Raw genomic sequence first — 72,089 nt, 5'->3', positions numbered from 1 at the left:
CACCGTTCCCGAGCTAACTCAGCAGATGTTCGATGCTCGAAACATGATGGCAGCCTGTGATCCTAGACATGGTCGCTACCTGACAGTGGCCGCTATCTTCCGGGGGCAGATGTCCATGAAGGAAGTAGACGAACAGATGCTCAACGTCCAGAACAAGAACAGCAGTTACTTCGTCGAGTGGATCCCCAACAACGTCAAGACCGCCGTCTGTGACATCCCACCACGTGGTCTCAAGATGGCTGCCACCTTCATTGGCAACAGCACCGCCATCCAGGAGCTCTTCAAGCGCATCTCTGAGCAGTTCACGGCCATGTTCCGACGAAAGGCTTTCCTCCACTGGTACACCGGCGAGGGCATGGACGAGATGGAGTTCACAGAGGCAGAGAGCAACATGAACGACTTGGTGTCCGAGTACCAGCAGTACCAAGAAGCAACTGCCGACGATGGAGATTTCGAAGATGAGGAAGAGGAGGAAATTGAGGAAGCCTAGTAGACGATGAACTTCCTTCAGAAAAAGTAGAACATAAAAGGATATTATCATTGACTTAGTCTTGTAGATATCTGTAACAACCACTAAGAAAAAGAAATAGAGCTTGCTGGGGAATCACGGTGATGGGAAGGCAAGGTGTAGTATGAAAAGATGATGTTCAGACCTGTGAAAGCAATTTGAATAATGTTAGGCAATTAGGAGACGAATATCCTAATTACAAACAATGTGATAGACGCTCCTGTAACGTCATGGAATCAACACGTTCAATGGAGAGGCTAACTCTTTTCCGTAATGCATCAATGCTCACACTGTGTATATGCTTTATATAACCTCTAGTGACTTGAAAATGTTTAGCAATGTGTTTAACTGTTGGAGACAGTAGTCCTCAAATCACACTTCACAACTTGTCGAGAAAGAACCCAAATGGCTCGTATATCGGGCCTTAACACATGGACAAATCAATGTGAGAATGACAGAAAAGGATGTAGAACTGTCTACATAAAAAGGTGGCCGCAATTTCAAACCAAACTTTACGATAAAAGATGAAGTAGTATTTCTTTAGTCCAGCAATTTCTGACCGCATTTACATTTTCAAGATGGATTTCTAGTATAACGTTACATTTTTTAGATTATAATTATGATTCTCAAATAGGCTATACTTTTTGCGCTATGGTTAGTTACGTGTTTGACTTTGTATTCTAATTGTGCTTGATCTTGTATTCTACTTTCTATTCAATCTCTCCTCTTGTTTTACAGAATTTTTAATTGCATACGATAAATATTTCATTTGTGCTTTTGTTAGAGGTTTTGTGATCATTTTTCTATCAATGCTGTTACAGCATGTTTACACTTTAAAAAAAAAATCGAATTCCAGTGAATTATACAGTATCTATGACACTGATTACGAAAAGAATCCCATCATGAAATGCATTATCAAGAGAGGATGGTATTCAGTATTCAGTTTGCATGATGTCGTTACCGAGATCCTATCATTGCTGTATATAATAGTCTACGAGTAGTTCGTGTTTATTACCTAATATTGAATAATGAACTATTCGCTATGTGCGAAAACGTTTGGTTTGGGTTTTTTTCGGCATGGTGTTGCTCATGAATTACACAGAAATGAAACCAAACAAAAACAAAGCCGAAGTGTGATTTGCTAGCATAAGGTCTTACGGCTGCGGAAATCGTGACAGAGGTGAGGAAAGCAATTTATTGTAAGGATATATCAATGTAGCAAAGTTGGTCACTGTCCACGCCATCTGTTCAGCTCGTAGGTAAGTGACGTTATCTTGTAAAAGCGTGTCAGCACAAACGCATTGTATGGTTTCACTTATCATATACCAATCTCCGTAGGAAGTACTCTGGATATCTCATTGGCCAATAGCTTTGAAGTCGTCCCGCCGCCATCTTACCATGCACATCGCCCATACATTTGCGTGCGGAGCTCGCAATATCACGTGATCTTGGTGACGGCCTCTGATGGAACTGCGTGCGAATTTCCATGGATTGTGCCTAATAACATGGCGGCTCGGAGGTTTCTCTTGTTTGTACATGAGCTTGAAGAGGCCAATGAGACATCCACATTTTGTCTTTTAGATATAAGTGGTATTTACAATTTAACTTCCTTCAGATGAACTCATTTTCAATCAACGTCATTTACACTTCAGTGTCATTTTATGAATTAATGGATTGGTTAATAGGCTGAATAGGCCGAGTGTGTCTTAAACTAAGTCACATCTCAAAACATCAACAAATCAGATTTGGATGATTTGTCACTTGTTGCCTCTTAGACCAGAGTACGACAGAAATGCTCTTGAAATGTCCTGCCGTGTATATTTGCCTGTGGCAATTATAGAGCAAAATGTAAGCACCATTAAAGGAAAGGAGATTTACTTTCGTGGCACAAAAGCACCTCTCCTGGATAAATACACAGCATACACAAGATAATTATGCAGTGTAAACAATCATCGATCCTTTTTATGACCCCGTATTAAACGATCTGGTGCCCAGTTTGTTGAAGTCCAATTATTACTTCGAGCTGGGTCTTATTTGCGTTGTGTTATCTGTGTGTACACTTTACGTACTTGCGCTAATTACATACGTGCGCAAATTGAGTAGGTCTACGTGTGCGGCTGTCTTGAAATTAAATTTCTTTGCAGAAAACCACCTGGCTTTTCCACACACACACACACACACACACGCACACACACACAAAAAAAAATGTTGTTTTATCTCTATACTGATTGGATTTGGAAGACTATCCACAGAGAATGTCTCACTTGATTTCGTATTAACACATTAAGTAGTCCTAAAGCTGTACAACTTTAGTTTTGATGGACAAAAAAAAGAAACCATGCAAACCGTGTAATGGTTGTATCTGACAAGATCACCAGATCAGCAAGTGTATCGCTGATGACAAACAATCGCTGATGGAAAAAGAAAACCCAGTTGAGTTAGTGGTAGAATTTCACTACCAGGTGTTGAAATTAAGGAAAAACCGATGTAAGTTACAACACATTTATATGAAATAGTTATGAAACATAATATATGGCACATATACTATTAGAAGCCAATGCAAGATAGAGCTTAAAATCACATATTAATTCGGACTCATGGATAGCTGCTTAAATGCACCGAACTGCTTCCATCAAACAGCCTAATCTAAAACTCACTGATTGAGTACAAAAATGTGTCATGGAAACCGTTGCTCTAGAGCCATTTTATTTTACGAATGCTAACCAGAACACACACACACACACACACACACACACACATAGCAAATACGCAGCTCCAGCATGTTCACACTAACGCGTACATTTGCGAATTCGGAAATAAAAGCTCAATCCATAATAATCATGATACACGAGTGTGACAATAAATCTTTTCCCCATTGTTAACCTGGGCCCGCATTCATTAGAGGTGTTTCCAATACTCAGACAGGTCAAATGGCTCCAGTGTAAATATGTATCGAACTCATCAAATCATAATTAGAGAGAGTGAGGCGGGGGAGGGGGGGGGGGGGGGACTCCTCGTGGGCGCCAGTGAGTGTAACGAAGTATAGAGAGAATTGAATTAAGTCTCATGCTATCAGCCAGCACGTTCATCCCGATATTTGCTTACTATCATACTCTCATATTATCCAAATAATACCTTTCGATATGAAAAATTAATCGCTCATATCAGTAAAGTAGCATTTCAAAATTTCATTATCATTTTGACGCCTGCCAGGAGACGTCTCCAAGGATCCTGGGATTAATAAACTACAAGGCTAAAATCTCATCGGGTTAATGGCAGCAAAATAAAACGTTCATTGTGTTTCCTAGCAGCGAGAGGAATTGATTAAAATGGAATCGTGATCATGTAGACCCGACATATTTATCTTATTATTGACTTTGGATGCTAATATCTTCATATTAGGCTAAAGATGAAGCATTTGGACCCCTGCCATGACTACTGTGAATTTCAAACTCTCAATTAGAATAAAATGATATGGTATCTGATCATTTTTTTTTTGGTTATACTGTCGAATACATAGCCTGTATCATTTTGAAAATAAGAAAATGTTCTATTTATATTGCCCGTCGGACACTAATACAAATCGCAATCCGATTGCCTCAAGAAATATAACGTCTACATCAATCTACAAAATCGCACAATCAATAAAATGCAAAGTAATGTTGCAAAGTAATAATTCTCCTGCAAAAAAAAAAAAAGTCGAATTCTTCAGTCGGTCGCTCGTACCTCCTTGGTCTTACAAGTAATCTATAGAAAGCAGTATGAAATTGGGTGTTGCGCCGTTGGCAATGGGTCCAATGCAGTTAGAGTGTCGAGGGCTTGTGAACAATAGGGCTACGCTTCAACGCCAGTACGTTGCAACGTCTAGAAAGTAAAACTCATCTATCATATGCGCTCTTATCAACCCGCCAGGATTTCAAACATTCATCGCCTTCACTCTCTTTACAGCGTTTGTGTCATCACTGAGTTAGTCGACATTTGACGAACTTTGATATAGGACCGCAGAGTAGGGCGATGGATTAAAATCATTTCTTCCTGCAGAAAAAAAAAGGTAGTCGTTTCAATAAAGAGAGACAACGACAACAACCCAAAAAATGTGGAAGATGAGGTGCGAAGAGAAGTTGTCGTGCTCAGGCGTGAAGGTAACTCAAGCAATCGTTACCCGGCTGCTATTCGCCGCACACAACCTGATAGCCATCGGGAGAGTGGCGGTGGTCAGAGGGAGGACAGACTCGTCATGCTCGTGGCTACTTGGACTGACTCTCATCGGACTAGCCGGGGAGACCGTCTTTACCCTCGTCAGAAACAAGGGAGAGGAAATGAAATGGTGAGTGTTTCCTACACAGGAAGAACACCTGAGAGAGGAAGAGATTGAGGGAAGAGAAAGAAAGGGGGAAGATGAGATGATGGTGGTGATGGTGATGATGGTGGTGATGGTGATGATGGTGATGGTGGTGATGGTGGTGATGGCGGTGATGATGGTGATGGTGATGATGGTGATGATGGTGATGATGGTGACGATGACGGTGATGATGGCAATAATGATGATGATGATGATGATGATGATAATAATAATGATAATAATAATAATAATAATAATAGTAATAATAATAATAATAATAATAACAACAATAATAATAATGGATGATGGGTGATAGTGATGATGATATTATGATGATAATAATAATATAATGATGAAACAACATTTATATGGCGTTATTTATCTGTAGAAACATTAAAGGCAAGAAAGGGATGTCAGGAAATCCACATAAAGAAGTAAAAAGAAACACTTATACATGCCAGACAGAAAAAAAAAAATCCGAAATAATGTGCCCAGTACATTTTTAGAATATGCAACTATAAGATATGGCTCTCATCGAGACCTAGTTGCCAAACAGTATGTTATCATGATAAAAGTAAAAATATATGTCCAATGTATTTAGAGTCATTAAACGCAGTCTTTAGCAAATTTCAGTGCAAAATTTATACTTCCTCGGATGTATGAACATAATGGAATACCCACAAAGAAAATTACCAATTATATTCGAAACAGTGCAATGCTCATACTCCTCAAATTTTGTCTGAAGGCAGATATTGAAGTGACAGAGTATGTATGAATTGATATGCAGCAAAAGTCTGTAGTTCAAATATTGCTGGATACAAAGAAGTGAGAAAAATCACGATAAGAAGTTGCAGTGCAAAAATAGCGAAAAGAGGTTAACAGAAACTCTGCTTAAAAATGAAAACTTATTGTATTGAACATCAGAGCTGGTCAGTCTTTGCTTTAGATATGAACTTTGCATGGATATGTGAGCATCGGAGTACACGTGATATAGGAAATTAAAAAATGAAGTCAACCAAACCATTGTGACATCTGATTTAGTCGGAAAATGAGCAGAGATGAACATTAGCATGATTAGTGTGGGCAGGGAGGTAGAGAGTCACTCTTCCACCTCACTGGTGTGTGTCTGTTTTGTGAGTATTGCTGTTGTACGTGTCTTTCTCTCTATCTATATATCTTGCCATCTATCTTTTTCTTTGTATTTGCTCAAGTGTTTTACAGAACTGTATACCTGTTCGTTGTCATGGAAACGGGGTAGGGGTTGGGGGGCTGGGACAGAGTTCCAGAGATAATGGCAGCTGAATCGTGATGCGGAACAGGGCACGACGCCAAACTGCTGTTTCGGATGAGAAGGCCTCTGCATCATTGATAGACTTTGAGGTGGTACCTCGGATGAGCTCGTAATTTGATGAACTCGTAACAACCCGCAGAACAAGTGGCTTTATTTTGTAGGCGGAGTGGTACACAAATTAAAGGGAGTGATTATATCAATTTCTTTGCCTCACTACACTTCGGGTAACCCAAAATATTTGTTATGATGATAATAATAATAATAATAATAATAATAATAATAATAATAATAATAATGACAAGGATGATTATAATAGTAATAATGATAATAATAATAATAATAATAATAAAAATTATAAAGAGTATAATAATGATGACAATTATGATAATAATAATAATAATAGTAATAATAACAATGATAATAATAATAATAACGATAACAATAATAATAACAATATTACATAATCAGGCGCGCCGGAAGCAGTTTTGGATTGGGGGGCAAATCTTGGAGGGGGCTCACGATAGACCATACAATACATATGTTACACAATATACACATACACACACATACACACACACACACACACACACACACACACACACACATATATATATATATATATATATATATATATATATATATAATGCATGGCGTACCGTGGGTCGAGACATGGGGGGCACCTTGTGGAAGAGTAATTTTGAGGGTGTGTATGCTTGTGCGTGCGCTGTCAGTCTGCAAACTTAATGGGACTACAATACATTACGGAATGTGATACATTCAACAACGCAGTCATTGAGCAACATCGTAAGTTTTCCATACACGGATTATGGAATGACGGTGTGAAACGACAAGCACTGTCAGCAATGTACATCAGGAGAATTGCATAACAATAAAATGCGAGCGAACGAGACATTTTGCAGTCCCCAAACTGCCGTTGGTAGCTATATCTTTCTGGGGGGCGGCCCAGGCGCAACTGCTGGCAATTACTGGCAGTAACATTCTCTTTTACAATGTCATAACGATTAAATGCGAGCGAGCTTGAAAATTTTGACATTCTACAGGATAAAAACTGCCGTTTGCAGCTATACTTTTTTTCGCTTTGGAAATTAAGGGGGGAGGGGACGCACCGAGCGCAACTGCTGGCAAATATTGGCAGCAACATCAGGAGAATGGCATAGCGATTGAATGCGAGCGAGCTTGGAAATTTTGACACTTTACAGTCCCAAAACTGCCGTTTGTAGCTATATTTTTTCGCTTTGGAAATTAAGAAGGGGGGGGGGCGGTGCGGGCGGGGGTTAAAACTATTTTCCGGGAGCGCTACCTACGTCGTGCCACGTTAAGCCCCCGTTCCACTATGCCGTTCTCGCTACGATTTGACAATTTTCTCAGGTCGGGAAGGATCGGGTAAAACCTGAGCCGATCTGGACACAGTACGATGTTAGAACGCTCTAAGTACGCTGCAGTTACGACTACCAAGTGCTTGCTACGCTCTTACTACGATGATCGGGAATGAGACATTACGATCTCTGCCGCTGTCGGTACGCTTTAGAACGATGTAGCTACGCTGTCAGTGCGATGTTGCCGATGTTATCCGATCGATGCACGCTGTATCTACGCTCTGAACGATCTATACGATCTTATCACGCTGTTACCCCCGTTCAGAGAGCTGAAAAGTGCCCGATGTGCCCCGATGTACCCCGATTCGACTGTCGGTCTGCAGTCAGTCAACTTATTAGCATGCAGAACCGAAGAAATATACTGTGGACCTCGAAGAGGCTCCTCAACTCACGGTTCTTTTGCAGCAATGCATTGTATAAACAAAGACGTGCTGATTTTCCAAGGCTTTTTCTTGATGTCGTTGCTTTTATAGTCCGTCTTCCTCCAGTTGTAGATGATTTCATATTCTTCAAAATTCTGCTATGTCCTCTTCCTCCTCTTTCAGCATCACGTGCAGTCTCTCTTTCTTCGCCTTTTGGGTAGCTGCTTCGCTGCTTTCTTCTCTTCTTTTTCTTCATCTCTTCTTCTTTGAAAATTACAGCTAAAATTACTTCCCGTTCTTGTGCCGATGTTACTACGCTCAGAAAGACCTTGTTACGCTCATCCCGCTGCGTTTACGCCGTCACTACGCTCTCCCCGCTGCGTTTACGCTGTCACTACGCTCTCCCCGCTTGCCGTACGATTAGAAATATGTCAATTTTGATCGGGGAGATCGGGAAGAAATTTTGAACCGGTTCAAAATTTCTTCCCGATCTGAAAAAATGCCCGCTCCAACCCCGACCTCCACACGCTGCTGCTACGATGCTTCCGATCCCCGTACGCTTTTGCCGCTCTCTCCCGATCTGCTAGATCGGGACAGATCGGGGTCCAAATCGTGATAGTGGAACGGGGGCTTAGTAACAACTAGTGGAAGAGGGACGTATGGAAGATTCCCCCCCCCCCCCCCACACACGTATAAAAATTACAAAGCAAAGAAGAATTTTAAAAAAGTTGCTTCAAAAGGAGGGTTGGAATGGGCCAGTTGTGCCCGCCTCTAAATCCGCCAGTGCTTAAAGCTAGCATTTTGATATTTACACGATTTTCCATAGCCAAAGGCCTCTAAAAACTGCAACGGTTACCGTTACCTATTTGTATTTTATATATATATTTATTCATTTATCTATTCATTTATTTTATTGTATTTATTTCTAGCTATTTATTTATTTCTTTTCTCTTTTTTTAGGGGGGGGGGGCTTTTTTTTTTTTGGGGGGGGGGCAAAAATGCGTTTTGCCCCAAACTTTTTGGATGGGGGCGGCCCCCCCCCCCCCCTCCTGCCCCCCCCCCCCCCGCCTATGTACATAATAATACAAAAACAAACGTAACATACATTGAACCACTAATTCAAAAGTCTCTTTGGACTGTCACGGAGTGTTGTGTTACTTCAGTAGCAGGTCGGAACGTATTTCTTTGTATGTCATTCATCAGTTCATTCACGAAATTTCAAAAACGTGAATGTCAAAATAAATTAGTGTTACATATTAATTATATCCTTCTGTTGTATCAAACATAAACAAAAGCCATCATGGGATATTGCTCGATGATTTGAATTTAGATATTTTCATGTTTCTTTGTCCTGTTCTCTGTAGAATGCGTGATACAGATGTATCTTCATGTTTGTTGTGAGTCATCTTCGTTAACAAACATGATATCTTATAAAGTTCTTCAAATGAGATTCACGTTTTTTCTCCTTTTCCAAAATCGATCAAGATTTAGAGATTTCAACCTTCTGTAACCAACCCGGAAGGAAAATAAACCGACACAAACCAACCCAAACTATTCGGTGGAGACTTGTGCCGCGGATGAAATAAGAACAGAATATAACACATGCAACAGTATTCACGAATGCAGCCTAACAATCTTCGCACACCCCTTCCCGAATAGCGTGACTGGGTTTCCTTCTCTCGACTTATAATTTGTTTGATAGTTTGAGCTAATTTTGGTTGACTCAGACATTTCAGAAAAAAAAAGAAGTATACGATGGTCATCCAATTTACAGTTTTCGACGATAAGCTTATGACTTCGTGGCCAAAGTGAGAAATATGACAGGGATGATAATAATAATTACACGGTAAGGGCATTGTGTTAATGTTTCTATATACCTATACTGTCCCAATATACTGGTGAATAATGAGTGAAAATGTCGTTGATGACACTATTATTGTTGTTATTACTGTTAGTACTATTGTTCTTGTTATTATAGTGTTGTCTATAGTAATTGAAGGCGTTATAATCATTATCATGGTCACCCTTTCAACCGTCATTATTGTCATTATTGCTCTCTTTATTCTTATCATCTTTATTATTATCATAACGGACTGTAGTGGCAGTTTCACAATAACAGACATAGTAATGAAATTGATGATTAGGAAAGGTAAGGGATATGATCACCATGCGGAATATACAGGTACGTAATCATGCATGTCTCGTTGGTGCCGTTTGATGATTGTGAAACTCGGAGGTTGCATTCGGAATTAATGATCGCGTTGTTTACGAGCACTCCTCAGTCACATTAATGGACGCTGATATTTCGAGTATAATTTGATACTACTGCTATTGACCAACGCTATCAATTTTAATAGATAGCTCGCTTCATGACGTGCTTTCTTTTTTCAGGGCGAGTTGTTGATTACACGCATATTGTGTAATCACACCGTAATCAATTGATTTTGTCACGTTGTGAGAGCATGACCTTACCACATCTTTGGGAAAATTGGATGACGTTAATTATGTTTTCTCTATTTTGTATTGTTTCTGAGCATTCTGAGAACGGGGGGGGGGGGGCAGGGAGCCTGATCTGCGGGCACACGCATGCGATATGGATTCATTGTGCGGAAATGAAGACGGCTAACAAAGAGGGAGTGTGTCACCTTTCATAACCACAATGGTATAGAGCAGCGTGGTGACCTGAGAATACAGTTGAAATTTAATTATAGGCGACGCATCGATAATGAGGGTGAGGACACGTACGTAATGATCAATCTCTTGTCACAAATTAGATATTAGTAGGCACCCAAAATTAAAAATTTGGGAGAAAAAAAAAACCCAAATGTGTCAAATAGGACAGTGAGGTGAGAGTATTCTGTATTTCATTTAATTTTCTTTCTTTCATAATAGTCTAAGTCGTTTTCCATTTGGTTTGAAAAAAAAAAATGTTTGTATAGATATGATAAATATTATACTTGCTAATATGGTGCAATATATTATGCGTTGGAGTCGTTGATTGAAATTACAATGTTATAATTCCCTTTTGAAAAATTCACGATGTGCCCTTGAGTGTATATACAAGGCACTATCACTACAAAGCTTTCTGTAAATGGTTATGAATATTAAAAAAATTCATGCGCGTTTGGCGTCATTGGTGTTAAAATTCTCTTTCAGTGAAGTGATACATACACGGAAATAGGAATCAAGTCTCACAAAAGAAAAGCAATCTGAGGCGCTTTCCAACTGGCCAATCTGCCCCTTTTAATAAACAAGTCATATTAAATAGTGACGTGGCTGATGGAAATGCGATTTTATTAGAATTTGCAAGCCCTTGAGTGGAAGTGGTAATCTGCGGACCACATTGAAGGGATCATGCAGTTAAAATGCCACAGTATGGGCATGGAGTTGGTTACACCATGGTATGAGGCTGTTTTAATGTGACATATGAGACACTGTGGGACATTCTGGGGATATTAAATATCTCACATCAAATTAAATCAGCGATTGGCATGATTTTAACGTACGAATGAAAGTGTACCTCAATGGCGCGTTTGCTAGTCTGCATCATCTATCTTCAACGAGCCTAGGGGGTTGCCATAATTATATTGTTATAATTATAATTATATTGGTTATAACTGTATCACCTCTGAGATTCCTCCTTTCACATGCACATTAACCAGTAACCAGAGCAGAGTATGTTCTGTTGGCGGGAAAACATTTTGGTTTTGAAGATGAGGATCCTATACTAGTTCATCCTTGTGTTTTTATCCCTCTCTCTTCGGTCTCCCACCATGTGATACTCTTTGTTTGATCACCTGATCACATGCAGTCAAATTAAATTATCTCAACGTGGACAGAAGGAAGAGATACAAAACAGCTTGCGAAAAGACAATATCACAGAATACATGTATGTACAATATATGTTTAATAGACAATCCTCTGTGTAATTTATGTTCTTTGCTATTGAATTACGACTGTGTTCATGGTTACATTTTGTTAATCCGAAAACGAAATAAGGTCCATTATTCCGAAGATTCGTTGGTCCGAATATTAAAAAAAAAGGTTCGCTATTCCGAAGGTTTGTTCATCCGAGAACGAATACGGGTTGGTAATTCTGATTCGTTTTTTGTTTTTTTTTTATTTAGTACATTCCTTTTTGTTCTTTTTCCGAGTAACGAATCTCATTTCATTTTCGGATTAATGAACCTTTGAAAAAACGAACATCATCCGTATTCAAATATACAAAACTCAAGCATCGATTAATCAGAACATGTGCATTTTTCTTGGCAACTTAACTGCAGCAAACAGAAGGCCAGTGTAAGACGCTCTGGTTCACTTGTTACAATTCACCATTCACTCTCCCCCCCCCCCCCCTTCTCCCTTGGCAGGTTTTGTCCGAGTGTCTTGTGCTTCTTGGCTGGTTCAGTGCCCTCCATATGGATCCTGGAGTTCGACTTACTGCGTAGACGGCAATCGCCCGAAAAGGCTCGGGGCGATTATTTCGACTCTGAATTGGAGAACGTATGATTTTTTTACGTTGTTTTTGTAAGAAAATGCCACATTCTTCATTAAAATTATATATCAGAAATTTGCTTATATCCCATAATTATCGATTGCATTCATATTCAGTAGTACCATTCAGTTTGCTCTCCATCATGTGGCTTTTAATTCCCCCATATCAGATTGGCTTCCAAGCAGCCAAGTGCGGTGAAACAGACCGTGCGCGTAGGGATGTCAAAAATTATCCTTTTTGTGCTCTTAAAGAACATTTAAAAACTAAAGTCTCAAAACGCACTCATAAATTCTCCTTCAATATTCATTTTCCCTTTTACATCAAATCGGAAGAGGTGTTGTGGCTCAATGGATGACACCACAGACTATCAATATGTTGCAATTGATTCGAATCAATCGTAAATCCGCCAATCCATTGCAATATACTTAAGAAAAGTTGCGATTGATCTTAGATCAGTCAAACGTTGAGTTTAATTCTAGATTAATGGGAAATTTTAGGAAGCTATACGAAATTTGCAAGTTATCGTCAGTCACTCTTGACAGCAAAATTATGGATAGGATATCATGGGATAGGAAAAGACATAACCCCTAGCATTAAAGCAGTTTTTTCACCAAAAAAAAATTGTGACACGTATCTTTTCAGTGGTTTAGAGTTCGTGCAGTTCATACAGATTGATAGCAATTTGAATCTGATCGTGATATTGTGACAAATATTTTCAATCAAACACCAGCTGAAATCAGTCGCAAGTTTTATATTTTGATATTCATTTAAAAGAGAAGTTGTATAATACCAGATATCGTGTGGTCTTTGTTCGAACTCCTAGATGACAGTGGTTGTGTCCTATGAAAGGCCAGGAACTACCTTGTTCGTCGAAGGGGACTTAAGGCCGTTGGTCATGTTCATGCTCGTTTTCAAGCATTCATTCCGTCCTTGATGAGTGGTCACTTAAAACAAATTATTCTTTGAAGTCATTATTTGTCTCACCATACAACAGGCCCGGACATGGGTTTTGGCGTTGGAGCAGCTGTTGCTCTTCGTGCTGGTCGTGGGTCGATGGCTTCTACCGAAGGGTCAGATCACTCGGGATCAGCTCTCCCAGCTCCTTCTGGTGTACATCGCCACGGCGGCAGACATCATCGAGTTCTTCGACAGCTTCAACTCAGACGATTCCTCGTTCAGCTTCGAACTTATCACCGCTGTGCTCACACTCTGGTCCTGGAGTCTGATCCAATTCACCCTGGTACTGACATCCACAAGGGGTCACCCGGAGTACACCTCTCCAGCGCCCCCGCCGGGGAAGGAGGAAAAGGTGAATGATGACAAGATAAACAAGTGGCAGCGACTAGCCAAGATGAAAGCGGTGGTGTTGGTGACGGGGATACCGTGGCCGTGGGGTCGATTCCGACAGGTTGTGCCACTGCCGAATCCACCAAGCCGAAACAGAGTGATCCCAGTGCGACCGGAGGATGAGGACAAGGTGTATCCGTACAACCGCTGCGCCTGCCTGGAGTCGGAGATGTGGGCAGTGGTGGTGGCGCTGTTGCTGCAGGATGGACCCTTCCTAGTCCTTCGACTGATTCTCATCTTTCACCACAAGGTCTTCACGCATCTCAGCGTCTTCTTCACCTGCAAGAACGCGCTGGTGCTGATGCTACAGATCTATCGCCTCATCGTCGTGCATCAGGAGAAGAAGGCTGCCGACAAAGAGCGGGAGCTGGAAAGACTGCGTGCCGAGGTGCTTGCTGCTGGAGGGGGTAGAGAGTCAGACAGTTCCCCCGACCCCGTGGCAGAAAGAGGCCATGACCCATACGAGACTGCCGCTTACCAAGAAGCATTTCAAGTCCTTTATAGACGTTAGTTGTATCAAGCAAAATCGTAATGTTTTGCTGTAATAAATGAAAGTGCAATTCTGGAACTCATTTACAGTCGTCGCTATAACTTTAAAGTGAGGCAGTCCTCACGAATTTCAAAAAAAAAAATGTTGTTGTTGGTACCTCCAATGAACTACTTTCACCAAAAACAAACTTTCAAATCATCAAATAAGCTCGTATCAAATTTTGATTGAAAAAGTGTGAATCTGCATGGTGAACATGCTAATGAGCAAGTCTTGGCGGAGATTCAGACGTCACCGAGGCACAACTCTTCCCAGCCGTGTTCTGCTCGTCACGCGTACGCTCCCTAGTTATTTATAAATTCATGTTTACCATTCTTTTATATTGATTAAATATATAAATAAGCTTGAAATATTTTGTTTGAAATAATAAAACCACATATTGTCACATTTTATGACAAAATCATATATGATCATTTTGAACACTTGAATTGGTTTTCTGAGGCACGGCTGTCAACTTAGTGAGTTGGGCAGCAATGACGTTGCACCTTTTTGCAGGCTCTTACACGATCGCTTGCAGGAATTATTTTTTTTTAATCGCGTACAGAGACAGTGTTTGCTTTCCACGTGCATGAATTGGTGAAAGGTTATATTGTTTACTCTTCTTAATTATCATACAGTGAAAATTCTCAGGACTGCCTCCCTTTAAAGATTTATCTTTGGATGTTATATTCATTGTTATTTTCGTGCTCATTTCGTGCATGATATATGCACAGCAATCGATTTCATTGTTACGTACGACCAGATATGATGCCATCAGTCAACGTTTAATAATTGAAACTGCCACAAAAATATTCGTCTTTCATCCGTGTCCATACGTCTGTGGACACAAGTATTATTAATCCACGCTAACAGAGTGGTCCCAGACACCGCTTATAACATGGACCTAATATACAAGGACATTCATCGTATCGTTGATTACACGTAATTCATGCACCTGTACATCTCAAAAGCGCCACAAAGACATTTTTAGCATGCTTCACTGCTTTGATCCCATCATCGTCACCGCCAGCAAGCCGGGAGAAGAACAAGACGGAGATTCGAGAAATCTAAAATTATATGTGCAGAATAAAATAACTTACAAAAATCAAGTAAAGTGAATGTACAGTTGTGGTGAATTTTAGGAAATCATGCCTCAAACAATTTCGCTTGGGAGAAGCAGGCAGTTTTCAAAAGAAAAGCTAACATTTTGCCAGAATGACTGCCATTGATCTCAATATTTCACTTTTCCGCAGCTTATTCCAAAGCAAAAATGGATGGTAATGGTAGAGAACAGGTATATCTTGCCATTAGGCAAGGTCTTATGAGTGTGCGAAAATGTGCGAATCAGCAATTACCCATCTTTTGACTCAAAATTTGTCATGATCTCAAGTTACGCTACTCCTCGTCATCTGTATTTATTTAAAGACATTTCCGTCTGAAAAAGGCACATCAGCGAAACAAGACTGAAATGAGGGAAACGATTCTTTTGTTAGTGACGATCACACAATCGTTATTATCCAGACACATGAATTATTCATTAAAATGCACATAATCACGTGTCGGCGACGATGATTATACATCAAAGACTGCCGTGAACAGTCTATGCATTTAGGTCCATGCTTACAAGAACTAGTCATGTTCGTTGATGGCGCACGTCACCAAAATGCCTTTACCCCACTTACGACACGTCTAGTAAGTGGAGATATTGACTTGTGGTTGTGTTTGTTCACATCAACTTGTGTGCCATATCATTATTACTTGTGTACGTTTTCACGTTTTTAAGACAAACTGTATAAAGTAAGCCAACAACAACCGACAGTCAAAAGGGAATTGCTTTATATGAAACAGAATATTTGGAATACAATTTAGTGACGTGAAAAAGGATACTGTATGTACAAAATCGTCTTTCCGAGCCGAGTATAAAATGTTGGACAAAGTCATTTTCATGTGTCGATCCGAGTTAACATTTTCGGTTATTTCTTTTTAATGTATAAGAAGCGAATTTCATTAATCTATATCTAAAGTTTGATTTTATCTTCGTGAGTTTTCGCCTACCTTATTCTTCTGGTGACAAGACTTCGCCATACTGGCGTTAACTCGCCACAGCTGGGTCGTATAGGGAGTCGTGAGATCCGAGGGAATGGGAATGTACTTGGAACAGTATCATATCATACTCTACGCGCAATACAAACTTTCTCACGTCCGTACATGATCTGTGCAATGAACGGTGTTACATTCCATTCTCTTGGACCGTAAGACTGCCGATACTCCATCTACGGCAAGTCAACGCCAGTCTGATGAAGCCTGCGAAAAATACTAGTACATGTAATAGGCAATAGCCAACGGAGGTAAAATCGAATTTTCTTTTTACAGTGAATTCACTTTTTATAGAGATTTACCTATCAAAATGAATCTCTTCAAGGTTGATGCATGTTAAACCATATCTGGAACACATTTTCGAGGTTGTCAGGTTGTATTCACCTACTTGCTGTGTACATTGAGGACAGTCTTTGCAATGGTCTTTATTTACGTCTGTTCACGTTTGAAGTTATGAAAAATGTTAAGTGAGGATGCAGATGTTGTACGAGGGCTTTTCCCAATCTATGTCTTATCACCTGTTTTCGACAGGCACTGTGAATGAATATTTAATATCTTTTTCTATGTCATGTATGTGTGTGTGCGTGAGCGTGTGTGTGATGTATGCGATTTTTTGTTGATATCATGTCCGTGGATCAATACTTTCAGCAGAATTAAATCAAGACTATTTCAATGCGAGGACTATTGAGTGTTAACCTTGCTGGCGTCTGAATGCGTGTCCTTGCTAGCACGAGTTGAGTAGACATTAATGAATGTATCACGAGGGATTCATGCCTTACCTACACTTTCTCACTCGCGCGCACACGCACGCACATACACACGCTGTGACAACATAATTTCACAAGGAAGGTATGGTTCACACTATTCAAAGTTTCCGACCACAGAACTTGATAGTCTGGTTAGAAATAAATTAGCAACCGATGAAGGAGTAGTAAAGACGATCCCGTGTCAACCTCTTGATCTTGTGACTCGACGCAGATTAAAGAGATGGTACCAGTTTTGGTTGAGATGGGGTTTGAGGTGTCTAACGTTTTTTGTTGATGATTTTGTAAGATAATGAGAAACCTCTCATGAAATATATACGAGCATATAGTTCTAAGAGGATTTCAAAGTTTATTTCATGAAAATCAGTTTTGAAATGGCCGAGATATCCAAAACAAAGCGATCCTCGCATAAGGTAGAATCAACCTTTTATTAGGTTCGCCTTACAGTACGTGTTGTATCACTTTGTTTTCATATAATCATCTCGGCCATTTCAAACCCGATTTCCATCCAATAAACATTGAATTCCTCTTAGAATTGTATGCTTTTTAATATTTCATAAAGTTTTTTTTAAGTATCTTGCAAAGTCAAAAACTGAATTCTCACCTCAACAAAATACTATACCATCCCTTTAAAAGTCGCAAATTTTATGAACCACTCCTATACAGTGTCAACGAGAACCACTCAAATACAAGGTCTTGACAAAGAATATCAAACAAGATAGCATACTTTGCGTTTTTCATTTATTTCGTTGAATTTTTCAATAATTTTTCTTCAACTCAAAATGTTTTAACAGTCATTGGCATTTTGCATTTTGAAACAGTTTCAGCCTACTTCGTGCAAAGTCAAGAGCCTCTAATCTTCTGTTAAAGAGGCACAAATGATTTTTTTTTTCTCCGAAAATAAATTCATAATTTTCTTTTTCTGTAGATAAATTGTATAAATTTGAACGGATTTAGAATCCAATTGTTACTTTTATTTTGGGCGGGGGCAGGGGTTGGCTTCGTCACCTAGTGTTCGCAGTCATGCCTACATGGAAACAGGTGGGTGTGAATATCCAATCGGTGTGTGCAGGGCGGAGCGACTGAACATGTGGTTTACACTGGTCCTTTTACGCCTCCTCGGCATCTTCTTCCTCCTCCTCGAATTCTCCTTCCTCCTCGGCGGTGGCGTCCTGGTACTGCTGGTACTCGGACACCAAGTCGTTCATGTTGCTCTCAGCCTCAGTGAACTCCATCTCGTCCATGCCCTCGCCGGTGTACCAGTGGAGGAAAGCCTTTCGCCGGAACATGGCGGTGAACTGTTCCGAGACGCGCTTGAAGAGCTCCTGGATGGCGGTACTGTTACCGATGAAGGTAGCAGCCATTTTGAGACCCCGTGGTGGGATGTCACAGACAGCGGTCTTGACGTTGTTGGGGATCCACTCGACGAAGTAGCTGCTATTCTTGTTCTGGACATTGAGCATCTGCTCGTCGACCTCCTTCATCGACATACGACCACGGAACATAGAGGCAACGGTGAGGTAGCGGCCATGGCGGGGATCGCAGGCTGCCATCATGTTCTTGGCGTCAAACATCTGCTGGGTTAGCTCGGGAACGGTGAGGGCGCGGTACTGTTGGCTACCACGGCTGGTCAGAGGAGCGAAGCCTGGGATGAAGAAATGGAGACGAGGGAAGGGAACCATGTTGACTGCCAGCTTGCGGAGATCGGCGTTGAGCTGTCCAGGGAACCTGAGGCAGGTGGTAACACCACTCATGGTAGCAGACACCAGATGATTCAAGTCACCGTAGGTTGGTGTGGTGAGCTTGAGGGTCCTGAAGCAGATGTCGTAGAGGGCTTCGTTGTCAATGCAGAATGTCTCATCAGTGTTCTCGACCAGCTGGTGGACTGACAGGGTGGCGTTGTAAGGTTCCACCACAGTGTCCGAAACCTTCGGTGAGGGAACCACGCTGAACGTGGTCATGATGCGATCTGGGTATTCCTCTCGGATCTTGCTGATCAGCAGTGTGCCCATACCGGAACCAGTGCCACCTCCAAGAGAATGTGTAAGCTGGAAACCCTGTAAAATTAAAAGGACACAAATAACAACTATACATGTCCTCATGATGGATCATCTTCACACTGATGACGACAGTCCGAGTCTATACTTTTTTATTTATTACTAGTCTTGACATGATCAATGAGGTCAACACAACTGAGTAAGACTCGGCCCTGGTATATAGGAGGCAAGTGGTTGTTGTGAAGACATCACGTTGACATTGCCCGTTGACAGGCAAGTGTAATACAGGATCAGTTTGTGAACAGTGGAAATGATTTTACACGGCACCCTCTGATTGTACAATTCCAAATGCACGATTTTGAAAAATATTTTGTAAGATGTCTCGAGATTGACCTCGTCAAATTTCAAATTTAAGGCCAAGAGAGTATCATTACCTGAAGGCAGTCACAGCTTTCTGATTCCTTTCTGACGACATCGAGCACGGAGTCGACCAGCTCGGCTCCCTCCGTGTAGTGGCCCTTGGCCCAGTTGTTCCCTGCCCCACTCTGACCGAAGACGAAGTTGTCCGGTCTGAAGATCTGACCGAAGGGTCCCGATCGCACCGAGTCCATAGTGCCGGGCTCCAGGTCTACGAGCACCGCCCTAGGGACGTACTTGCCTCCAGTGGCCTCATTGTAGTAGACGTTAATTCGTTCTAACTGGAGGTCGGAGTCGCCATGGTAGGTTCCAGTTGGGTCGATACCATGCTCGTCGGAGATCACCTCCCAGAACTGGTAAGATAAGAGGAACTCGAATGTTTAGATAAAAACTTTAACACAAGCTTATCCCCAGCTTATTCCAAGCTTATCCAAGGTTTCACCAACTTCTAAGTAGGAAAGTCACAACTTGCCATATTCAGCCAAAAATCTAAACTAAACTCATTTTAAGGCACTAAATTTCACAATATATCAATTTCTACTTGAAAGCAAACTACTCTGCCTTCACGATTACTCGAGTACCGAGTACAGTGACACTAAATTGACCAGTAAAGGTTTAAATAGAAAAAAATCGATAAGTTACAGAACGCAGGTTTTAAATAGTACTATGAAATGATAATCGGTAACAAATTCATTTGAAAATTAGTCAAAGCAATAATATCACCTACTAACAACTCTTCCACTGAAAAATATTTCAAAACTATCTATTCTACTCAAATAGCCAATTCGCTTTTGTATACACCCCTCCCCCTCCCCTACCTCCACCTTAAGTCTTCTGTATACCCAGGGTAGCTAACTTCAGTGTGCCATTGCTCTATCAGAGGGTCTTACAATTATGATTAACCTAGCATTGCCAGTTACTATTTTATAAAGACCTGGATTAAAAGGAACATGGGGCGATTCTTTTAAAAGTGTAGTCACTAGACGATATTCATTCGATACACGAGATTGAAAAATTAGGTCTTATCCACCATTCCACAGTGTCCCCCCCCCCCCTCACCTCCAGATGTGGTTGATTTCACAAAGACGTCATTGCTAAATCGTTTTTACTACTACTTCAGCGATTCGGCGTATTGGACGAAATTTCTTCTTGAATTCATTTACGTTTTAAATATCGAACAACCCACGACCCATGAAGGGAGTCAAGAAGGGGGAATGTAGGACTCCGCAATCCGATTTACGTCCCTTTGTCACGATATTTATCTTTGTAGCTTGTGGTTTAATTTTGACCCCTTTCTCGGGTTTGAATTTGATCAACGGTCCGAGTTCCCGCCAAAGATTAACGGTTTCGGCACCCAAAAATGACTCCGTTCCTTCCAGTGAAAACACACAAATCGCACGCACAACACACAACACACACACACACACACACTAGTTGCACCAAGGAGGTTTAATACATTGGAGTTCCAACTGGCTGCAATTATTCAAACAGTTGTCAGATTTCTATTGATGTACAAAAGAATTCCACAGGTGCGCTTGTGCCTTTGATGATCGATGTTCCAAGCCGCCGTCTTGCTGAGCAATCTGACGATTCATTTTGAACGTTATCATAATAGTGGCCATATTTGCTTATTTATTAAATGAAATGAAATTTTACGTAATGACAAAGCATGTAAAACAAAAGTCAATTCCGTCCAGAAATTTGCGCAAAAGTGTAAATCAGAGCTGTATCATGTGAAAATGTTTAAAACTGTACCATCCTGGAAAGCTGCTTTTATCACTTTCCCGCTTAATTTCCACAAATGAAACTAATATGGAATAATCTTCAAGTATAATTCTTTATTGATAGATATATCAGATTAGTGCCCGGGTATGCCCAGTCGAGTAATTTTCATCTTTATATCAACATTTTTTGCTCAGTTTCTATTCGCGCATCCTCGTGTCTGTACCACCTATCTTTTATAAGAAGGGATAGCGAAAAGTAATTACATGTACCATCACAAAGACATATCTTCCTTTGAAAGTGGCTGGTGATTATGCAATGAGACACGAGTCAATTGTCTTCCTATCTGAGCGGCAGATCCAGTTTGCCACATGCTTCAAATATTTTTGAGCGGCGGCTTCGAACATCTAGCAAAGGAAATAAGACGGTTGTGACTCCATTCTCTAGAACCTCCTTGGTTGCACTTGCCCTTTAAAAACAAACACGGAAGTTGTAGAGCCAATGACAACCGTTAGTCTTGCAAGATTTAAGATTATAAAGGCCTACGAAGGACACAATGCTTCGTTGGGTCCAATGAAATCCATTCAGATGAAAGAATAAAAAAAGGGCATGAATTGACTTTCCAGGATGGTGAGTAAATGAAATTAAATTTGTTTCAATTTGTAGAGGATTTTGAACATCCGCCATAGTGCTTTACACAATACTGCCCATTAAGATCAAACAGAACGCAGGACAAAGGGGTGGGGTGAGCTGCCCTTTCAGTTTTTTTTTTCTTTTTCTCTTTTGGCGGGGGAGTGGAGTGTCATTGCTGTAGACATTATACAGAACAATCAAATAGATGAAAGGGTGCGTAATTTTGACGTAGTTATCACGGTGAGCCAACGCATGAACTTTTGGGTTGTTTCCGCAACAATCCTCCCCTCGCATTGAGTTTGAGTTGACAACAAATAACGGAAGGTGTTGCGATCGACGTACGTCATCTTATGCCAAAGTCTGAACCGCACTATAAGTCTAAGGTACGCGTTGAAAAGCTTTAAAGGGATCGTATAGTTTTGGTTGACACCTAACCTCCGGTTTCTAATTTTTTTGGTGAGATTGTGAGAAACCTCTCATGAAATATGAAAGAGTATGTAATTCCAAAAGGAATTCAACGTTTATTTGATGAAAATTGGTTTTTAAATGGCTGAGATACCCAAAACAAAGCAATTCTCATAAAATGTGGAACCCACCTTTTATTACGATCGCTTTGTTTTACTTTATTTTTGGATGTGTCAGCCATGCCAAAACCGATTTTCATCAAATAAACTTTGATTTCCTCTTAGAAAGGTACGCTCTGTACTATTTTACAAACAGTTTCTTGATATCTCAAGAAAGTTTAAAACCAATTCTCACCTCTACCAATACGGTACCATCCCTTTAATCTGGTAGACTCCTGACATTATACAGGGTCACAAGAATCGAGCCGTAATCATTGTATACAGCAGAGACAGCCTCTGCATCTTTTGAAAACCTAATCATGACGAGGCATTCTTTCCGCGTTCATCTAAGAGAGAATCTGACGCCGAGCTCCAATGAATAACGCGATTGAAGGATAAACTGCCATTAGCGGATTCGTGAAAGGATTTCACGTGTCTTATTGGCATTTTCTCAGACAGACGACTGGCGTTATTTCTATTCCACCCCTCACGCACAAACATGGACATCGACACTTTTTTTTCCAAGGAAGTGAATCAAGTTCAGACTGGGAATATGATAATCGATGCAAACATCCCAGCTAACTGCTGATTGTCTTTGACCTCCTGTAATCTAGTCACAGGCAAAATATTTGACTTGAATAAAAAAAAAAGTCTGCTTATTTGCCTTACACAAACAATAACCTGACGGCAACTCAGAATAGTCTTTTAAGTGTTAAAGGGACCACCAGTTCACCCAAAATATGTGTCCTTTAGTGAATGCAGCAATATCACTAGAACATGTGAAATTTGAGGAAAATCGGACGATCCGTTCAAAGGTTTTTAATTTGTAAAGTTTCAGTGGTTGCTATCGCTTGATGAGAAGACTGCAGTTTGTGATCAGGACAGCGATTATTATAAACAATTTTAACATTACACAACGGTGTTCCCTCAACTTGTTTCTGACTTGTGTTAAGAGTAAAATAGATATTGTTCCCCCTACTTTTTGAAAGTGCCGAGGGAAGTCAAGGGCTCTCATTTGAGTCATTTTGCTATAAATATTTAAATATATTGAATTCTGTTTATATTATCTTAATATCGTTGTCCTATAAGTGACATCACAAACTGCTGTAGTCTTCTCATCCAGCCATCATGACGACGCCGGAAATGTTTTAAAAGTCCATAACTTTTGAACGCAATGTCCTATTTTCCTCAACATTTCACCGATGTGTTCTGGTAAACAGTTCAGGCAATCCTCGCATATATTCAGCTGAAGTTGTCCTTTAACAGAAAAAAAAATGTTTTTCGCGTCTGGAATATCGTACAATTATTCTCGAGTGTTTTTTCTTATGGCGACAAAGAACTGGGAAAAGAGAAACGATTTGGGGTTCTACCATGATTGTTTTTTGAGAGTTTGATACGAGTACGGATTGCCTAGATTTACCTCAAGTGCTTTAATTAAATAGTCTTCACGTTGGTACGGTCGATCTCTTATGAAAATTGGTTCGCTGTAATAAAAGACAGTCCCATATTTGCATCTTAAAATCTGACCCACTGTCGACTTTGTAAAAACAAGTGACTGATAAATTATACTTATATAAAGAAAGAAAAAAATATACGAACATGCCGGGAACTACTTTAAACCGAATTTCTGGTCCCTATAGATATGACAATTGGTCATAAAAGAATAATATTCTTGATGCCTCTACGAACATGTCTGCAGGAAATATGAGGCGTTATAGCTCCTGAAGTATCCGTTCTCTAAACTGGCAGCATGCAGTAATAAATCATGAGAAAGAACGACCATATCATTATGACCCGATATACTGATACCACTATAACGAGTTCATTAATCATCTTGCTGATGGGTTTATACCACAGAACGTGGGAAAGGAAGTCACATTCTGTCCTCACTTGACTCAACTGGTGTCACCGACGTCAACAGGAACTCATTGCAAATCCTTTAGGGCTTTTTACACTTGTGTTTCTTAACCTCGGACTTTCTCTGACCCAGGACTATCGTTAGTCCCGTACCAATTTTTTCAGCTTTTTACACTGGCCAATTAGTCCCGTACTATCTCTTGTCCGGGGCTAAGGAGAAACCTGACCTTTTGACACTCGTATTTCTTAGCCCCGGATTTTCCAAACCACATGAATATTCATGATTACGCTGTGCACTGCACACGTACACGCACGCACCGGCAGCACTTGATTACCTCGTTTCTGATTGGTCAGTGGGGATCGGACTTCGTCTCCGTCGCTCAGCTCCGGATTATTTTTTCGTTCTGTTTACACTCACTTGCTTGGCACCGCAATTGCGGTGCTAACCCTGCTATTTTGCAGGGCCAGATAGTACCGGACTATCGGTGGGGCTAGCCCACTTTGGCAAAAACGAGTGTAAACAGAAAGTGGGCTAAGGATAGTCCCGTACCAACGGTGGGGCTAAGGCCCCCCCCCCTCCCCTTAGCCCCACCGTTGGTACGGGACTAAGCAAAAATGTATAAGTGTAAAAAGCCCTATACACCACATTACCTTCTCTCCTTACATCGTGTATTACCCGATGCTGATCACTCCTCTCCGCTACTGGAATTCCGCACGGGACGAATCTTACGCCTCGTATTTAAGGAGGCATATTTGCTAAAGTAGCCAAATTCATGCTGAAATTTCTCTTTTCAAAAAGACTACTACCACTATCAATACAATGATGGTAATTGGAATTATTAACTTTGATTGTATAGCGCATACAGTTATACCATGAAGGAAGTCCCTTTTCGCATTAGAGAAGTGAAAGTGTTAGAAAGGAGTCGTACCAATTAACTTCGACAATGACAGTTACATTGCCTTATTTAGTCTGCAAGACACTGCAGATCTATGCTTTATGAATATCAGCTCAGTACAAGACTATATCCTGCATAGTTCCACTGGAGTATTCTCATGTAGGCATCAGCTGCAATAATTCGATATAAGCAGTTAATTGCGCCCCATCGACAAACAATCATTCGGTCGAATAAGGAATTCGATTTTTTGCCTACCGAAGTTATAACAAGCTAAATCGTGAATACACAGTATTTCAATCTTTCATCTTTCACAAGCTTTTTCACGAAACTCGTTAGTCACAGATAACTGTTACAAGCTCCTGAATTTATCGCATCTAATCTGCTGAGAGCAAATTTTGTCGGCGGAGATCACTGTCAAAACCCTTGATGACCCCCCCCCCCACCCCCACCCCCCGTTACACTCTGGAGGACCTAATGTGTGTGTGTCTTGCATTGGCTGAAATAATCCCAATTTGAAATTTTACGACTACATTTTACTATTTAAAAAGGAGATTCTTTAACAACCAGAAAGTCGGCCTATATTAAGGCTTGTTACAATCAGTAAGTCTTGCATGCAAACAGATTTGAAATGCTGAATGGTATTTCATAGGAGTGCTGAATAGAAAAGACAAAAGAAAATACAGTGGCATTGACGAAATGGCGATCATCACAACGGTATACCCCCGCCACCCTCCCCCCCCCCCCCCACACACACACACAAACACAAGAGGAAAACTCACGTGCAAACACCACACGGCAGCGCCAATTGAAGCATGTAACACGGGTTATATATCATACATTTGCATCCTAATCCGATTGATGTAATTTCTGCCACGTGGAAGCGTCCCGGAAATTAATTTCAAATAGGTAACGCCTTCTGTTCTTCACGACTTGCATGGCATTGTAATGCGAACCCTGTTCAAGATTTCCAAACGGCGTTCAAATTATCGTGTCAAGCTCTGTTTATTCTCACATAGTTTGAGCAGGAGTAAAACCTTTTACACAAACGTTTTGGTATACAAAAGATATGTTTGTACACATTCTTCACTTTGTTTGATAGGGGAAAAACTGAGCGAGGACTGAGGGTATGTCCCTGGTCGTTGTACTCACTCTAGAATGCAGCTAGGCCCTACTTACTTTACACAGTGAATGAGGCTGAAGACTGTTGTCGAGCTCTGCCGAAGCATGCATTCAACTTATCACAAAGATCATTTCGTGCGAAAGAGTGCCTCAAATGTTCCCGGTTTGGTTAATTCTGTTGGTCTTTGTTCCCCTCCGCTATACCCTTACCTCTCCGAGTTCTTTGGAGGTAAATATTGTGTCCAATTATGTTGAGAAAACAAACTTCCATCAAAAATTATTGGCCGTCATGAAAATCTTGGAAGATTCGCAGGTTGCCACCCCCATCATTGTGTTCCCCTTCCTTCTCATACCCCCCCCCCCCCCCAGGTCTGCATTCTATGCATTTCCCGCCCAGAATGTTCTTAAACAAAAATGTTCTTTAATTGAATCCTTGCAGCAGAACTTTTTCCTTATCGGCAATTTCAACACTTAAATTCTAACCGATGCACATTAGTATAATAAGACATATTTTCTTTCTTCATGGAGGTTGCGTATGAACTTCTGCCACACCCCCCCCCCCCCCACCCATTCGTTTATTCATATTCCACTCGGACTGGCCACAAATTCGTGTTCTACAACTTCCTCCCAAAGAATTTCCGGCTTTCCCCTGACCGTTATGATATTCAACTCTTACCCCTATTCATGCACACACAAAAAACACTCTAGATCTAGCTTTTGTATTCCTTTCGTCATGGATGTTGCACATGATCCCTTGCCCAACATTAAAGCATATTTCTTTTCCTCAAAATATCTCCAGGAAAATAGCCCACTATCATATATTATAACTATAACACTGTTAAACTACTTCGCTACGTCTCCCCTAACACTCCATCTACGCTACCGGCTTGATTAACCTCAAGAGTATAATAACGCCAATTAAATTTATGCTTGCCATTCCTGGACTATTAACGACAGAACACCTGTGAATCTGGCTCCGCCGCGGCACTTATAACATGCCCTGCTGTGATATTGATTTTTGAACAGTCATACTTAAATCAACACGTCCAGATGTTCCACCGTGGCGCACGGGCGTGGCGCCTCGTAACGCCTCGCGCACGTAGGCCTATGTATGGCTTCCACGTGGAAGACTTTAGAGAGGGGCAAGGGGCTTAGAGCAACATAGGCTGGAATATACTGTGCCCAGCAATGGTAGTATGAAAATAACTGAGTCTGACTCTTGGTTCATTAACGCGTGTTGACTGATTTATCCCTTTAATTTAGACTCTAGACTTTGGTTTCCATGCACTTAAACTGATGGGAATTTCTACATGTCGGAACCAACGCTTATCTTGTTCCTCCGATTCAAATTACGGACACCATGTTTATTGGTACCTCTCATTCGTTATAATTTGTAGTTTTGAATTGAATTCATTTGAAATGCTTACATTAACAAAACATGGAATTACTGTCTTTTTCTTCTAATGTGCGAGGTTGATGCAATGATTTTCAAATGTCGAAATTTGAAAATATATGGTCTATAAAACTTTAATTAAAGGTGTGCAGGTGTTAATAAACGAGGGTAGACACATTACCTTGGCTCCAATCTGGTTGCCGCACTGACCAGCCTGGACATGGACGATTTCCCTCATTTTCTGTCGTTGTTTTGCTCTTTCGGAAAGATGAAACAAGTACAGAGGTGGAATCTCCTGCTTGTTTTGCAGACTACACGTCCACTGCTCCAATACCGGTGCTCGACGAAAACTGAATTCAAACTTGCAATGCGCACCGCTTATAATATTGCATCACGCCTCGCGCACCAGTCATGGTACGTAAAGTCTGGCAATGACATAGTTCCGTCAGGGATTTTCTCAAAAGTTCTACATGCAATGTATGCGCAGCGTGTAAGATCTTGTAAAGGCTGCGTTCGCATATAATAGAAGTATACTATTCGGGTATTCGGGCTCGTTTTTCGAGGGCACGCGAATAGCTTGAATCGAACGATAGGATTTCCTCACACCGGTTCACATTGGAGGGCACTATTCGAAAGTACGAATAGCTGCGAAAAGTATTAGCAAAGTGGGAATCGAGCTTGTTCGATTTTCTTGCAGCGTATACCGTCTCTCGTTTATGGAATAATGACAATTTTGGTCTGGATTTACCCTTAAACAAACATAAGCATGTAGACTGACATTCTGATGCAGTTTAGAAATTGTTAATAAGATTGCTGGGATAAACTGCATCAGAATGTCAGTCTACATGCTTATATTTGCTAAAGGGCAAATCCAGACCAAAAGTGTCATTATTTCATAAACGAGAGACGGTATACGCGGCAAGAAAATCGAACAAGCTCGATTCCCACTTTGCTATACTTTTCGCAGCTATTCGTACTTTCGAATAGTGCCCTCTTATGTGAACCGGTGTGAGGAAATCCTATCGTTCGATTCAAGCTATTCGCGTGCCCTCGAAAAACGAGCCCGAATACCCGAATAGTATACTTCTATGTGAACGCAGCCTAAAGGGCAAATCCAGACCAAATTTTCATCGTTTCATAAACGAGAGATGGTATACGCTGCACGAAAATCGATCAAGCACTATGTTGTACGCAGCTGTACGGCATTTTCGAATAGTGCCCTTTTATGTGATCCGGTATTAGGAAATCCTATCGTTCGATTCAAGCTATTCACGTGCCCTCGAAAACGTGCACCGTATACCCGAATAGTGTACTCCTGAGGATGATTCCAGTTTAATTGAATTACGATAACGAAACAGCTTTTTGCACATTTTCACGTATACAAATATGCAAGGTTTCCATTTTGTCTCTTTTGACAATCTGTGTAACAGGTATGTAGTCCAGAAATGCGAAAAAAAAACATGTGCAGGGCTGTGTTATCACTCTCGATTTTCGGAAGAAGGAACAGGAAAGAAATATACCAATGACTATACAAAGAGAGCATCAGGAAAAAGATTCTAGTGGACGATCCCTAAACATATGGACGTAATCTCCAAAATCCTCTTTTCTACACACTTTGTGTGAGAATCTCAATGACGAGTCAAGCTTCGAAGTGTGACTGGTCAAACCACTCTTAATGCCTGGCAACAAAACAAACATGGTTGTGAAGTTGGTTTGTTTGTTACTGTTGTATTTTTTGTGGGTTCGTCTCCATAATAACTTCACACTTTCCCCGTTTTTCAACCCAATGTTCACCACATTCCAAGACACCTGTAATAAGAACGGAAGCCAGATACTGTTCTATTGTTGATGGTTTGGCTAACTTCACTCTCTTTCAATAATTCAACGTGCACAACATACCGGGACACCTGTATCATGCAGATAAGCCAGGTATTCCATTGTTGACGATAGGACGTAACCCCGGGATAAACAAAACTTACCAGCTTTTATGTTTTGTACGCAGTCAAATATTGTCTTATGGGATGATTTCAAACGCTTAGAAGAGTTTAACCAAGCTGAAAAAAAAATGATATGCAAGTTTTTACATTCATGATGTCACACGAATGTTTAACTGACAATAACGACCTAGAAGAAGGCTTCATAAGAAAATCTATTTCATGCTATGTGTATGTAAATTCGTAAGTAGAGGAGCGAGAAAATGGCGCAACTTGAACTTTAAAAAAATAGTATTCTTAATTCGTACTTTGTTCTATTAAATCAAAATAATATTATTATATTCACTAAGAAACAAACAAAAATAGAGAAAAATGCCAGCTATTATTCCACTCACTCATACTGCTTGATCGCCTAGATGCCTACATGAAAAAAAAAAAGGATTTAGTATCCAGATTCATACACACATCCACACACACACACACACACACACACACACACACATTCACATACAATACACCCACACACATTATACACAGATATCCCCCATTCTGAGACGGTTCGTTTGACACTATTCTTTCGTTGTTCTTAATCCTTTCCATATAGAGGGGGACGAGGAGGATCCTCTAAATAGCACTGACTGGCATTCAAGTCTGAACTTTCCACAAAGTATACGTGTTGACGTGGGAATTATTGCTAGCCTTTATCTTGTCAAGATGAACGCGACTTTGTCCTGTGATTTTCCAATGAGGATACAGTCCCTATCGTGACACTTACGTCCTTAAGGCTGCGTTCATATAGGAGTATACCATTCGGGTATACGGTGCACGTTTTTGAGGGGACGCGAATAGCTTGAATCGAATAGGAATAGGATTTCCTAACACCGGTTCACCTAAGAGGGCACTACTCGAAAATGCCGAATAGCTGGGTATAGTATAGAATAGTGGGAATCGTGCTTGTTTGATTTTCGAACAGCGTATACCATCTCTCGTTTATGAAATGATGAATATTTTGGTCTGGATTTACCCTTCAGCAAAAATAAGCATGTACACTGACACATGGACATTCTGATGCAGTTTAGAAATTGTTAATAAGATTGCTGGGATGGTTGTGTAGGAGGAAGAAATCCTCATTGCATGGGATAGGGAGTTGATGGTGCGGGTGATGGTGTACTGGGTCGACTTGCCATGCCCGAATAGCGTATGGCGAATAGCGAAGGACGAATAGCGAATACCGTATAGCGTATACCGTATACTTCTATGTGAACGCAGACTAAAGGACAAGTTCACCTTCAAACGGTATACATATGGAATGAGTGGTTGCAGCAATATTTGTAGAACACATCAGTAAAAGTTTGGAGAAAATCGGACAATTCATTCACAAGTTATGATTTTTTTTTAAGTGTCTGCGCAGTCACTGCTGGATGAGAAGACTACTATAGTTTACAATGTCACATGCGTACAACGATACCATAAGGAAATATATAGAGAATTTCACCAATTTTCATTTTTTGAAAAAGTTCATATTTCTTCGACTTGTATGTTAAAGGTAATATTATTCCCCTGCCTTCTGAAAGAGGCAAATCAAGCGCTCTTTTATTATGCGAGAAAAGTGAAAATATGTTGAATTTTCTTTGTTTTCTTTATATCGTTGTACATAATGACATCACAGGCTGTAGTAGTCTTCTCATCCAGCAGTGACTGAGTAGAAACTTCAAAAATTCATAACTTTTTAACGGGTTGTCAAATTTTCCTCAAACCCTCACTGATGTGTTCAAATAATATTGCTGCATTCACTCAATCCACATGTCTATGAAGGTGGACTTGTCCTTTGAATAACACACTGTGTTTTAGTCGTAAATCGCCACTCACTGTGCCTCATACTCATCGAAGTTTTCAAAACTTATTCGATTTGATTATTATCCATTATTTATTTGAAAATAGTGACACTTATTTCGATTCGTACATAAAAGGCGAGTTTGTGACATGATCGATCATTTTTATTTTGTCCCCTCCCCCTCCCCCAAAAAGTGTTTATTGTTCAGGTCTTATCAGTATCGTCAGGGTCAACTCGTAAGAAATAATTGTCAAACGTGATGATAATATTATGATGCGGAGAGAAAGATCCCCGTATGAGAATATCATACCTCTCTAACGCCCTCTAGACACTTTGCGATATGGCACACGAAGCACTCAAGAATGAAATAAAGACACGATAATTATGTTAAACGTTGTTTGTTTTAATCAGAATTCACAAAAAATACAGTTCTCATGGAGAGAAAGGTTTTGAAGACACTCCCAGAAAAGGATGTGATTTGATATTGATGAATTAATATACTTTTAAGTATAAAACCATAAGGATTTCGTCCTTGCTATCACTTCCGATAACGACTTCAAAAGATTTGTAAATGGAACACAGTATCAAGAACTTCTGACAGCCTGCAGAGCTGTGGAACAATTTTTTTTTTCAAAGTTCAAACCAAAATACCCTTGGGGAATATCAACATTCTGGGGTTGCACTGCATCACCTTCTCTTCACTGAAACGAATATTGCTACAAAAAAAAGTTTTGATGGTGCAATCGGTAAATTGTGTTGTCAATTCCGCCTCCAACAAAAGCCTTTGAAAAGAACCTCATGACTTAGTTTTGCTCTTTAGTCTTTCTTCCCCGCTGAGCGTCTCGTTCGAGAGAAACAGCGAAGCAAGAGGTGAATGCGGGAACGATCGAGTGCCACCAGGGACTCGGTTAGTTGCGCGTTCAGCCCTTGACTTCAGATCTTAAATGGATGGTACGGTATTGGTTGAGATGAGAATTGGGCTTTTAACTGTTTATGAGAAACCAAGAGACTACTTACGAAATATAGTACAGAGCACACCATGCTAAGAGGAATTCAAAGTTTATTTGATTAAAATCGGTTTTGGAATGGCTGAGATATCCACAAACAAAGCCATCATAGTAAAATGCATGTCCCATATTTTATTCGGATCACTCTGTTTTGGGTATCTCAGCCATTTCAGAAACAATTTTCATCAAATAAACTTTGAATTCCTCTTGGAATTACAGGCTCTTCCATATTTCATAGGAGGTTTCTCATTATCTCACCAAAATGTTAGAAACCTGAAGTTAGGTCTCAACCAAAACTACACGATCCCTTTAACAAGCAGTTTAGAATAAGTCTCACGATTCTTGATGCTTGACAAATGCCTGTCTCTGTCATCGGCAGCCTTTTAACTTATAAATCCTTTAGTGCGAAATCATTTGCACAATTTACAAATTGTATGAACAGGAAAAGAAAACTTAAACACCAATTTAGGCCTCCTCCTCCTCTTCCTCCTCCTCATCGAAGTCTCCGTCATCCTCGGCAGTGGCGTCCTGGTACTGCTGATACTCGGACACCAAGTCGTTCAAGTTGCTCTCAGCCTCAGTGAACTCCATCTCGTCCATGCCCTCGCCGGTGTACCAGTGGAGGAAAGCTTTTCGTCGGAACATGGCAGTGAACTGCTCGGAGACTCTCTTGAAGAGCTCCTGGATCGACGTGCTATTGCCGATGAAAGTGGCCGCCATCCTGAGACCACGAGGTGGGATGTCACAGACGGCGGTCTTGACGTTACTGGGGATCCACTCGACGAAGTAGCTGCTGTTCTTGTTCTGGACATTCAGCATCTGCTCGTCAACCTCCTTCATGGACATACGACCACGGAACATTGCAGCAACGGTCAGGTAGCGGCCGTGGCGGGGATCGCAAGCAGCCATCATGTTCTTGGCGTCAAACATCTGCTGCGTCAACTCCGAAACGGTGGAGGCGCGGTACTGCTGGCTGCCACGGCTGGTCAGAGGAGCGAAGCCTGGGATAAAGAAATGGAGACGAGGGAAGGGAACCATGTTGACTGCCAGCTTGCGGAGATCGGCGTTGAGCTGTCCAGGGAACCTGAGGCAGGTGGTAACGCCACTCATGGTAGCAGACACCAGATGATTCAAGTCACCGTAGGTTGGTGTGGTGAGCTTGAGGGTCCTGAAGCAGATGTCGTAGAGAGCTTCGTTGTCGATGCAGAATGTTTCGTCTGTGTTCTCTACCAGTTGGTGGACTGACAGAGTAGCATTGTAGGGTTCCACAACAGTGTCTGAAACCTTTGGAGAGGGAACCACACTGAATGTGGTCATGATGCGATCTGGGTATTCCTCTCGGATCTTGCTGATCAGCAGTGTGCCCATACCGGAACCAGTACCACCTCCTAGAGAGTGCGTCAGTTGAAAGCCCTGTACCATGAAAAACAAAGATAAATGTATGCTTAGAAGTGATGAGTTCTCATTCGGTCAACGTATAGAATCAACATGGTAGAATGATTGAGGCGGCTTTGGTATCATCTTGTAAGGCACTCCAGAATATAAGATTTAGTGTACAGTGCGTCACTTGGAATGCGTTTGGCGCGTAAAGCGTATCATTGGTTTGTCTGTAAGTCCTTGAGAGTTCAAAAGAAATCACAAAAATGGAAACATACCTGAAGACAATCACAACCCTCCGATTCCTTCCTGACGACATCGAGCACGGAGTCGACCAGCTCTGCTCCCTCTGTGTAGTGCCCCTTAGCCCAGTTGTTACCTGCTCCGCTCTGGCCGAAGACGAAGTTGTCCGGTCTGAAAATCTGGCCGAAGGGTCCCGATCGAACGGCATCCATGGTGCCGGGCTCGAGGTCGACGAGTACCGCCCGAGGGACGTACTTGCCTCCGGAGGCCTCATTGTAGTAGACGTTGATCCGATCTAACTGGAGGTCGGTTTCTCCGCGGTAAGTTCCAGTCGGATCGATGCCATGCTCGTCGGAAATCACCTCCCAGAACTAACGAGCCATATAAAACAGTGGATGGATAAATGTTAGCTTTATCAAAATCTGACTTGTGTATTCAGTAACGTAGTCTTCCACGCTGGAAGACCACCTGGTTGCAACTTTGTTCAACTTCGTTCGGAGAAAACCTTATGGACAATAACAACACTCAAGCAGCGAAACAGCGAAAAGGATACTTGAGGGCATAAAAATCATCCATCTGCAGATGATTCAGAATGGAACTAGTTTCCCTTTCAATCTTTGATCTTTTTAGGGGGAGGAGAAAGGTGTTTTTAATTTAATAAAACTGTGCCCAGCATGAAGAATGACCATTTCAGACCACTTTTTAAAAGTTCTGGTATTCATGTATTATCGTTATTATCATCATCATCATTAGTTTTATTTTTGTTATTGTTATTGTTATTATCATTATCATTATCATTATCATTTTCATTATCATTATTAGCATTATTATTATCATAATGAAACAAATTGTGAAATATTTGATGTCCTCCTCGATTTTTTCTTTGTGTTTCTTCTTCGTTCCTTCAGCATAATTCTATTGGAAATTTGTACTCCTACTCTGGCATGTCTGGTTCCGTCCGCTTTTCGTCTTCCGTGTACCAGGTACATTCAAAGACACATCTCAACAGCGTCTTACCACTGATATATGATTATTAAGTTTTATAAAATTCCTCCGATGTTGGTACTTGTATTATATTGGTAAAAGAGTTGGGGAAATCATAAATATTAAAGTCTATGCACACCGCGTCCAAAGACGGGCTTAATAGCAGCACCACCAATTTGCTATGCCCTCACATTGGTATATACGTATGCATTTTTCTTCTTTCGTATGTGAATTCTCAGCTACTCTTAAAATGAGGCAGCCAAAACAGAGAAAAACCATGTATGCCAATAAATATTTCTCCATTCACAATGTGGTAAAAGAAAGGACACATTAGTCAATAAACACGTCTGCATATCAGTATTCAAATATTCTTCAGATCAAACCTCTTTGCCGTGCGTGATCAGTGGTGATTTTTTGTTGATCCTTTCGGTAAGGTAATTAAGCAGACAAACATCTTTCGCATCATTGAAATACCAGTGTCGTGTGATATCAATAGGGGAATAAGAATCACAGGAAATTGCGATACCAAGGCAATGCAGGATAATAGATAACGATAATAATGACTTAATGGCTTTCTAAGCGCAACAGTAAGAGAAATGATTATACCATAGAAAGATAAACACGTGACTCCGTAAACAACATCTCCAAATATGGTATGTGCCACAGCAGGTATAATCTTTGGGGATAAACAGGGCGGAAAACCCTGGACAGATAAACGTGCATGCGTGCAGGAAGGACACAATGGGTTAACAGGATGAGATTGTGTCGATCAACCTGAGCAGCAGGTTGATAATGGATTTCCCTTTTTTTTCGTACAGGCCCTATTTGTACGGGATTTCATTTTTCAAACGAGGAACTTAAATTCAGATCAGCACTTGTTCCTCTTTCTGTCCATGCATTTTCACTTTGCATCTTCCTCCCACGATCTAACTCATTCCATAACACCAATATAATTCACGTATGGATGCTTTAATTCCACATAATTATTTCATTTAAAACCACTCTTCATTTTCTTGTTAGATATTTGGAAAGAGAAAACTGTGATACAGGCAACCGACAAAAAATCCATATACCATCATACTGTCCTTCCCATTGGGTGATGTTAAATTGCTAGCCCCTCAAACATACAAACGAACACATGAACAAACAAACAAACAAACAAACAAACAAGTAACAAAAATGCGAAAAATCACTAAACACATGGGTTCACAAAAATTAGACGGTGTAACGAGTCTGGCAGTTAACAACTTTTTACGCGAGTCACGTTTGCCACGCCCACCTCGCCCATGCGTGAAAGCACAGCTTCCCCGTTGAAGGTGCTGCTATGTAGCTTTGTGATATCGAGAATGAATTGCTTTGCTTAATCATAATTTGCCGTATCTAGCTGGTTCTGCTACATATGTTTGCTAGTTTCATATTGTCGACTTGGTCACAAACGTGAATAAGAAACATATTCTCTGCCTGAATCTTGCTTCGATATGGTTAAAGCTGAAAATGTCTGAGTTGTAATACAAGAAGAAGTCACACAAGGCTTATTAAAAGGTGAGAGTTCCTATAATACATTGGAGAACAAGACACAACAAGAAACGAGCAAATTTTGTCCAGTGTTAGCTGTCTTCCGACTTTGAACATTCTTTCCAAAGTTAAATCTCCATCAAGGTGTATCGTTTCAAAACTTGATGGAGAATTTGTAAGTAACCGACAATGGTCAAATATTTTGTTAGAGGGTTCATTTCTTGCTTGAAAATGTGAAACAATGATATTTTTGATTATCAGAACTTTACACACAACATGTTTTTAAAGTAGATATTGCACCCTTTCTAATTTATTCATACTGATTTATGACAGCTGTTTTCGACAACCTGTAGTTTTCAGCTTTTTCACAGACATGTTATGTTAATGACTTACAATGCAATAAACTTGGGAAAGATGAATATGAAACATTATGGATTATGGTATAGAAAAAGTATAAGGGAGTTTATCGACCAAGCCAAACAAGTTTTGCCAAATGCGTGGTAAATCATCACTCGGAGCGAGAATTATATTGACTCTAAAATGTGAGCAAATTTCATCCATACCTCCACAATAGGAATAGTTGTTTGTTTTTTTGTATCTTGGTTGTTGCTTTTTTCTTTGCCACAAAATACAGTTCCAGAGTGGTGTGAGGAGTCACAATGATAATGTTTATAACACTGGACTGGACTTTTAAAAAGTGCTCATTCTATCTAAAAACATACTAATAAGGCTCATGGAAACAGAAAATGAACATGATAAATTACAACATATAGTGTAACAAAACATATTAACAATCTACAAACGAACTAAATGAATTACATTTTCGTATCGTATTTCAGGAACTACAAGATCTGTTTGTATTTTACAAGATAATCTGGACTGCTACATCTAACATTCTTTGACTAACGGGTCCGCTGAATTCGTCCCAAACTGTTCTTGAAAACTGTCAGAAGCGAAAAATTTTCAATGAATATAATAGAAGGAAATTTATAGCTTGTTATAAAGCTACTTTAAGAGCGATTCTAACGAAATAGATTTGTTGGCTTGACCTGTGCCTTAAAAGTTTGCGAAGTTTTCTAAATGGTCACCGATGATGGAAAGGTGTGATGCAGAATAAAATGAGAAAAAGACAGAATGTTATTAGAAATGATTTCCTCTAATGCTCTGATAGTATTAAAGAACAACAGCGAATATGTAATGATGAATGTTTACCTTGGCGCCGATCTGATTACCACACTGGCCAGCCTGAACGTGGACGATTTCCCTCATTTTGATGTACTTTTAGAGCCACTGGAAGAAAGAGAGAGAGAGAGTGAAGAAGTATCGCGAGGTCTGTCCCTGCCGTGCTGCAAACGTTTAATGATGACAATGGGTATGAAGTTCAGACGGAATATAAACCTTCATTCACGCACGCCTCGTCTTTCGCACATGCGCACTGGTTACCGATTCTGTGACGTCACTCATTGCTAATGGTAAAAGAGCAAATTAAACAATGGGGAAGTCATGGGCCTATAGGGACAGGTGACTTGATATCAAGCAAGAAAATGATGGCACCGAACACACAAAGATAGCAATTCACAAAACAGCAAGTGTCAATTCATTGCATAACTCGACCAAACCTCACTTTAGCCGTTCAGCAAATAGGTTTAAGAAATTATATACACACGGGACTATCAGAGAAGACTCATCCTTTTTGTCATTCTTTTATTCTAAATGTTAGAAAGATGAATGAAAAATGTAATTGTCCATCGTGATGACACCTCATTGAAGACCTGAGATAAACTGTTTACAAAGGATGATGTGTGTTTGTTTGTGTAGTATTTTTCCGAAGCGAAAGGCACATTGCTTATATTTTTTCATCCAGAGAGGTACAATACAGACCTTACTTCTTTGCTTTGCTTCTTTACTTCTTTGCATTCCTATCTCATTCACTCGAACAGCATACTCACCAGGTCATGCTCATTGTCTTTTTATCTCAAATTCATCAAAAAAAAAAACTCTCATCAGAATGGAATTTTACTGCACAGTATCATTTTTTGATTCAATATGGAATGAAGAATTGAAAGTATAGTGAAAATTCACACTTAAAGATATTTTAGGATTACAATAAAACGTAATCGCAACAATGAGGCCTAACACTTAAGAGTTTGTTCGCAAAATGAGTTAACTCCATTAATCTGAGGTATTTGCGATAAAAGCTGCTGAAAAAAAAAACCAAGAAAAAACTAATGACAAATAGGGATGTTTTGAATCGCAACTTCAAGAATTATTCATTGTTATAAGTGAGGTATCATAGAAAAGGCTTAATTCCGATCTATCTTATGGTGGACTTTCTTACAACTGTTTAAAAATGAGGATTGGCACGTTTTGCGATCAGTCTCTTTGAATATTGTTTAATGAGTTATTTTTTTACATGCACTCTCATTTCATAATTATGTACAGAAACACGCTACAGAAGTAAGAGCTACATTAATACAACACATGACCAATAACGGAGTATTTCCTCTTATCTCTGCGAAACGCCGTATTAGAAAGCCCTCGCAACCTTCATGATAATCTCCAACACTTCTCTTTCCTGCCAACGGAACTGGCTTACGTACACGTACTTCCTGAGTTGCAGGGATGAACCTCTCCTCTAGGACATGGGTCGACAACAGAACTTAAATCAAAATGCCACACCACAGGAAAGTTGGCTTTGATTTATGGAGAAGCCAGCATACAAAGAGAACTACAGATGTTTGATTAAAATTGTTTGATTAAAGTTGGACATTAAGATTCATTTCGACTTAATTCAATTTACAAGCGATCTATTTCATTCTCAAATAAGGTTACATTGAAAACAATGTGACACAAATGTTTGCACTTTTTGTCAATAGTACTCAAATAAAAGAATACAAAAACATTAAAATTTCGATGATAACTGGTCAAAGTCGAGATTTACGTTTCGGGTTGTACAAATATTAGAAAAGTTTGACGGGACTTATATAAAAGCTATCTAAGCTTGTTTTGCGGTAATGATCAGTGGTTTTAATAAAAAACGGAGAGCGGATAAGAAAATTCAGACCAGATCAAATGGTAATAAACTTTTGAGTTGAATCGAATTTAATTGAATGTTTGAATGTGAAATTTATATAATGTAAACTAAAGGTGAACCACGACTGTGATTTTTCAAATATTGACGATACTGTGATCTCGCTCGAAAACACTATTGTAATGCAGATTTAGATGTAATCTCTCTATACCATTCCTATTGGTTTATACAAACACAAATCATGGGGTTTTTAAAGTCTTTTCGACACTTTATTCTCGAGATCAACCTGAAAACTTATTATTGTATTTATAGAATGTGCACATGATCTCTATGATTGTTCCATGTGAATGATAGGTTTTGGTCTTAGGGTTTGCAGAGAGTCTACAAGATAACACGATAATGGCTTGTACAGTAAGAAGTCAATGAGAGATTTTAAGGTGACTATATTTTCCCCGTTTTAAACCCTCTCTGCCTTTTTATTACTAGTGGGGTCGAATGTTTGTGCTCTTATTCCTTGTCGTTATACCAGTAGTTACCAGTAATTGTTTCAGTCTATTACTGACTTTATTTTTCATGCCAAGGACTACCTTGTGAAAAGAAAAGAAAAGAAAAACTAAACAGACTTGTAATTTCTCCTTTTGCTGATGTCATTATTTTTTTCACGTAATTTTTTTCTCTAATTCCGGAATTCACAAACATATCCTTTCTACTTAGAACTGCAACTTTGTAAACAGGAAATAGAATCACTTGCCGTGTGTGAGGCTCCAGAACAGAACTGCTATAGCCACCAGTTGCTTGACGACTTAAAAGCCCCGTCCACCACCTTGTACGAGAAACAGTATAGTGGGTTTCTCATAAGCTTGGATATACTGAAGATGTGGTTACCTGGTGGCGACTAGAGTCTCGCTGGTCGCTTGAGTGGTCGCGGAGACGTCTCCGCGACGTCTTCTTCCACTGGAGACTAGCCTGGTCTCCAGGGAATCGCAAGAGAATCGTAAGAGAATCGATGTTCGATTTTCTTCTTTTTTTTTCGGAGACTTTTTCCAGTCTCGAGTTGGTCTCGTAGACGTCTTCCTATAGTCGCAGCCAAGTCGCGGAGACTAGTGTTGTCCACAAGGTCTCCGACACGTCTCCGCGACTGAGAAGACGTCTCGAAAAAGTCGCAGCGACGTCTCTACGACTTTTTGGCGAATAAGTTGTCACCTTGTTTGAAGACGTCTCGGACGTTGCCCTAGAATCGCCATCTTGGTCTTCGAGTCGCAAGTGTCGAGGTGACTGATCAGTCGTGGCAGTCACGGCGAAGTCTCCTCGAGTGAGATAGGCCCTTTAATGTACAATCAATTACATGTACATTGATATCCTCCATTCGCCTTCGTTGCCATTACCTATACAGAAAAATACTTTATTGCAACTGATTAACAAATTGCCCTACATCGACTTAAATAAGCACTGAATTGATCAGTGTTTTAGTAATGATATAAAATCGTGGGAGTACGTACTCGAGCAGGATTCGAACCGACGACCTCCTGATCTCCGAACAGGAGTCATCTCCACTATAATAGACCACCGAGCTTCCGCCGACAGCAAGTGTTGGTTCTAATCCTTATAGCATGCAGCGGGTACTGCGTAATTATTCAAATTTATGAAATTCGAGGTACTTTTTATTTACGTCGATGTAGGGCAATTTGTCAATCAGTTGCAATAAAAAAAGCCTCGACGGAAGAATTTCATGAATTTGGAGGAAAAATCCTTATCCTAAACGTTACATGTAAATGGCTTGTTGAAAATTATGTTGAATTAAACTTTTGCTGATATTTCTGTCGAATATTTCTTGTGCTCCTTCTAGTATGTGTTATTGTTCATTGCGCTTTGGATCAATGTCTATAATAGCATTGTATGAGCAAAGCTAATCATCACATTTCTCGTATCCAATGGTATCTCACGATCAATCAAGGACTGTAGTTCTAAATGTAATAGGCCGATAGATGGCGCTTCCTTGTCACGCGAAAGAGTCTCTGTAACAACGGGGACCTCAGTCATAATATAACAGGGAGGGTCATAATAGAGCTGAACAGCGTTGAACATACTTGATACTAGTACTATGATCAGTGGTTTCAAGTTCGTTTCATATTACGCGCATGAAGGACATACCTCTACTTTCTTGGATTACGCCACCAAAGATATCGTCTCTCTCATTATACACAGACGCAAGAAGTTTAATTGTGTCGTATATGCAAATTGATCCAGCTACATTTCAGCTGCATGTAAATGAACTCGTTGCCAATTGTTTCCCTTTGGCGAAATATAGGGATAGAGATGAGCATATCATATATACCATTGCCCCCCCCCCCATCTATCCCCGCCCCTCCCCTGACTACACAGCATGCATATGAATGAATACATAAATGTGAAAATGGTGCTACGTAAACCGAGGATTATTGGCTGAATGGGAGCAAGCGAAGTGGACAAAATTGTTTTAATTTTTGAAGAGGACAAGAGAGTTTTGAATAACAGTCGTCTTGCCTCAGTCCTCGTAGCGAGGGGAACTGCAAGTTTGGGATTTTTAGTGTCAACGTATTTGTTTCGCATAACAGTAACATAAATCTGTCTCATTTAGTGCAGTAACTACAGATGTATGTGTGTACGTTTAACTGTGTATGAGAAATAGAGAAAGTGAGAAAATTGCAAATGTAGTGATATTCTCCATTATGATACAGTCAAATTGTTTGCCTTCATTTTGTCAGTCTTGAGTTTTCTCGTTCAAAAAATTGGTGACCCACAATCAGTCAGCCTCTACTAAACAGGTCGCCCTATGTCGTTTGCCTCTCATAAATATTCTTCAGGAGGGTGAGATATGCGTTCTTTTCATATTATTTTGTGTTAGGCAAGCTTCACCCTCAATAACACACACACAATTTCCCAAACCAGGGTGTTTACCTTCCTATTCAGATTCGGACGTTGGCCCATATACCAATGGAACAGGTTGCTCAAAATATGGGTCGAACCACCTGGTTTAACAAAGGCGGCATTGAATGTGCTCCGGCCGTCTGAGGTTAAAGGTCGTCTCGACGTCTTTGAATGCCCGGCGCCCTGACCTCTCATAGAAAGCATGAATTATCCCCTCACGCACACAAACACACACACACACACACACATACACACACACACACACGCACACACACACACATTACACACATGTATTGTACATGCGAGCACAATCATACAAACAGTAGAGCCTATAATCATGTATGGGAATTCATGAACTTAGTACTAGTAGTTAATGATTACGAATGAATTACACGTACAGACTGTGTATCCTACATCTTATGCTGGAAAAAATATGCATAATTGACCAAAAGTGCAGTTCAATAGTTCAGCGAGGCAGGAGACCAAGGTGAGATGGGAATTGAAAGAAGACCAGTTATGTATTTTAAGTGCATGAAACAGTCTGGAATAGTGCATGTAATATATAAGTAACTTTATTTTCGTTTCCCACCATGATTTGAAGTAAGATTTCTACCTGTCTAATTTCTGTAGCGAAAATTAGTCGCAGAAAAGCTGCATGGGTAAGGTATGCTCATGCATTTGCATTCAAGAATAAAATGGCCCAATTCATCTGACCTACTAAATGGTTCATTTATAGAATCTAATAACAATGTGGAGGTGCCGTGAGCAAGTGAATAAACTTCTGGTACTGATTGGTTGGCAGCAACTGTCAAAGTCAAGTCCTTTGTTGTTGTAGTAGTTATTGAATATGTTTCTAGTCATTTACGCAGCCATATTAAATTGCTTCTGTTGCAGAGAGGCGGACGTCCTTTGATTACCCCAAGTTTACATCTGATCTGCAGGAAAAAGTACAACAACAAAAAAACACAAAACACGGCAGCATATGACTCACAATACTGTATGAAGTGCACGCGCTTGTCAAAATCACACACCCACGCTAAACGCATGTATGCACATCAAAATAGCAATGTACCAATGCAAACCAGGAGACGTCAAAATCAATGACAAAAGAATCAAATTCGTGTCTTCAGATATTCCATTTAATCAGAGTTGTAAAAAACCCTGGGGAAAATAAGTGCAAACCCATCCCTTTGGCAAATTCAGCCTATGAGTTGTAACCTGGACAGTCAGTTTCTGAGGCTGTGTGTATCAATCGAAATCTCAGCAATAAAAATACCTGAAAGAAGTTCACATACAGTGTATTTATTGTCGCCTTTTAAGTGAAAGGCAGTATAAAAGTACCTTAATGTTATCTATGAAAAATACCCGTTTTGTAAATTTACTAGAAATTGCCTTTGATCGTAGTGATAAGGAGGTAGTGATCCGTAAGGCTTTTGTTGGCCCCGCAGAACAGTCCGTGAAAAAAAATTCGTAATTTCTTCTGCATTGGTATAAAATATCACTGACTAAGTAAAACTTGCACAATTATAAAACTGTACGGCTAGATGTACAGGCTTGACCCTGCACAAAGTATTTATTTTGCTGTATTGGTTTTAAATTACTCCCTTTGCTCATATTTTCAGAAGCAGCCCATGTTTGTTCTAAGTCTCTTGCACGTCTTCCTCCTCCTCCTCATCAAACTCTCCCTCTTCCTCAGCGGTGGCGTCCTGGTACTGCTGGTACTCGGACACCAAGTCGTTCATGTTGCTCTCAGCCTCTGTGAACTCCATCTCGTCCATGCCCTCGCCGGTGTACCAGTGGAGGAAAGCTTTTCGTCGGAACATGGCAGTGAACTGCTCGGAGACTCTCTTGAAGAGCTCCTGGATCGACGTGCTGTTGCCGATGAAGGTGGCTGCCATCTTGAGACCACGTGGTGGGATGTCACAGACCGCGGTCTTGACGTTGTTGGGGATCCACTCGACGAAGTAGCTGCTGTTCTTGTTCTGAACGTTGAGCATCTGTTCGTCGACCTCCTTCATCGACATACGACCACGGAATATTGATGCAACGGTGAGGTAGCGACCATGACGTGGGTCGCAGGCTGCCATCATGTTCTTGGCGTCGAACATCTGCTGTGTCAGCTCGGGAACGGTGAGGGCACGGTACTGTTGGCTACCACGGCTGGTCAGAGGAGCGAAGCCTGGAATGAAGAAATGAAGACGAGGGAAGGGAACCATGTTGACTGCCAGCTTGCGGAGATCAGCGTTGAGCTGACCAGGGAACCTGAGGCAGGTGGTAACGCCACTCATGGTAGCGGACACCAGATGATTCAAGTCACCATAGGTTGGTGTGGTGAGCTTGAGGGTCCTGAAGCAGATGTCGTAGAGGGCTTCGTTGTCGATGCAGAATGTCTCATCAGTGTTCTCGACCAACTGGTGGACTGACAGGGTGGCGTTGTAAGGTTCCACAACAGTGTCTGAAACCTTCGGTGAGGGAACCACACTGAATGTGTTCATGATTCGGTCAGGGTATTCCTCACGGATTTTACTGATGAGTAGGGTTCCCATGCCGGAACCAGTTCCACCACCAAGGGAATGTGTTAGCTGGAAGCCCTGTAATAAGAAAACAAAATCATATCTTTCCAAACATGGCATTTACCAAAGTTGAAAACATATAAAAGGGTAATTACATCAATAATCACATAAATCAATTCTACGATAAAAAAGATATGTGTTCTCACGTGAAATACTCATATCCTTTCTTGGTTTAAAACAGTAACTTTCTTCCCGTTCAATGAAAGAAATTCTTCAGTGTTCAAATTATATACACTTGTATCTGGCTCTTAGCAAATCTCGAGCATTGTAATTCGAACGTGCCTTATGTACAGTAGAGCTGAATGCGTATCACTGCTTTTAGGAGAAAACATCACAATCGCTTAGAGGACGGAATGGCACCCAGAAATTGGTCATTACCTGGAGGCAGTCACAGCTTTCTGCTTCCTTTCTGACGACATCGAGCACGGAGTCGACCAGCTCGGCTCCTTCTGTGTAGTGTCCCTTGGCCCAGTTGTTGCCTGCTCCGCTCTGGCCGAAGACGAAGTTGTCCGGCCTGAAGATCTGACCAAAGGGTCCCGATCGAACCGAGTCCATGGTGCCGGGCTCGAGGTCGACGAGTACCGCCCTAGGGACGTACTTGCCTCCGGTTGCCTCATTGTAGTAGACGTTGATACGCTCTAGCTGGAGGTCGGAGTCGCCATGGTAGGTTCCAGTTGGGTCGATACCATGCTCGTCAGAGATCACCTCCCAGAACTGGTTATGAAAATATCAACCATTGGTGTCATGTTAAATGAAGCCAAGCATGTCCTGTATATATCAGGAAATAGATTGTGAAATAATAATCATGTCATAATATCATGCAGTCAGTTTGCGTAACATGAATAACGTTTTTATCTATAGAGCAGTCTGCTCAGTTTGCGTAACGAATTTTAGAAGAAGAAACATTCTCATGAAAATGATGTCCCTAGGTGGATATCATGGATGAGCAGTACAACAAATAAAATTGTCGACTCGATATCGGTAATCTGTTTAATGTGAAACTCCATTCAAGTAATGTCGCGCGAACAACATATCAATGAGAGCTAATAGATAAAGTGATGATATAATCGCCCAACAAGTTGCCACTGACTTAAAGATAATCAGTGAGTGTCCCTCTTGAAAATCAATGAATTCAAAGCCCTTTTCCATAAAAGCTGAGATGAAACATGAATGTCAGAAAATCAAACATAAGTCTCCGGGAACACTCATTCTGATTAGCTGATATCCGTCTTCTGTTTGATTATCTGGCATCTCAGTTTGAATGCATCTTTGGATGCAACAGGGCCCAGACGCTAGAAATGGTGTATTTTGTGCAAGAAAAAGTATTCTAATGGTGATTTTCTAGCGATAACGGCGCGTTGATCTGATGTCTATAGATTACGCGTATATCACAATCTGACAATGTACGTGCACCAGTCTGTGTATGTGTGGTTTTGTATGTGTGTGTATGTGTGTGTGTGTGTGTGTGTGTGTGTGTGTGTTTATGTTTATGTACATAAAAATGGAATCGCTTCGGGATAAAAATCATCTCCTCTTCCTACATGCATAATGTTATGGGATCATGGGAATTCACGATATCACTGTTTCGTAAAAACGTAGGAAACTTAATATTCCATGAATTTTCATGTACCCAAAATTTAATGAAAATTCAGCAGTTGTGTCTGTCCACAATCATGATCAAGGAAAGAATTATTTTCCTATTCATCTCGATCTCCTTTTCTCCTTTTATTATCGTATTCATTACCTTAAAACCATGCACTCCTATCGCAATACCCCAATATACAACAAGGTAAAGTTCTCTGGGTATGACTGATACTTTAACAATGCGGCACCGCATAAAGTCGGAGAAGACAATCTTCCCAAAACAGTTTCCGCTTCAAAATATTTCATTTCACCCTTTACATGCTTTACTTCCTGTTCGCATATTGCAAAAGCAAAAGTCTGATCTAGTATAACGGATATTTAATGATGATTACAGTGTACCATGTCAACAGCCCTGTACCATCAGCAAGTTATTCCGAGCACGTGCCAAATTGATACAAGAGCATGTATGCGTCACCCGTGGGAGCTGATTAGACGACGACAGTGTATTTCGCATCTGTTTCAGTCACTGCAATCTTTGAGCACCCGCCGATTAGAATGTATACTAGTCTATGCGACATTTGGACTCGTCATAAGAAATATTGCAAGAAATCTAAATCGAATTGTCTGTTTAATCGACGACGACAGTGTATTTCGCATCCGTTTCAGTCACTGCAATCTTTGAACACCCGCCGATTAGAATGTATACTAGTCAATGCGACATTTGGACTCGTCATAAGAAATATTGCAAGGAGTCTAAATCGAATTGTCTGTATAATATTAATATTGTAGTATATGACATGTTTTATGTGAATATTATTGCACATTGTGCAAGGCACTATAGACACATTGTCCTTCGGAAATATAAAACAGTTGGTCCCTGGTAACCTGCTAACAAGTATGAAAGCGATTCTTCTAGTGGCTACGTAAGATTACTTTAAAGGTAGGCCTATGTATAACTAGTTTTGTTCGAGATGGAGTTTCAGGTTTTTCAACTTTTTTAATGAGATAATGAGAAACCTCTTATGAAGTATGAAAAAGCATACATTCTAAGAGGAATTCAAAGTTTATTTGATTGTAATTGGTTTTTAAAAAGCTGAGATATCCAAAACAAAGCGATCCTAATGAAAGGTGATGGGACCCACCCTTTATTAGGATCGCTTTGTTTTACTTCGTTTTGGATATCTAAGCCATTTCAACACCGATTTTCAACGAACAAACTTTGAATTCCGCTTAGAATTGTATGCTTTTTGATATTTCATAAGTGACTTGTGGTTATCACGCAAAAAAAAAATCAAAACCTGAATTCCATCTCAACCAAAACTATACAACATTCCTTTTAACACAAACAAGTATCGATATCATCAGACATTTTGTACTTTGTGTCACTTTAATCAATGTGACAAAAATAATGAACAGTGATGGAATCAAAATTCATCAAGAAATAAAACATTGGATATGAAGATAGAGCATTAACCTCAATTACATTTATTTTGCATCAAAGTTTAAGAATGTCAGTATTGTGCATATTTAGACTCGATGATTGTTCCCACTTACCCCGGCATATGAATCAATACCTCATCAATTAAACAAGGTCCAGATGGTTCATTTGGAATCCATGGACAAACAACACACAAGGGACCAGAGGCCGTGCAGGGTCATCACCCCGCTATGCCATGACATAATGCTCATATATGTATCATTGTCCTTGCTTTTGTTTGCTTTTTGCCACGCTTGTTATAGCTACCGCACAAAAACCATCCTCCGCACATGGTAAAAGACAAAAGAATTTTGGTATTAAAGTTGGCGGGAAAGGGCTTGTCGTCTCGGACAGCTGCCACGCGCTTCTGACTGAGACCAACGCTATTTTCAACTGCCATGATTGAGATTTGATCGAGCGTAAATGGAAATAATGACTTCTGTTCAGCTCTGTCAGACCTGATCACTTATGCTGATCTAATTACCAAGCTTTGCTGGTGTTCCGTGGAATGTGTGTGGGGTTTTAAAATATGGAATGCATCTGTTTATGTTTTATCGTATTCTCGTTTCAGTCCACGCACTTTCCAATGTGTACGTATCAAGGAAGAAAGAAGATGACATCTCATGATAGTATCCGGAGATATTAACAATAGGCCTACACAAAAGTATGGTGTTATAATAATATGTGAATTGCGACGTACACACTGCATAAATATTGTCCACAAACTTAGGCATGATATACAAGACTCTCGGAGAGTTGTCGTTGTTTTGTTTTTGTTTTTGTTTGTTTGTTTGTTTGTTTTTGGTGGGGAGGGATCCTGAAAACCCCTGACTTTTGATTGATATGTCTTTGTTCTTTATCCTTTTTCAGTCTTTGATGTATCAATGTGTGTGTGCTTTTAGCTCAAAGTGTGGAGGCTGCAACCCCCACCCCTTTCCCATGCATCTCCTACTCCTTCCTTAGATTGGAAATCAACCTATAAGATTGTAGTAAGGGACACATCCAAAATCAGACTGAGAAAAAAAAGATTGACTTCTAAATCTATCAGATTAATATTTTCAATCTGATTCTACTTTTGGATTTGTCTCTCAGGTCAATCCAAAGAATTTAAAGAGACTCTGCCTGACATTGTGGCATCGTTGAGTCCACGCCTAACTCAGAGCTAAAGCATGAGTCAACGTACACTGTGCACGACGTGAATTCACTGTTAACGTTGCTTGTCCAAATTATGTTAATACATGTAACTCCGTATCATAAATCACACAACCCTGGACGAGCTTAGGACAGCCAGAGCTCGCGTATGAATAATCATAATTGCAAGATCCATGTCCGCTTGGCATTAATCAAGCCTCGCCGCTGATTGGTATCGACGAAACCAAGTTCCACAGACGGCTGACGTTTGGTACATCGATTGGTAGAGTAGCCCCTAATTGACGACACGCCGTCTGAACATTAAACGGCGCGCATCTGTGCTGGTTCGGCTAATTTCCCCATGTTTACATAAGCTAAGCACACTGGAGTGGAGGTCAAGTAGAGGGTCGACTACAAAATGCATCCTCTGGGAAATCCGTAATGGCGTTAGAACTGGTGACCCATTTCTTACACAGGTAGCAGAGCAGAATGCAATGAGACCATGCACAAACGCGTGAATATTAAACGAAGAAAGCGAAAATAATTTATACTCGTGAGCTGTTGGTGAATATATTTCACCTTGGTAATGGTATACATTATATATGCATGTATACAACATAATATCATGTATTGTCACCATAATCATGCATACTTAATCAAACACTAATTAATTTGATGCTAAAGTATGAGGAGGAACCACCTTAAAAGTTTCCTTTCAAACCACAGCAAGATAGACGGAGTTACAATGCAATGCTACTCTCCGCATACAGATTCCGAAAATGAAAATAGCATTTCTTTTATACGGTGTGTTGCGGAAACTTGTGTGTGTGTGTTCTGTGTATGTGTGTGTTGATGTTCGTGTGTGTGTATGTGAGCATAATTGCACACGTACAGCTTGTTCCAAAGAGCCATGACGTTTACATTACACACACACACACACACACACACACATATTATCAACAAACAATCAATCATACATAACTGTCACAGTGCGATATCTGGAACATAATCTCACATCCAGCTTTTCTCCACATGACAATATAATGTGATATCTCTATTGATCACTTTGTGCCTAACATGTGAGGGAAAATCACTCAGAAGTAAAGATTCCAAGTATAAAATACATCTTATAAATGATAATGAAATGGAAGATTCATAATAGCGCAATGCTTCGAAGCGCTTTACAATTAACAAAAGAGAACAAACAAAATAATCCACAATTACGTCATTATCGGTTCTGTTCTTGAAATAAATGGGATTCGAGGTTTTGTTTTTTTTTTGAAAATGTAAAGGACAACTCTAGTGGCACTGAAGAAAAGCACAGAGGAAATCTGACCACTGGTCAGCTCGCAGATGACTCCACATTATGTATGTACAGTCAGGACAGTGGGGGTCAGTAAGAGGTCACTGATGCAAGACCTAGCCTGCTCTGAGAAGAAACACACACACACAATAATGCACAGCACGTACACTCTCAAGAAGCAAGTTTCTTCTCTTCTTATGTTTTCTTTGGAATACACTAGAAAAACGCATTGAACAAATTGCCGCTTATAAAAATCAGGTGTTTCTCCATCATGTCCATGCATGCCTTACTCTATAAAAGCTGGAATGATCAGCTAGTTAATGATATGTTGTTTAAAAAAAAAAGGAATATAAACGCAAAGCTATGTATAAGACTGTTGCATGCTATACACCTCCATCAAAGAGGAGTGTTTTTTTACCGTCTACCACTAACGCAACGAATAACAGAAAGCATCTTTTTGTTCTTATACATCTTCACCAATCGTGTTCAAAATAACAGAACAATGTGTACTATACCTTTGCGCCGATCTGGTTTCCACACTGGCCTGCCTGAATGTGTACAATTTCGCGCATATTGATGAAATTTCAGCGAGATGTCATAAAAAGCGAGGAGAGAATAGCTTGATGAGATGCGGCTTCCCTGGCGGTTTCCCTCTGATAGTGTGCAGATGGTGGCCGTGAATAGGGTTACCTGTGTTCGAGCGCGGAAGGCAAGTAGCCGTTCGCTCATCTAACGGGCGGTCGTTCACTCTGTGTGTCGCTTTCTACCTCATTATTAATACAAATTCAACCGGCTGCGAAGCGTAAAAAAAATGCAACCTGCAATTCGAGGGACCGTCTCAAAAGTGTTTACGATTTAGATTGTCTAATTTCCTCCTCCTCCTCCTCTCTCTCTCTCCCTCCATCTTTATGACAATGGATGCATTCTATGCTATATTCATCAATATGTTACACAGTGCAGAAAGAAAAGTAGCGTCATCTTAAAATGGGACAAAGAATATGGCATTCCTGTTCGGTATAATCATGTTTTATTTTTCTGTTCGATTCGACAACATGCATTGACCACCGTAAAATGAGATAAATTGGAAAAAAAGAAGTGATTGAGACAGGCCTGACTGAAAATGACCGTGACAATGCTTTAAGTGAACAACTCACAGAAGATTAGATTCATTTGATTCGTTACCCATTTTATTCAAACAGCATCTTCATTGCAAACATTTATAATCGTAATACGACAACATCAATCTCAAGCAAGATTCGAACCTGGTGTACGACCTCCTGGTTTCCGGACAGACGTCTGTTTCATGAGACCACTGAGCTTCCGCCGGGGCCTGACAGCCAGGCTAGTGCCGTATGGTTTTAATCCTTGTAATTTGAAGGGGTACTCCGTACATATTAAAATTCATGTTTTGTTTTGTTTTGTTTTTTCGTCGAGTTGTTTTAATTGCAACTGATTAACAAAGGGAAATAAGGGAAACAGGGAATGGAAATAATCATCACATCAGATTAAATCGTCAGTCAAGCCAACCTGCATCCAATGTTAGCGTCCATAGTTTTTGCCAAGGATTTATGCATCCTATCATATTCCGTTGTATAAAATGATCTATACACCACTGTCAATAAATTCTACATCAATAGCTGACATTCAGAAGCTCTCAAGATCACTTTAATACACGATGTGATGCTATTGGTGTAGACCCGCATCATGATAATGGCGACTGCATCATCAGGCGATCATGATTCAATATTGCCATTAGTGATGATTTCACGTGATTATGCGAAACACTGACACTGAAAGTTGTGATGTTATCACCTGTACGAACTCGCCCATTGGCCCACTGGCCCATTGGCGATTTCGTAGTTTGTTTGGATTTTTTGGCCCAGTATTTAAAAAAAAGAAAAAGCACTATAACCCTTCAGCTCTTAGAAAGAAAAAACACTATAACCCCCTTCAGCTCTTCATAATCGTCATCGCTGTCATAATTGTTATAACTATCGAATAAGTTGATGTGGTGGATATGATCTTAATTTGTTAAATTAAATATATTTCACACACACACACACACACACACACACGACACGTGAACAAACAAACACATACACACACACGCATAAATCTTACAACGATATGTGTGCAAATTAACTGGAGATTTACGAGGTCATACCATTATCCCCTATACGTATGGCTCGTAGCCATTACTTAGTCTGACCGAAATATCAAACCGTTACTCTAAAACATAACGAGACTTCAATCAGAGGTAATATCAGTCTTGATCCGCCTACTTACTGTTCTGCTTGTTTGCTTTCAGTCTGTTCATAAGAGTCAATTTCAGTTGGGAGTGGCTTTCACTTTATAATCTTATCTCCTGAAAGGTCATGGGCTGAAAAATGAAATCTCCGGGCTGAACTTCTTAGATGACTCCTGCACGATCTAACGTCAACACGGGGCCAATGAAAAGCACTGCTGTGACGATCCCTAACATTGAGCCTTTTGATTGGATGGCTGCATGGAGGTGCTTTCAGCTGCCCTACATTGAAAATGAGAGGGGGGGGGGGTTCAACATCACCGCCAATTTAGTCTCCATGCCTCCCCTTCCATCTCTCCCTCCGCATCACGTACTCCTCCCTCTCATTCCTCCCTACCCCCCCCCCCCCCCTCCATCTTTCGTTCAATCAACCTATCTATTTAGCGATCTACCTATATGTTTCTCTCTATCTGTCGGTGGTTTGTGAATATGATATATCTTTACATCTAAGCATAAGTATTTATATGTTTGCATCTATTGCATTTGCAACATGATTACCTTATCCTCTTCCCCGCCCTATAGCTCTCCTTCTTCTATCAACAGGCCTCTCGTTTTCTTCTTCTTTCTCTTTTTGATATGAAGTGATTGCAGTAGTATCCCAGTGTTTACATCTGTGAAGGTAGCACCGAGAACCAAGGTCCATCCTTATAAGAGCACCGAATTGCATGTTCAGTGATTGTGGGTAGCATAATACAGTCATGTACTATCACCAGGGTTTCAGGATTTCTGAAAGGAACTCTTCACTGCGAACTCTTCTGTTTTCTGAGAGGTATACAGAATCTTTACATTACCATAGTTATGACACTGGCTTACTCCATGCATTTTCATCATGCTCCCCCTCCTCCTCCTCCTCCTCCTCCTCCTCCTCCTCCTCCTCCTCTTCCTCCTCCTCGTCATCATCATCATCATTGTACGTAATCATCACTTCTATGCAAATTTACGTAGCCACCAAACAAGATTGAAAATCAAAATATAAGATACAAGGGTTTATTTTTTTTCTTCCCAGCTGAAAGAGTATTTTTCACATCGTCATGGAAACAAAAGACATAGACTGCTCCAGCATATTAATCGATTTCCAAGACACTAATAAAAAAATAAAAAAAAAAAACGTCACATATTGTGCACTGTGTTTGAATGTACAGAGACCATTATGTTTTCCAGAAGGTAAAATCATTTCGTGTGAGAGTCTGGAAATGGTGAAATTGACATCCAGACATGCTTGAGGTGAACCTCACAAGTGCAACATTATGCCAAGGAAATGAACCAGACGAGATGTCAGAGACTACGCGACTTGTTAGCCATGTTGCAGTGGGCCATGCTTTGGTGCATTTTTTTACCTTTGCTCATGAAATAAGCATGTTTGGTTCATCAATTTCCTTCAATCCTGTTATTGAGCTGCATATCTGGCACATGAGAGCCCTATATAGTATAGACATGCAGAACGCAGGAACGCATGTATAATACAGTCAACCTTTCTATCATAGCATGGCCATCTAAACGAGACGGGAACAGGTGACCGCTGTAGACAGGGTCTTTAAAGGGATAGTACAGTATTGGTGGAGATGAGAGTTGGGCTTTTAACTTTTGGCGAGATACCAAGAAAACACTTATGATATAATACAGAGCACACCATTTTAAGAGGAATTCAAAGTTTATTTGGTGAAAATCGGGTTTGGAATGACTGACACATCAAAAAACAAAGTACAACAAAGCGATCGAAATAAAGTGTGGGCCCCACACTTTATTAGAATTGCTTTTGTTTTGGATATCTCAGCCATTTCGAAACCAATCTTCATTAAATAAACATTGAATTCCTCATAGATTTACATGCTCTTTCATATTTCACAAGAGGTTTCTCATTATCTCACAAAAAATGTTAGAAACCTGAAATTAGGTCTCAACCAAAACTATACGGTCCCTTTAACATTTTTTTTTTTGGGGGGGGGAGGGGTGACGGTACACTGCATGTATATAGGTGGCAGCTATAGGTTGATTGTTTGAGGGAATTACTGGCCAAATGGTCAATATTCAATGTAATTAAGATAATAAATTGCCGTACCTCTCAAATTGTGCGGTATTTTGCTTTATATACTTGATCATTTTTCCTGCATTTAAAAATGTAGGATTTTTTTTTTTTTGAGGGGGGAGGGTTGGGAGGAAGAGACTGAGGATGCATGGTCTGTGGTATTCTTATTTAAATTTTCTTGCCATTAAGGTTGTTTTTCTGAATGAAACTGGATAGCGATAATTTCTCGATAATTTCTAATCATGTTTTGTTTGCTCCATGGTCTTTGGGCGTACATAGCACGGGGCTCTTTGCTTGCTTTGTTTATGATGGTGTGTTCACATTGTGTATGATGCAAATCCGCCGTACAAGTCATTTCCGAGATTACATTCATTTTCGTTGCCATCTCTTCTTTTGAAATCTGTATCATTGAACGGTAATTATTTCAGACGAATGATAATCAACTATTCTTAGTATTCTGAATTGATCAGCAGGACAGGATGTGAAAGTAGAATCTATTTGTGTGTGTGTGTGTTCGCAAATTGTACGACAACACTTTAATGGTTTTGAGTTATAATGTCATGGCTGTATTCCTCTGCCGTATACAACGCAAATTCTCGATGTGGGGCAGACACACAAAAAAAAAAAAAAATGTTTCGCATGGACTTGACCACAAGACGTCTTCCTGTTTCCTTTTCCTGTCTTTCCTTTTCATGATCCCGGTATTACAGGGGGTCAGCGATGTCTATGAAAATAAATTGTTCGTGGTATTAAAAGTCAACTGCATAGAGCCCGCTACGGAGACGCTGCCTCTAGTTTTGAAACAATACTTGCAGTGTACAGGGGCGGCGCAGCCGTGGGGGCCGTGGGGGCCGTGTGCATCATACAAAAAAAAAATACATAAGGTGTCATCACTTTAGGCCCCCACACTTTTTTCAACCCGGAAGTACGTAAGAGGCAGTACAATGGGAGGGGAGGGGGAGAGAATGAGCGGAGGACCTTTTTTTTTTTTTTTTTTTTTTTTTGCTTGTCAGCTGAAGAAACCCGGAAGTGGACGGGTAGAGATGAGCTGAGGACCTTTTTTTTCTTCTTTTTTTTTTGCATGTTAGCTCATGAAACCCGGAAGTGAGCCCCCACACTTTTGAAAACAGTGCGCCGGCCCTGGTGTACATGGATTGCAGTGTTGTGTTTTGTTTCCTGTTGTGCGTGCTATCATGCGTCTTCTCCATCCTAGAGTTTTACAGAGTGAATTTGCATACACTGTAGGATGATAGATTACTTCTTTTATGTCTCCACTCCGATAAACTTATATGAATATGGCTTCAGTCCTTGATTTTCAAAATTAGATTGCTTTTTTATCCTTCTCATGGGTTATGCAGATACTTAACACAGAGTCGTTACCTAAACTCAGTTCTTGGACTATATATGAGTTTAATTGCGTGATGTAATCATCCATTGCATTGTCATACTCTGGAACCACTCCATATTTCTGTTGTTAACCATCTTCCCAGGTCTAAAAGTCACAAGTCATCAAATTATAAGAAGAGAATTCCTGACCAGTTGAAAAGTTATAGTCTGAAAAGAAGAGTACATGCAGTTTCGAAAGCGCCACAGCATAAATTCGATCAACATAGGTATGATCACAATTTAAACTGGGAAGTAATATTGTGATTTTGTGAAGTTTCTGTAATTTTAAAAAAAAAGTTCTTGAACAGTCAATGAATATGAAAATGAGTTGATGATGCAATTGTCTTACAACTTGAAATATAGTTTATATACAAAACCTTGGCATTTCCCGGTTTTTTGTTCTAACGAAACTATGCCAAAATCTCAAATCTATTTTATTGATCATTATAATCGAAGCTAACGGAGCCAGGAATAGCATTATGTTTTACATTATAGCAGAGAAATTTAATTTTATTCAGATTTTGTACACGATCAATGGAAAATTGTGGAGTGAAGACATTATCAACTCTTTTATTTGCATCCCAAGATTTATTATAATCATTGATTCATATGAACTATTCTGGAACTCTTTTGCAAAATCTAGCTATAGTCTTTAACATTTCATTATTTGCTTGTATTTTTCATCCAATTTTGATGAAAATGTTCATTATTGTGCCTGTAAATTGTTCGTCTTTATTTTCAAGATCAACTTGATTCTGGTGTAGGATTGTCCTCCAATCTAGCACTGATTTTTTTTTCTTGAATGATACTTGCCTAGGCTACATCGGGGTTTTTTTTGTTTGTTTGTTTGTTTGTTTTTTATCCGACTACGAAGTAGAAATGACTTAATTTACAAGATAACGGATAGTCTTCGTTGGCAGACTGCAACAGTAGCACTGAATAAAATCATTCACCAAGCTGTTAATATTTCAGTGATTCAAGAAACCATGGTGTGGCATGTTGTCCGGTAGATGGCGCACTTCCACATCCAAGAGCAGTGCCGTAACTAGTATAAAGAGAGGTAACATGAAGTACTACTACGTGCAAATGACCTGCACTTGTACCGTAGGCCTACCCCACTCCTATCTCTGAAAGGCCCCTCTGAAAGTACACACAGGAGGTATGGGTAGTGGATAAACCTCCTAAAGAGATTAGTGGTGTACCGGTACCCTGGTGTTCAATAACATAAAATGCGTAATTCTCCAGGCTTTTTATATCTCTCGTTGCTGTTGCTGTATTCTGTCATACACAGTAAGTTCTATCATTCTTCAATAGCTCTGATTTCCACCGCAATCCCATGAAAAAAAAAAAACACAAAACACGAAAGAATTCGATTCTTTCCGTAAATTATGAGGTAGAAGGGGATACCATTGACCCTTCTCCCAACCTGGAGCACTGCCCTTGACACCCTTACCCCGGGCCCTAACCCCCCCCCCCCAAAAAAAAAACAAAAAAAAACAAAAACAAAACAAAACAAAACAAAACAAAACAAAACAAAAACAAAACAAAACAAAAAAAAACAACAACAACAACAACACAAAACAAACAAACAAACAAACACAAAAACACAAAAATGTCAAATTCAAGGCCCCTGCGATTTGATGAAAATAATCTGGTACTGCTGCACTTAGGCACCCCCCCCCCCCCCCCTGCACATCCATGAGAGTCTCATTGAGACTGCACTTCCAGTGATGAGATACACTTACACCGAGATGAGATGTACTAAGTATTCGGGTCATTATTGAGGCCCATGATAGAAGAAGAAACAGTTTGCTTGTTAATGGGGAAAAAAAACAATTTGTAACTTGTGTCGGTACGTCCATGGACACACTAGGTCCATGGTACGTCTAAAAGAAAAAAAAATCGTATAAATACGTGTACAGTGTAAAAATACAAAAGTCGAGCAGAAGCACACGATTTGTTATCATTACAATTCTTGCACAAATTTGGTACGTGCGCATGTGTACACAAGCAGATGATCTACGAGTTAGCACTTTCCAGAACAGCGGAAAAAGGAAAGAATTCAAACTTGGTATGCTGCAGCGTTGTGGAAATGGTTGTTTTGCAGGAAAATGTTTATGTTTGTAGCAACTGTTGTAATAATTTCCCTATCTACCATAGTCATTTTATCTCTCTTGCCATTTTCCGTGACCCTTCTTCTTATCGCAGCGGTGGGATGCTTCGTCTTGTATCAGTATATTCATGATCCGGCCAGTGTCTCGCGGGCAGTCGCCCACGTGCAGCTGGCCGCAGCGACTGCCACCCGAAAGTTTCGGCAGCTTGTGCCGGAAGAGACGGGTAATGCAAACGGCGAGTCTGCAGCCGATTTCAGCAGCATTAGTCGTCGCTCTCCTCAGCCTCGGGCCCAGAGACCAAGAGAAACGGGAGCATCGCAAAATTTGATAGATCGTGGAAAGGAAAATATAAGAATCTTCGTCAGACCTGGCTTACAAAGACGATTCGGAAATATTCATGAAAACGATACTTTGCTTGGTCACAGAAATCTCGCCAGTCCACACCGGCAACAAAAGAGGATACCCCCGTCATCACCTCCTTCCACAATCCAGCATCTGCATACGACTGCGAGAAGTCCTGCCCCAAATATGATGAATCGAAGTTGGCGAGAAGGGGCAAATTTTTCTACAGGATACAGATTTGATGAAAAACTGTCTTTTTCAAAATTACCACTGTCGCCTATTTTCCCACCAAATAAGTCAGTTAACAACAGGTAAATTAACTATTAAATAACTTGTTTAGACTCTAACCAGTGTTACTTTTATTACTTATGAATTGTATTCTGTTTGACAGTGATTGTGATCATCACAGGGATTGTCATTTTGGAAGTGTTGAAATGTTAATTGTTAGTGTTAAAACCATAGAGCTGCATTTACGTATTATACAGCTCTATGGTTAAAACCTACTAAGTACTGGGTACTGTTAAACATTCTCACAGATAGTAGCATTGGGGCTATTAAATTACTCTAAACGCTGGTCAAGTGTTGTGAATTTGTGACACAATGCAATTGTTTTCTAGACCTCTGCTCTACATTTTGTAAGTTTAATGATATAACTAAAAGCACATTTTTAGTTAAGTTGTACCTACAATGTAAATATGTCTGACAAACTTATTTCACACTGTTTTCTGTGTTAACTTTTTAATCAGTTGACAGTATTGCCAAGTGCTAAAGACGGCACAAGATTTGTAGCCGAGTAATCAAAGACCCGCTTCACAGTATTGTCTATTGAAGAGAAGATGGATGGTTTCCCTAGCAAACGTAAATATATTTCATATAAAGACTTCAAATTATCATGAAAACCTGGCTAGTAGTAGTACTGAGTAGTTGAAATAGGCATATTACCAAAACAAAAACCAACATACATGTAGTTTGCAATAACCATCTTTTAAGATTGAAGAATGTTGATGTAAATTTACTCTTGATTTGATGATGGCGCAATGTATTGGACTAGATCTACAAAATTGTAGACCTACCTAGATTGTAGACTATAGGCACTAGTCCTCTCTGTGCACAAAGTGCTTCTTACTGTCATGAAGTTGTAAAGTGGATCTACTGTACCTACATTGTACATTATTCTTTCTTTGTCAATGTGTACCGCCACCAGCCCAGACCAGGAGCCCAGTCCCACAATGATGCGATTCAACTCTGGCCAGGATTCCCTGCTGCATCCCAGCATGCACTACCCAACTCACCAGCCGGACCTAGTGACCTCCCCCGGTGTCTTCCCGTCGGTCAGCTGGCTTGGGGGCAACAACCTTGCCAGTCCGCGGCAGAGGAAAGGTTTGCCGCGGGTCCAAAACCCAGTCATGGTCAAGATTGCAAGCCCACTCCCAAACAGACCGGCAAGTCCCCTGTGAGTGTCAAATCATGCAGAAACAAGCATTTCTGCATGAGATAAAGCATTGAATTATTATGAGGATTCATTACAGAATTGATAAAGGTACTAACTTATTGTCCATGAACTGGAATCATTTGTAGTGAATGCATACAAGAATTTCAGATTTTAAAAAAGATTATTATTAACATGATCGTACATCATCTTAGTGTAGATTATGCTGTCCCTATGTCCCTCGTCTATGCTTGAGATTAAGAAAACATCCTCATTTTTTCATGTTCATTTCTGTGATGTAATACTTTTAAAAGCCATTTCCTGAAACAATTTTCAGCGTGCTCTGGTATCAATGTTCTTATGCCTCCGAGACATGACTAGTGTCAAGGTTTTTTAACTGTGTATTTGTGTGTATAACTTGAACATTTGTACTTGTGGGTTAGGGAACTTGTGCATGGGCTAGGGAACAAGGTTGGGATTAGATCAGTACTAGGGAACAGGGAGGTAAAGGAGCTGAAGGGTCTGGTAGGAGAAAGGTAAGGAGGGTTATGGAGAAATGCCTAAATAATGTGTATAGAGAGGAATTAACAATGTAAGGGAAGGGAAAAAAATCTCATTTGTTTTGTGACATTGATTATCACATTGTCCAATTTTGTTTGCAGCTTACAATTATTTGAAAGGGAATACTTCACCTGTTTATTGTCGATGAAGTTATACATAGTGATCCTTTTGATGTTTAAAAAAAGTTGAGTGGTATACAGTGTATAGTGTACTTTGGGCTCATGAGAGGAAATTAGTGAAAGATTTCATTCATATTTGTTTACTATACTAACACCAGCACTAATCCTGAACTTTAACCCTAAAAAGACTGGGCTATTTTGGTAGCTCGAAAGACTGGGGGGGGGGGGCCTAAAGGGCCCCCCCTTAAGATCTCGGCCGTGGATCGCGCGATCGCCGCGGAAATTTGCACAATGGTAGTGTGCGATGTAATCTACAAGATCGTATATTTAAATTTTCCAAAATAGTCTTCTTTTATTTTATTTTGATTAATTATGCTAATTTATGCGAGAAATCAGACCTTTTTGATCTAAATCAGTAAATAAAGCTCCAAAAGTGCTCATTTTTGGTCTGGATATTCTTTGTGGCATTCTTAGCAAATGTACTTGAAAAAAAATTTGGTATCAAAATTAATTTCTTATTCATTTTATTGTTTTATGAATTTCTTATGTATTTCTTTGTTTTTTCGACCTTTTGTTTTTGTTGTTTTTTTCAGCAAAATTTGTGGCAGACCCTTTTTGAAGCATAATACTACTAAAACAGATTGATTTTAGCCATTGAGAGTAAAAATAAGCATATTTATATGAACCATGTGATAAAACTTAATTTGTATTGACTTTGTACACGAAATCACATTTTTGAGCCATTTTCGGTCTCACGTGCATGTACAAAAAGTTATGTAACTTCAGAATTGTACCCCCGGGCGTCACAAATTTGGTGTCAAAATGTGTGGGAAACTCGAAAGAAAAAAGTCATAGAGCATCGCGGCGAGAGCATTGCGTATTGCTGAGTAATCGCGCGAAATGTCGAGGGGGGGGCCTTTTAGGCCCCCCCCCCAGTCTTTTTAGGGTTAAGTCAGATGGTGTCAGCAGATTGATGATTATCAATGATTATGATCAGCAGCTATCACATTTGTTAATCTGATCGTTGGTGTAGGATCTCCAATTAAGACAGTTGTTGTAGAGAGTACACCACTGCCAGCACAAGCACCAAACTTGAAATCACCCACTTTCCTTTTCTAACCTCCAGGTTTAGGAAGCTAGCAGCTGAAGGCGAGAAGCAGAAATCCAGCAGCACAGACAAAGTTCTGATGGCTATCAGGAGCAGACAGAAGCGTCCAGTCCAGGAGGTCAACGCAGATGGACCCACATCCATAGCCTCGTTCAACATCAGGAGTGAATCAAAGAGAAGGTGAGTCAGAGCACCCTCATTTTCTTATTAGGTCTGTCACAGACTTGCCAACTCTACCATTGTAGGCTAAGGTGCATTCGAGCACTCCTAAAAAGACTGGGCTATTATGCCTAGCAAGACGGGGGGAGGGATGGGCTCATTCAGCCCCCCCCCCCCCCAGATCTTGGCCGTTGACCGCATGATCGGGAGGAAAATTGGCACGCACGTCACCCACAAGGTAATCTACAAAACTGAATAGGTAATTATTCCGCAATTATTCAGATTTATTTTTGATAAATTAATTTATGCATGAAATTAAACAAATTGGCTGTAAATCTGTAAATAAAGGTCCAAAACTGCTAACTTTTGGTCTAGGTACTCTTTGTAGGATTCTTATTGAATGTACATCAAAAAACTTGCGGTATCGAAATTTTTTCTTATGTATTTTATTGTTTTTAAAATTTCTTATGTACTTCATTGTTTTCGACTTTTTTATGGCAATCATCGGCGACACTGTTCTGATCATAAACAAAACATGAAATTAATTGATTTTAATCAGTAAAAGTAAAAATGAGATGATTCATTTATGAATTTTGGCTAGAAGCAGAATGTGCATTGGATTTGTACACGAAATCACATTTTTTGGAGCAATTTTGCGTCTGACGTGCACTTACAAAATATCGCTTAACTTCGGAACCGCATACCTGGGCGTCGCGAATAATGGTCTCAAAAGTTGTGCGACACCTGAAAGAAAAAAGTCTTGAAACGTGGCGGCCCGAGATTTTTACGTTACGGATTTATCATGAAATATGTCGAGGGGGGACTCAATCAGCCCACCCACCCCCCCCCCCCATCTTTTTATGGTTAAAGTACTGTACCTGCATCAGAGGAGCGCTTGAGCATTCGTATAGTGTTCCTAAAGTGTACTTTAGCAAGCCAAAAGTGGACCACTTCCCAATGTGCTCCAAAAGCGTACCATATTAATCGTACCAGAAGTTGGCATGAGAAGAATGCACATAACACACATACGTCATCATGCAAAGAGTTCATTCCTTCGTTTGGAACATCTAAAAGTGCCAGATGAATGATTCTGTTCCTACAAAACTTGTGACCTCCTCTGAAAATTAACTCATGAGGTACACTTTCTCCACAGAGCACTCATACACTCCTAACCTTGCACAGTATGGAACCGTAGGCATTGGATCAGTTTGCTTTGGTTAGCTTTTGAACGCTCGAACGGGGCCATAGACTACTGCTTAGACTATTGGTTTGAATGGTTTAATGCTATATTTGGACAAGGTTGTCAAGTGGACCGAGTCATACCGTACAAAGTTGCATAGTCCTCTTGGCACCAAGACAGGGTGGAAAAAAAAGGCACATTTTTAAAGAGATTTATTTCTATACTTTTATCGCTTTTCTAGGAAATTGAATGGGCCGTCTGCTGAAGAAAAATCTCCTTGGAATGATATTGACATGGACTTGGATCATAATCCCGTGAGATCTGCATCAAAAGGTGAACAGAAATGTGGAATTCTCTCCCCAACTCCACGAAATGCAATTGAAAGCTCTGTCAGCTCAACCAAGAGAACAGAGGTAAGTTTGAGTTGCTGTCAAGTCTTCCTGAACACTGAAATTTCTCTTCATGTCCTAAGGCCCCTGTCACATATAAACACAGGATCTACACGGTGATCCAGGGAGATCCGGGTTAGTTTCGACCTCGATGGAGTGTCGATGAGCGTTGATGTGACTGTACACACGGTATCAACACAGCACCCACACGGATAAGGCCGGAAGAGCGCGGCGTCTACACGCACAAACACGTCATCTACACGGATCAACACGGCAGCTACATGGCAGCCACACGGACCATCCCAGATTGTTCTGCCAACACGGCAATCTCCGGATGTTTTTGACCACCTAAAATTGCCATGTTGGCCTCCCGGATGTCCCGGGATCTACACGGACATACACGGATGTCAAAGGATGTCCAAGGTGCAACATGGATCTCTCCCGGGATCACCCCGGATCAGATCCGGGGTGATCCGGGATGTCTGTTTTACTGGGGCTGAACAAGAGAATACAAGAGCCTACCTGATTTGGGTATTACGTGTATTTTGGCCTACTAAGCTACATGCAACACACAAGTGTCTTCCTGATTGGATTTCAGATTCTCAGTGATTTTAATATGAAAATGTTTACAGCCCTAGTTTACATTTTATGTCAGAATTGATATTTTTTGTGCCAGGATTTTGTAACTCTGTGAACAGTCACACATTATCTTTTCTCTATGGTCAAATTTTTGAAGAATAGCATTAGCAATGACATTTATATCTCAAACATATAAATATGTGTGTGTGCATGTATGTATTTAATTTTTTTTTTTTTTGGGGGGGGGTGCTGACTAACTTTACATAGTGAATCAGTTTTAAGCTACGTGTGATAGTAAAAAATCCCCCAAATATATGTGGATTGATTGAATGCTGAAGGTCAGTGAAAGATTCAGAGACAACTTAAGCCATTGAGGACGGACTGATTTTGCTACAACACACATTTCCCATAGACACCTGCCGAGTATACTCGGAACTCGTTTTCAACAGGTTAAGGAAGATTTGATTGACAATTTGTTCCAAATTTTTTAATTTGCTTTATAGTGTCATGTTATGCCCTCTTTGGCTTTTAACTCTGGATTCATTTGTGGTGTCACAATAGCCCAATGATATTAAAGAGAGTGTGAAAAAAATTCTCAAAATTGCTTTTATCAATTTCACAAAATTGCTTTTTTTTAAAAAGTCAAGCTTGACCGACCTCCTCTAACACCTCTAAAAGTCATCATGACTAGTATTCGCATTAACATGTCTTTGTAACAGGTTGAGAGAAAATTCATAAAAAGAATGGCAGTTTGTTCAATCTGAAAAAAAAAAAATTGTCTCCCAACCCCTCCCAATAAAAGCAGTGACCACGAATACTATTATTTAAACTTTGTTTTATCAATCAAGTCATTTCGGCCCATCATTAAAGGGGGGATCCTAATGACATAACTCTGCAGAATTTCTCAGTAGTTGACTACAGTTGACTATAAAGGTCTGTCAAAGAATAAAAGAATAACAATGGCTTTTCATCTTTTACTGATGTTGATATTGCAGGGGATGCTGAAGAGAAGAAGCGAGTCTGTGGAAGTGGAAGAGGAGGATGGCGTCTCGCCCATTAAGAAACGAGCCCTGTCCCAACAGCCCAGGCAAGTTTTGAGCACTCAGAGCCCCTCCCAGTCTGATGAGAGAGGACCAGACAAGGCAGGCATGTCCTCATCACAGATACCGGTCCGGGCAGGGAGCAAAGGCTTGCTCCTGGAGAGGAAATCAGCTCCCTCATCCGAGGCTGACGCTGCCAAAGGTACAACGCCAAAGAGAAAGATGCTGTTTACTCCAAAAAAGGTTTCCCGCGTACAGGTAAGTTGCTCAATAGAATACCTTTCCATATCTTTTCATTATCTATTCAGAACTCTCGGGGGGGGGGGGGGGGGATTTCAACAGATTTATTGTGTTTATTGCAATAGTTTGAAAGAGGAAGTCACCTATCGGGATCACTTGAGTTATCTGGAAAGCTCATTTTGGCACATGTGATGGTGAACATCAAATGTATCCTTTATCACATTTCCAGCTTCTTGTTGACATCAGCTGTGTAGAATTTATACAAAGTAAATTGTCAAGGATTCCAAAATATCAAAGGGAATCTTGGGTTTTTTTTTTTACTATCCCCCAACCATATCACCCTAGGTTAACAGGGGCCAGAACCCAAGAGACAAGAAAAATGACAAAAATGAAACACAAAAACACATAGTTGTGATACATTATGGCAAATGTGTTATATAGAAAAAAATAATGGGTAGTTGAGAGCACAAGAAGTGTGAAAACAAAAGAAACTTTTTAACTCATTGTTATTAAAGGGATAGTATAGCTTTGGTTGACACCTGGCTTCAGATTTCTAACTTTTTTGGGTGAGAAAATGAAAAACCTCCTATGAAATATGAGAAAACATGTAATTCCAAGAGGAATTCAACATTTATCTGATGAAAATTGGTTTTGAAATGGCTGAGATATGCAAAACAAAGTGATATTAATAAAAGGTGGGACCCAGTTTTTATTAGAATTGGTCTGTTTTACTCTGTCTTTGGATATCTTGGCCATTTCAAAACTGATCATCATAAAGTAAACTTTGAATTCCTGTTAGAATGGTATGCTACGTAACATTTCATAAGTGGTTTCTTGACGAGTTAAAAGCTCAATTCTCATCCCCACCAATACTATACCATCCCTTTAATTTTTGTTGTTGCACAGAGAGTGGACACTCCAGGGGAATATACGGCAGCTGATAAGGATGAGGACAGGGCCCACGCTAGGCGGCGCTTCAACTACCTCAAGGAGATGCTCATAGAGGAACCGGAAACACCAGCTTCTCAAGGTATGCTGCCCCAGAAGGCCATTAGTACAAACTCCGTTTCTGAAGACTTCCGTTACAACGTGACGGAAGGCATAGACCTAGCAGGGACAAGAGGACAATCTCTGTCTCATGAAATTTTGCAAGCAGTCTTTTATCTCAGCACTTTACCATGCTTCACTGGAAACACCTTCTTGTATAATACCATGTTTGTTTGTTTGCAAGAATTGCAATATTTTGCAAATTGGGACTCATTAGACAATTTCTTGAGTGATTGAATTTGTAATTTAGAATCACATTGATGGAATGAGAAAGAAGGCTTATAGCTTTTCAAGAAAGAAATAGCCATTTCCCACCTTAGATTAAATATGCACTGCATTTGTGCTATGGGAGGCAATATTTTCATGAGTTGTTATTTGGCAAAACTGGTTGACTTGCAAAATTTACAAATTGAACCATGTATGCAGTACTTTAAAATTTCACCTGCCATTGAAAACACACTGCGATGCCAAATAGTGTGTTTTGTGTCTTCTACCTATAGCCCACAATTGTAATCTTTCAATGGATTCTCTACAAAAGATGAGAATAATAATTTCCATCCAATATACAACTGATGTCTGCTCTCTAATATTCATGCAGGTATTTCTGCGCCTACTCCTACAGCTACTCCTTCACTGTTGACTTCCACGACAATAGGAGCACTGTCCACACCCTCAGCAACTCCGCCAACGTTCTCGCTCGGCCTTGCCATGGCTGCAACCACCGCTGCAGCCACTGCAAAAAGTACAGCAGCCAGTGTCTCAGCACCTCCGACCATCGCCACAACAGAAGCTTCAGTTCTGTCAGCCCTTAGCTCCCTAGCGAAGACAACGAGCACCAATCCCCTCTTATCAGCGTCGGACAGGGAGAAGCTGTCAGCCACCAGCTCAGAGAAGTCTCTTGGGAGTGGCAAAGCCACCCAGTTCACCATTTCTGCAAGTGCCTCTGCAACAGTTCCAGGGACCACCACCCAACCAAAGGAGAAGACAAATGGCTTCCAAATTCCCACCGCATCCATTGCAGGTGCTCCTACCACCTCACAGGCACCTGCATCGTTCAGTTTTCAGGGAATTGGTAAGGCAACAACTAGTAGTCCTGGAAGTGTACTTGGTATGACCCCTGGAAATGCATCCGTGCCACCTGGTGGACAGTCTGCAGTGGCTGGTAATACCAATACTGACAGCAATGCCAAGACACCACTTAGCCTTGGATTCCAAGTTCAAGGACTTGCCACGACAGTTGCCACCTCCACATCTGCAGTTCCTCCCAGCACAGCATTTGGTCTTGGCAACCAAGCAGCTGCCAACACTAGCTCATCTGCTGCAACCACTTCTAACTTTGCATTCACAGCTACAACCTCCACTTCAAAACCTCAATTCAAACCGATCTTTGGTGCTCCGAGCAATGCTGCAACATCTCAGGCAGGGAATGTCCAGACTTCAGCAACCAAAGCTGCTCCTCAGGCAACTGGAGTATTTCAATTCGGACAGTCTTCAAGTAGTGCTGCATCAACACCGTCTCGAGGAATTCAGTTTGGGAATACCCCTGCTCAAGGCCTGGGAATGGGTACATCAACAGCGTCATTCCAATCAACAGCATCAACTGCTACTACTATAGCATCAAGCAATAAGCCAATGTTCTCTATGCCTAGTGCTAGTACATCTGCACCATCTGCACCAGGCTCTTCATTCACCCCCATATTTGGGAAGCCATCTGGTACTCCTGCTAATCAGTCAAGCCAAACCAAAGCTGGGGGTTTCACATTTACACCAGCGGCAACATCAACCTCCTCTGCCATTCCTGGCACGTTTAGTTTTGGGGGATCTAATGCTGCACCAACAAGCACATCCACTGTAAACCAGTCGAGCAGTGCATTTGGTACTAATCTCCAAAATCCTCCATCATTTGGAGTTGGCAAAGCAGGGGTGTCTTCTACTGCTAGTGTATTTGGAGCTACTCCCATTGCTTCTACCCAAGCCAAGGCAACAGAGAGTAATGCTGCAAGCACAGGCAGTATATTTGGTGGGACTTCCAGTCAACAGAACTCATTGTTTGGTAGTAGCAATCCAGCTTCTACAGGTGGAACAACCAGTGTCTTTGGTGCCCCAACCACCCAACAGGGACCTCCATTTGGCGGGGGATCTATCTCCAGTGGAACCCCCGGCACCCCGGGAAGTATGTTTGGTGGCACCAGCACCACAAAGCCAGCATTTGGCAACCCCATAGCTACGGTGACCCCTTTTGGCAGTGGAGCGAGTCAGCCGAGCAAACCAGCAGCAGCTGTGCCCACGTTTCAGTTTGGGTCAACCCAACCAGCCGCGGCACCCCAGCAACCAAGTCAGCCCCCTCTTTCAGGAGGCTTCAACTTTAGTGGAACCAAACCACCCCAACCTTCTTTTAACTTTGGTGAGTTTACCACCATCCAGTGCATCATACTTCTGTAGTCGTAGAGCCAGACCTTACACATCAGTAATCCTGCTTGTATGGATTTATGTAAACTAATTCATGATGACCATTCACTGTAAGTGTGATCTATGTACAGTCAACAATACATACAAAGTAGAGACTGGCTCACTCAGGCATTCAAACTGTTCGGGTCATCCCTTCATTCAGGATATCCAAGACTGAGACAGCCTCGAACCATGCTTCAAGCTTAATTGAGGCCTATCCAGCCTAGCGTCAACTTAAAAGAATGGGATATCATTTCAGATAGCAACAAAATATAATTTCCCACAAACACCTATGCATTACAGTGTTGTATGGTGTCTCCTTCTCCATGCAATCAGTTATTAAAACATGCCTCCACAGTCTTGTCTGCGAGCTCTCAAGCAATCAGCCGTTGCAGCTCATGTATAACACTTTGGCACCTGTTATTTCATTTTCCCTGAACATAGTAAACTCTGAAAAGATTTTGCCATTTACTCTTAGATAAACAGTATCCACTTTCTTTGCCTGACCTGATTCTGTCACAGGATCTCCAGCGGCACCCAGCAGCTCTAGCTTTCAGTTTGGCCAGACACCAAGCCAACCAGCAGGGGCCAACAGCCAGCAAAACTTCTTCTCAGGAGCCTCGGGTAAGTGATTTGGTCTTGTTCACACAGTGGGAAGGACAGCCAAGAGATAACAAAGATGAGCATGTTGAGCTAAACCTTCTTTCGATGTGAAAGAGAAAACACATTGTACATAAAGTAGATGATGTCAGTCTGCTGTGCACTCAAGCTGTTGAAAGAATTGTAGGATTTCAAGATGCACCTGACATTTGGACAAAGAATGTGCAAGAATGACAAAAGAATGCTGCATGATAGAATCTGGTCTATGAATTCCCTTTCCAAGTACTCCTGAGGGTGTACACTTTGCAGTCTACAAGTTTAATCTAATCAAAGTTTATACTTAAATGTGACCACTAATGAAGCAATGAATACTTGTAAGCAAGCAGCTGCAGGACCAACCACAGGACCAGCAGCAACAGTCACAGACTAAGAAATGAAGATAAAGTGTCTTGACCAGCTAATGTTTGTATCTATATGAGCTTCTGACACTGTGCAGTTTTTTAGTATTGAATCGATCTGTTGAGTATCATATCAGGACATTGCCAAATTTATACTCCTGGACTCTGTTGAAAAAGCATTGTTTTATGACTGCTAGAACAATCATAAATCAAGGAAAGTGGATTCGACGATAAGGGTCATTCATGCATGCTGTGCACAAGTATCAATGAAAAGAAATACGGTACAGGAAAATTTGCTCATATCTTGATTTTTGTTTTGTTTTAAGCCACCAAATTTTGACAGAATCTGAAGAAAAGATTGCCCTCTCAGGTAGGACAAACTTTAAATAAAAATTTGAGGTGGATCAGCCAAATTGTCATGTTTTGGTCGATTACACAGAATCCTAATCTGTGACTTTTTGTGGGTTTTGAGCTGGGCGGTCACAAATTTGAGATATGCGTGTGAAACGATGCACTCACCAACGTATCTTGTCATATATGGCTTTCTACAGGGGGGGCTTCTGGCCAGTTTGGTTTTGGTTCTCCGGCAGCCACTCCCGGTGCAGGCACCGCCACCCCTACAGCATTTGGGGTTTCCCCCAGTCCAGCAGGATCGAGCGGAGCTCCGGGGGGAGGTTTCTCCATCGGCACCGCGGGAAGCAGTCAAGCGTCCAACCAACGAAGGGCGAACAGGCTCCGACAACTTCGGAGTAAAACAGGGAGGAGGTGATAGCAATCTGTTACACCTTAAATCCTCCCTGATATTCCACAAATCTATTCTTATATATTCAACTTCAGTCTTATACTTTGTGAATATCTTTTGCAGAATTACTTTGGGGACTTCTGCAGCAGAGCAGGGACAAGATACAAAATCATGCAAGGGAGAGATGTTGTTGATATTTTCTGCAAACTGTGCTGATGTGTGCACTCCTTGCATATGTACATACAAATGCAAATTTTAAAGTGGCATTGTAACTATTTCCTATGAACATGAATGACATTTTCCATGTGTAAGGATGTGAGCAAGGATTGTTGTTCCCTATTCTTTTTTGATATTTGATTAACTGTCATTTAGAGTAAAACTGAATCTCTCTTGTCCAACAAGCTCATTTTCTCATTGACTTCCATACACATATTATGGGCTCCTCCATTAGGAAAGCTGTTGTTTTATGTTGTGAAGGTTGTAAATATTCATTATATTGGGTCTTTAACTTGAGAGTGGGAATAGTTGTACAAACATCAATAATATTCAGGGCTCATCACTAGCAGTGGCATGGTGGCCTGGGCCTCCTAAACATTGATGTGGGGCCACCAAGTTTCGAAAAAGGCTGTTTTTGATGGCCCAATTGGGCACTTTTAAGATTTAAAGTGGATTATCATTTATAATCCAGGCCACCATAGAAAGAGGTTGGTGTCGAGCCCCGTATTGCACATAACACAAGACCAGGAAGAAAAAAAGGTTCATTTTATAATTGGATGTTAGTTGGGCATATTAGATACAAAACTTAATTTCTCAATTTATTATTTTACTTCAAAGAGCAGATAATTCCTCTTCATTTTTTGTATTGATAATAGTTGCTTAACTCAGTTTTCAGTTAAGCAAATGGTCAATCACCTTAGTCAAAAATTCTGCTAGAACGAAAAGATTTCACACAGTGAGTGTACTGGCATAATGTGCAGATACGATGAGCGTGACCATAAATGAATAGCTACCCTCTGGCTCCAACTAGCTGACATTTTCATTTGCCCCTGTTACATGCATTTTTCTCATTATGAAGAAAAATGCAAGATGGGTCTGTTTATGTATAGTTTTGTTGTTCATTGTATATACATTTGTATCATAAGATAATAAATCTGTCTTTTCTATGTACATGTACACAGAAATCAGTTCCTACAAAAGTCATACCAGGTACCTGCAATTCTTTTATGATTAACCATCTGGCAACGCTTGAAT

General features: G+C 40.5%; 6 protein-coding genes across 6 annotated transcripts in view; 3 read left to right on the top strand and 3 right to left on the bottom strand.

The window, feature by feature from the left end:
- The window catches only part of LOC139720982 (tubulin beta-1 chain-like), a 12,724-nt gene extending 12,234 nt beyond the window's left edge, over positions 1 to 490 (top strand). The window contains exon 3 of the mRNA XM_071632313.1: positions 1 to 490. This exon is cut by the window's left edge and continues 458 nt beyond it. Coding sequence (XP_071488414.1) covers positions 1 to 490 — 490 coding nt within the window.
- A 4,112-nt stretch (positions 491 to 4,602) lies between these two features.
- Positions 4,603 to 14,253, top strand: LOC139721001 (transmembrane protein 26-like). Its single transcript, XM_071632331.1, has 3 exons — positions 4,603 to 4,835; positions 12,271 to 12,403; positions 13,390 to 14,253. The coding sequence occupies exons 1-3, from the start codon at positions 4,603 to 4,605 to the stop codon at positions 14,251 to 14,253; spliced, it is 1,230 nt and encodes a 409-aa protein (XP_071488432.1).
- Positions 14,254 to 18,122: 3,869 nt separating this feature from the next.
- On the bottom strand, positions 18,123 to 27,964 carry LOC139720981 (tubulin beta chain-like). Its single transcript, XM_071632312.1, has 3 exons — positions 27,908 to 27,964; positions 19,561 to 19,896; positions 18,123 to 19,186 (listed from the first exon to the last, which is right to left on the bottom strand). Exons 1-3 carry the CDS (start codon positions 27,962 to 27,964, stop codon positions 18,239 to 18,241), a joined length of 1,341 nt encoding a protein of 446 aa, XP_071488413.1. The 3' UTR covers positions 18,123 to 18,238.
- A 4,843-nt stretch (positions 27,965 to 32,807) lies between these two features.
- On the bottom strand, positions 32,808 to 37,948 carry LOC139720980 (tubulin beta chain-like). The gene is made up of 3 exons (XM_071632311.1): positions 37,833 to 37,948; positions 34,157 to 34,492; positions 32,808 to 33,914 (listed from the first exon to the last, which is right to left on the bottom strand). The coding sequence occupies exons 1-3, from the start codon at positions 37,887 to 37,889 to the stop codon at positions 32,967 to 32,969; spliced, it is 1,341 nt and encodes a 446-aa protein (XP_071488412.1). The 5' UTR covers positions 37,890 to 37,948; the 3' UTR covers positions 32,808 to 32,966.
- Positions 37,949 to 44,176: 6,228 nt separating this feature from the next.
- Positions 44,177 to 51,198, bottom strand: LOC139720979 (tubulin beta-4B chain-like). Its single transcript, XM_071632310.1, has 3 exons — positions 51,142 to 51,198; positions 45,510 to 45,845; positions 44,177 to 45,149 (listed from the first exon to the last, which is right to left on the bottom strand). Exons 1-3 carry the CDS (start codon positions 51,196 to 51,198, stop codon positions 44,199 to 44,201), a joined length of 1,344 nt encoding a protein of 447 aa, XP_071488411.1. The 3' UTR covers positions 44,177 to 44,198.
- Positions 51,199 to 57,353: 6,155 nt separating this feature from the next.
- On the top strand, positions 57,354 to 70,865 carry LOC139721000 (uncharacterized). The gene is made up of 10 exons (XM_071632330.1): positions 57,354 to 57,384; positions 58,504 to 59,110; positions 60,004 to 60,252; positions 62,035 to 62,196; positions 63,597 to 63,768; positions 65,319 to 65,621; positions 66,510 to 66,633; positions 67,249 to 69,054; positions 69,621 to 69,722; positions 70,648 to 70,865. Exons 1-10 carry the CDS (start codon positions 57,354 to 57,356, stop codon positions 70,863 to 70,865), a joined length of 3,774 nt encoding a protein of 1,257 aa, XP_071488431.1.
- The last annotated feature ends 1,224 nt before the right edge of the window (positions 70,866 to 72,089 follow it).

The sequence above is a fragment of the Diadema antillarum genome, unplaced genomic scaffold (assembly GCF_040938485.1).
Source record: "Diadema antillarum isolate AM-2024a unplaced genomic scaffold, OU_Dant_1.0 scf00000136, whole genome shotgun sequence".
Lineage (NCBI taxonomy): Eukaryota > Metazoa > Echinodermata > Echinoidea > Diadematoida > Diadematidae > Diadema > Diadema antillarum.
The sequence above is the reverse complement of the archived record's forward strand: the minus strand, read 5'-3'. Positions and strand labels throughout refer to the sequence as shown.

Coding starts and splice junctions, on each gene's coding strand:
- LOC139721001 (XM_071632331.1), top strand. CDS start 4,603: ATGTGGAAGATGAGGTGCGAAGAGAAGTTGTCGTGCTCAGGCGTGAAG. Junction 4,836..12,270: donor AAGGGAGAGGAAATGAAATG/GTGAGTGTTTCC, acceptor CTCCCTTGGCAG/GTTTTGTCCGAGTGTCTTGT. Junction 12,404..13,389: donor TCGACTCTGAATTGGAGAAC/GTATGATTTTTT, acceptor ACCATACAACAG/GCCCGGACATGGGTTTTGGC.
- LOC139720981 (XM_071632312.1), bottom strand. CDS start 27,964: ATGAGGGAAATCGTCCATGTCCAGGCTGGTCAGTGCGGCAACCAGATT. Junction 19,897..27,907: donor GCAACCAGATTGGAGCCAAG/GTAATGTGTCTA, acceptor TTATCTTACCAG/TTCTGGGAGGTGATCTCCGA. Junction 19,187..19,560: donor AAAGCTGTGACTGCCTTCAG/GTAATGATACTC, acceptor TTAATTTTACAG/GGTTTCCAGCTTACACATTC.
- LOC139720980 (XM_071632311.1), bottom strand. CDS start 37,889: ATGAGGGAAATCGTCCACGTTCAGGCTGGCCAGTGTGGTAATCAGATC. Junction 34,493..37,832: donor GTAATCAGATCGGCGCCAAG/GTAAACATTCAT, acceptor ATGGCTCGTTAG/TTCTGGGAGGTGATTTCCGA. Junction 33,915..34,156: donor AGGGTTGTGATTGTCTTCAG/GTATGTTTCCAT, acceptor TTCATGGTACAG/GGCTTTCAACTGACGCACTC.
- LOC139720979 (XM_071632310.1), bottom strand. CDS start 51,198: ATGCGCGAAATTGTACACATTCAGGCAGGCCAGTGTGGAAACCAGATC. Junction 45,846..51,141: donor GAAACCAGATCGGCGCAAAG/GTATAGTACACA, acceptor TTTCATAACCAG/TTCTGGGAGGTGATCTCTGA. Junction 45,150..45,509: donor AAAGCTGTGACTGCCTCCAG/GTAATGACCAAT, acceptor TTCTTATTACAG/GGCTTCCAGCTAACACATTC.
- LOC139721000 (XM_071632330.1), top strand. CDS start 57,354: ATGGCGCACTTCCACATCCAAGAGCAGTGCC. Junction 66,634..67,248: donor GGAAACACCAGCTTCTCAAG/GTATGCTGCCCC, acceptor ATATTCATGCAG/GTATTTCTGCGCCTACTCCT. Junction 69,055..69,620: donor CCAACCTTCTTTTAACTTTG/GTGAGTTTACCA, acceptor ATTCTGTCACAG/GATCTCCAGCGGCACCCAGC.